Source organism: Neopelma chrysocephalum, unplaced genomic scaffold (genome assembly GCF_003984885.1).
Source record: "Neopelma chrysocephalum unplaced genomic scaffold, ASM398488v2 Primary Assembly neopelma1_347, whole genome shotgun sequence".
Lineage (NCBI taxonomy): Eukaryota > Metazoa > Chordata > Aves > Passeriformes > Pipridae > Neopelma > Neopelma chrysocephalum.
Window position 1 is genome coordinate 3,154,171 of NW_020898011.1, and position 62,405 is coordinate 3,216,575.

The window sequence follows — 62,405 nt, forward strand, 5'->3', positions numbered from 1 at the left end:
GTGAGCAAAAACTCCGTGAAGGTTTTATTCCACCTACAGGAATATGTTTAGTGATCCAGAGCAGTTACTGAAGTCATTAGAATTTTAGTACCATAAAACAAAAGTGAGGCTTTTTCATCTGCTTTTTTTTTTTTTCCACAATCCATAGCAAAGTATTTTTTGCCACGAGAAGAAAGAAAGTGAGGTTCCATTTCACATTAAATAGAAATAACTGGCTCTGTGCATTGGGGAAAAAAAAACAGAGGGCCAAATCAGACTGGACTGCACACAAGAAAATCGGAATGAATCATTATAAATGCTCCAACTCTTTCCTAACACAATGCCTGGTTAAATATTCCAAAATTTCAACCTTGCAGGCTTACACTCTACCTTTTCCTGGAGGAAAGCTGAAGAGCATATTTTGGTTAAAGGAGGAATGCTGTCCCACTTTAATGGCATCAGTTTGTTGCTTATCAATAACACAGTCACTTCAGGGCTTAGGGTTTTTGTAATACTCTACATGATTTATTAATGAAAATAACTTGCTAACTTCTATTCTTCTCAAAAAAAAATGGTGACACACAGATGTACAAACCCACATTCATGTGTTGTTTTATTGGTGCATTACAACATTACATTTCCTTCACACTGAGAAAGCATGAGATTAAAATACACTGATCCACAGAAATGCCTTCCCTATGCTGACTTTGCACTGGTGATTATGGCACCTACAGATCCCTCCACAAGTTTCATTCCATTAAGTCCTTCATAATTTTAATTACATTTTAATCAAAGCTTTTACATTGTCTATTTTATGACTTTCAATTTAATTATTCCCATTAAAACGTGTTATTCTTTACTGCTTTTCCGAGTTCACCAATTACTCTTGCAATTGAAGTTTTTATGCTGTGTTACACTTCATATTCAATTTTTTAACATCCACCACTCATCTGAGGGCTGTATAAGCTTTCCCCATCCCAAAGAAGACAGCTTGTTTGTATCAAAAGCCATTAAAACACTGGGAATGTGTACAGCACAGTCAGGAGGCCCCACTCAATTCTGAGAATAAGCCAGATCTATATAAAAACATGCAAAATGCTCTATGCATCAGTATTAAACTTCTAATTTGATTGAAGGGGTTTTTTTTTTAACATTTGCATATAACCTGGAAGACTAGGGTTCCTGCTGAAAGAAAAAGCTGGTGGCTGAGCCCTCCCCTCCCTCCAGGGCTTTCTTTAATCCTCCCATGTGAAGTAATAGAAAATTATATCTGTTACAGAGTTCTGTGGGATGGTTTAAAAACTTTATAGAAAGATTACACCTCCACTGGACTGTGTGGGTTTCTAGAATTAAAGACCTCAATTACACTCGAGGAGTGTTCTGTCAAACCCAGTGCAAATGCTGAATAACTTGGCTTTGCTGATGCTGGTTTTGGGAATTTGTATTCACCAGCAAAACCCACAGCTGTGTTTGGGTAATGTCTCTGCTGTAGGGTTGAGAATTCTGTAAGTGCCAGTAAAACATCCCACCTCTCACTGGCAGAGTGAAACTGGTATCAGTTTTAAAGCAGATCAGGCCTGATTTCTACAGAACACTTCTGGGTTTGTGCCTGGTACATTCTGTTCCCTGATGTCACTTCCTATTTATAGTTATTTCCAAATATCATATAAGTTTATACATAGCAAGGTTGCATCCTCTGGTACACAATTATTATGTTTATTTTTAAAGGGACTCTAATTTACTCGCTTTCTATAAAAATTCAAGTGTCGCCAATCAGGAAGTAGCTTCTTCTCAAAAAAAAAAAAAAAAAATCTACAAAGCTTAGCTTTGAGAAAAGTAAATGGCAAGCCTTACATAAAGACACTGAGCTGTCTGAATCACAAAATGCCTACAAGGCCAATGCATATTCCAAGAGGAACACATAAATCAGAGTTATGGCAGCAGTCTCCTCCAGTCTAAAGCACCGTAAGAATGGTCGTTGATCAACCTTCTCTTGATCTCTTTAACCAGCAGCTCCAAGTGCCAGGATGTGGTCTGGAACATTTGCCTGCTTTTTCACAGGATACCTAAGGGAAAAAAAATCTGGAATCTGACATTCTGCCATCCAAAGGTCCATCATTTCACAGGAATGTGATGCATAGTGCATATACATATCACAACAGAACCCTGCTAATAATAAATTATTAACTCAAGCCCCACACTTATGAACCTTCTCCACACCAGCAGCAGTTTGGTTGGTTGAGTTTCAGTTCAGGTACCAAGCCAGCCTTCCCAAACACCACAATGAGCTGAAAATGTGGAATGGGACCAGCAGAAAACTGTCTCCAGCCTTCCTCTGGACATGGGACAGTGCTGGAAACCACCACGAGCATTCAAAGTCACAAATGAAAATCTCTGCGTTTCTTTAGCTCACCAAATGCTGCAGTGAGTCACCACACGAGGATGGACATGGCACACCAGGGTCACAGAAAACTGTGTTTCCTTATTCTCCCAGATTTAGGACTTTTTTTTTAAAACATTTGTTTTAAAGACTTCAGCTTGTTGCTCTTTTCTTTCCATTGGTTTGAAAGAAAACTGCATGAGTAGTTACTGCATGAGCTCTCAAAAAATTGCTGATGATGTAACACCAAGTTTCTAGTCCATCCTATTAGAATATATGTTATTCTAAGTTGATAATTTGAACAGCATGGAATTTCTTGAACATGACAATCATCCCGAAGAACTACTAATGCATTAAGTTTGGCTCTTCAAACATTTAACCCTTCATACCTTTCATCTGCTCTATCATCAGGAGCTCAGAATGACCTTGTAAAAACTTGGCAATTAATGCAGAGTTTTGCCAGCATATGGAGATTTTTTTTTTATGTTAGAAGGCAACAAGGATGATGCCTAAATTATCAAATTATATGAAGAAATGGCTGGCCCCAACAGATGCTGAACACCTGGTGAAAAGTGCTGTGTGTACTCACCACCCATCAAAATCAATGAGTGCTGAAGATGATCTGAACTTTGCAGAAGATGAGTCAGTACTTCAGAAAAATCTGTTTCCAGATCTACTATATCCTCAACCACATCTCCTTAAAAATACTCTCTTAACCATTCTCCAAATGGGATTGTTTGTAATTCTTTCCCCTTCCCTCAACTAGTCTATCTGTTTGCAGTAGACTGAAAACAGGTATCTCAACAACAACTCAATACAAACTGAAAAATTAACTTTGAAAGTACGACGACATTATGGCATTAAAAATAAAATATCTGAACTTCTCTTTATAAAAAGGAAAGAAACAAAATAAAATAATAATAAAAAAAAAGCACAGTAAGAAACACTGTTAAGAGACCAGTTTGGAGGAAATGTGAGAAGGCTAAAAGTTCATTCTGCACATTTCTTAAAGTCATACGGGACCTTCAGTAATTCCCTCCAGAGGCAGCCCAGTTGCATTGTCTGCTGTAGGTCGCTCTTCCTTCTTCACAGAGTTCTGATCTAGCAGGCTGACGTAAGATTTATGACAAGCTGTGTTACCCAGAGGGGGGTAGTGCTGTCTGTAGCAAATATAAGCAAAAATGAGGCCGATGATCCCTCCAACGAAAGCATCTAGACAAAAAGAGCAACAAAAGGTGAGTCAGAAGTGACAACTGTAAATAGAAGACATTTGCCTGACGTGGAAGTGTTCAACCTAGAAAATGTGAACTTCGAGTTTTCATAAAGAATTTGGAGCCAAACACCACAGTCCCACAGGACACATAAAATCAGTATTTTGTGGGGACATCTCTGACATTTTGAATACCCGAAATGTAGGTGGTTGGCTGTGTTTTGGGAGATGAACAGAGGGAACAGAATGGCTTCCACAGTGTGATAAATGAAAAGAATGATTTGTGCAACATTCCAATTAAAAGAAAACAAGTAAGGTCAGTATAACCTAGAGAAAGAAGAAAAACAAATCGTAAAACTTAATTGGGCCCCTATAAAGACATAAAACAAATTACCTCCCTTTTACCTTGTTTCTCACAAAATTTATAGTGAGGAGACTCTCTTTAGTTAATTAGATGATAACACTTTCCTATCGAAGTTATGAGAATTTACAACTTTTTATTGATAACAAACTAGTCTAAGAAAACACCTGTTGAATTCCTGACTCAACAATATATAATATTTATGCCTGTGTATAATGAATATGCATGAAGTAGCTGAGAATAAATGTAGAACACTGTGCCTGCTTTCGGTGTGACAAGCCTGTGGAGCTGCAGAAACTCTGCTTGTACCCCCAGGGCTGTTTGCTTTCATCATATAATAAATTCTAATTGGAAATTACCCAACTCTGAGAGTCTTGTTTCTCACACACAGGGCATTAAACACCCATGATGTTCCAGAGCACTGCTGACCAACATCTGTGGGTTGGCAACCCATGGATCTTCTTCCAGTCTGCCCTCAGTTGGAGTGCCCACAGCCAGGTTTTCCATCCCACAGCTGACCTGTGCTGTTTGCCATCCAGAGCTCTCTGACCACAGTCTGTTCCCTGCCCAAGCACCCCCAGGAAAAAAGGCAGTTCCAGTGCCAGATCTGTTCATGACTCTTTGTATTCCAGAAGGAATTCTCCAGGGAGCAGGCAGGATGTTAAGTGGAAAATTCTCTCCCTCCAGGCAGTGGAGCTACAGCAATTAATTTCTCCTGCAGCTCCTGCAAGGCCCCTGAGAAAGACAGCTGTCAACAACCACTTCAGGCTGGGTGAATTCCCACTAAAAGCACCTGAAAGGTCAAAGACTGACATGCCTGTTAACTGACTTAACATATTCTGAATATCTTTCTTTGATGCTTTTTACTGTCCCATACTCCTTCCAAAAAAACCCAAAATAAAATAAGATAAAACAAGGCCGTTGTATGAGATATTTGCAGCTCTCAAACACAGGCAATTTTAAGTTTTCTGTGGGAACAGAACAGCACCTGAAGTGTAAGAAGATTCCTTCTGCTGTCAGGTTCTGCCTCTTACTAAAATACTCCTCTGATCTTGTGTTTTATTTCCAAACAACCAGAGGAAAATTTCACTGGAAATACAGCCTGTCTTTGAAAGCCTCAGACTGAGCACAAACCATAATGGAAATGAAAAAAATCAGCACTGCCTGGAATATGAGTTGGCAGCACATTTTATTTTAACAAGACTTATTAAGCACCATATCATCTGTGTGTACCTGTGTTTCCATCCTTTCAATTACAAAGAAACCACAGTGTAATAAAAATGGTGAATCATTGAGTTTAGTGACAAAGAAGGCTAAATCAATACAAATTATTTTTGTCTAAAGTCGTTAAATAAAGATTAAATTCCCCGGCTTGTCAGTCTGATATATATTAGAACAAAGGCATTAGAACAAGGTTCAATTTTCAGTGTGTAACAAATGGTTTGTGTTTTTTTTCTCATCAGAGAAGTGAGATTTCTCTTAACAGGAACAGCTAGGGCCAGAAAACCTGAAAAATTTAATGTTGAGATGGATAAATTTAAGAAATGTGATTACAAGTCATGGTTGAGTAAGAGGAGATCCCTTCTAATCCTACTACACACAAAAGGACATAACAAATCTATCACAAACAGATGTAATAGAGGTTCAAGCAAGATTTTAAAAGGTGATTGTGTGTACACAGCATTTGGAAGCAGATGGAATCTTGCCCTGTGCACACAGAGGCTGATTTTGTACCATCCAGCCCATCCCTACCAAACTGTCAGGGTACAAAAAGTACCCAGGGCAACAATTTTCACTGCATCAGCATCAATCAACTTGTGAAAAATTTAGTTATTGGGACAAGATTAATTTTCTATAAACCTGTGTTGGGTGCAATTCTCAGATTACTCTAATTGTTGACTGAATATTGTTCCAGTTGTTTTTTTATTTTGCTTAGCAATAAAGTCAAGCCCATGATTACTACTTTTAATCATGGACAAACACCACATTTTTGCCAGTCCTCTACAAGTTCCCTGGTATTTTAAGACTTGCTGCAAACTTGCCCAGATTTTATTTCTTTCAAAACATTTACATGCAAATTATGCAACTCCGGGCCTCAGTTTGGGCACCACAGTAATACAGATTCACAAATGAGTTATGCCAAAGATTTCTCTCTTACTGACCTTGTCTGGGGGTGAGGAGCAAACACACAGGCAGCTATTTTGACTCCCGTTTTTGAAGACAACAATTCTGTCTTTGTTTGAGCTTGTGGGAGCCATAACTTACTTTTTTTGTTGTGTTTGTTTGCGCTTTTGTTTTGGTTTGGGGGGTTTTTTGTTTGTTTGTTTTTCCCATAAAGGAAAAAGAACATTTTTCAGTCTCGGTATTTAACTTTATTTCCGCTTATTCCACGAGTCAACTAACATTTCCAGAATTAGAAGTCTACAAAGAGATTTAGGGACTAAAAAGCAGACAATACATTCTGGATTCACAATGAAATATCCTAATATCCACCAATACCAACACTAAGGTCTGGAATATTACTTTCTTCAGCCAAACTGAAAAGAGCTCATAAAGTTCTCATAATATTAACCTTCTGAGCCCACTCAATGGCTTTTTAATATAAGGATACTCCACTCCATCTTTCACCTACAGTGTGCTCAGCCTTGGCCATTAAACTGATGGTCCTTTTTCATTCCCCACAGCTCAGAAAAGGCTCCAGCACAAAGGCACCATAAATAATTTAACACAATTAGCTGACTCTGCTGAGCACAGAAGTCAAGGCCTGAGGTTCTGTGCTGTGTATTCCAGAGTGAACTATTCCCTCCCTTGAGAACACAGTTTTTTAAGGAAAAAACACAGGTGACCTGCAGGATAACGTCTGCCAGCACTGCTCTTCAGGAAGAGCTGAGTTTCCAGCTCCATCTCCTTAAAATTCAAAGACAAAACAGGAGCAGCTGTTGATGAGCAACAGTCACAACCCCCTGGGTGCAGTTTTCCTCTGTGGTGTATAAAACACGCCATAATAACCTTCCTCACAGTGGATGTTTCAGGACATAAATAATTCTTACTCTTGGCAAGAGATAGTACAAACTGGAAACACGTGTCCAAAACTGGAGAGTAAACCTGTATATCCTCTTCCCATTCATTCACACTGCTAATTTCTCTTTAACAGCAAGCCCAAACCAGCCCAGTGTTATGAGAAATAAAAATGTGGGTTTTTATAGGTGTATCATAAAGTTGTGAGATATTCAAGTCCCAGACTGGGACTGGGTATCAGGGACTTTTTCGGCCGGATAAGAGAAATATAAAAATTCCTAAAAATTAAAATCTTTCGGGGCCACGTGAGAATTTTTCTCTTTGGGCTAAGAACAAAGGAAGACCCATTATTTTTGACAGAGGATGTCCAGTGGCCAATTGGAAAGAAGGGAAAGCCCTTTTTCAGAGAAAAGAAACCTTTTTAGGCAAAAATGAATACATTAAGCTTGTCTGAAAAAGGTGGGGATTTTGTGAAACTATAAAATGTATGGATTTTAAACTGAAGGGGTCTTTTTCCCCGGAAACTCGGTGTGAGAAAGACCCAACACATTGAATAAATTCTTGTTTCTTTGTTCCTTGAGTTTATGCCATCTTTCTGAATTTAAAAAAAGGGATATTTCCCACAGTGTCACACACAGCTCTGTTGTCTGTCCCTCCTGGGGAGGCACCACCTCGAGCTCAGCAGCTTTGTGCTGGAGGCTCTCTCTGACTTCAGTGGTGCTGAGCAAAGAGTAATCAGAGTCCTGGAACAACACAAGGAACCTGCTGAAAAGCAGGAGACTCCTCAAAGAACATGCCAAGGGTAATGGCTGGTGATTGAGCAGCTAAGGGAGAACAGCAGGAACAGAACAGTACGAGATGAAAAAAGTTCTCAGTGGGAATCACCCACCCCCATCCCTCTGTGCCACTGGAGGGGATGAGGGAGAGAAACTGGGAGTGAAGTTGAGCCCAGGAAAAAGGGAGAGGGGGAAGGTGTTTTTAAGATTTTCTTTTGTTTCTCACTGTCCTGATTTCATTGGTAATAAATTGAACAAGTTTCCCCAAGTCAAGTCTGTTTTGCCCATGCTGGTAGTGGCTGAGTGATCTGCCCCTGAATTATCTGAACCCATGAACCTTTCACTGTATTTTTCCTCTCCTGTCCAGCTGAGGAGGGGACTGACAGAGTGGCTTTGGTGGGAACCAATTTCCAGCCTGTCTTGGAAAACAGGGAAACAATATGTAACTAGTATTAACCACATAATGGAAAGGAGCACTCATGACCTTGAGGGGAGCACAATTTGCAAGGCCAGCAGGACTGCACCAGCAACACCATATAACAGTATCAGAAATTATGGCATTTCCAGTAGGAATATAGGGACAAATAGGGCACAAGTAATTACAGGTTGGTTTATTTAGCAGGAGGGATGAGCAAAGCAAATGGGAGATGGCAATAAAGAGGGTCAAGAAATGGCAGAAGAAAGAATAGATGGTCGTGTTTTCTGAGTTGTACCTCAGTAATATGTGTGTAATTAATAAATGGCATAGTCTTCTGCTGGATTCCAAATTTTGGATATGAGAAAAGAAACTGCTGGGTTTAAACAGAAAACCTTGAGTCACAGAAGCTGGGGAAAAACCCTTTTTAGTAACTTCATCACTGTGGATTCTTCCTGGAAGAGACTCCTTGCATGATGTTATCACATGCCCTGCCCAAGCCAGAGAGACCATACCCTGATTTGATCAACCTATGCAGCAGACCCACTGTGTTTTATCCCTCCTTTTGTGTTACCTGTCCCCCCCCGGTAAAATCCCCCAAGTTAAAGTGGGTTTTTCCCATGAGAGGTAATTCCTAAGACCCCAAGATTTGTCAAACCTGGTTCTTCCCTCACCTCATCTCTGGAAAGTCCCCAGTTGTAACAGAATAAAAATGCAAGCCCCCTGTTGAATATGTAAACCTTGAACCCTTTAAACATGAAGTTGTGAAGCCAATAAAGGATTCCAGTTTTCTGCCTCCCCTGGGATCGTGACAGCTCATTGACCTCCACAGTCTTCTACATCAGTTACATCTCACACCTGAATTTTAAAGGGCTGAGACAAAAGTCTTTCTGTGACAAATACACTTAATCTGACTTGGAAGTGACTGCTGTAAGGGAAGAGAGGGGGCTGTGGCAGAGACCTGAAGCTGTGAAGGTCAGTGTTGGTCAACTCAACCTCACTAGGAAACCTCAGCATCCATCTGTGCCGTCGTGTTTTAACCGTCTTGACGTAACAACAAAACAAAATAAAATAAAATCAAAGAAACACGCAGATAATTTGAAAAAAAAAGCTGGAAAAAACCTGGCTCACCTTGCCAGTGATGTTTGTAATCACACATCCGTGACAGGGCAATCATCATGGCACAGTAGAGGGGCAGGATGGCTGCACAGAGCCTCCAGCTCTTGCCCCGGCCGCTCTCGGTGAAGCAGTGCAGCTTCCCAGCCAGGTAGAAGGTGGTAAAGCCAAGGCCTGAAAATGCAACTGATAAAGAAAAACACATCAGGATTTTATTTTTTATCACAGCACAATACTATCCTTTAAGGTGTGACTCTGCTGCAGAGAAGGGTTGGACATTCCAGGGTGATAACAGAGTAAGATGAGAAGACCCATCTGCAAAAAACTGAGGGAGTTTCATGATTTAAATGGTGATTCCCATGTAACCATATCAATGATGCTGTTATAACTTAGTGTTTTAAGAGGATGTAGCAAATTGCCTTCTTGTTTTGTTTTTTAATAAAGCAATCGCGACCTTACAACCTTTAACAAAATCCCATTTTTGAGGGGCTGAATGGGAAAAGACACATTTTCCCCAAGATCCAAGACATACTTATATTCTCCACAGCAGGGGTGTTATCAGTGCAGCAATGCAAGCAACCAGGCAAGTGATCACAGCAAAGCAAATTGACTTTCTTCTCATCCACACTCAGCTTTCACATGATCTGACACGTCTGCAAACCCTGTGGTACCTCCAGACATTCACCTATGCAAGAGAAATTTAATTTATTTTTTTTTTCCTTCAGCAATTTGCCTTTCTCCTCTGGGGGAGACATCAGCTGTGAGAAGAAAGCCCAATTTTATTTGCACACTAAATGAAACATTTAGGCAAATTTTTTAACTCAAGTCACAAAAGCTTTTTTCATGCTTCAACTTGCAGCCCATCTTTCCTGATTTTAGACCTATTCAAAAATGTCAAGGTCCAAAGCAGAAAAAGATTCAGACAGTTTGTACTGTAATTGAATTACATTTAAATGAGATTTTTTAGGTTCCATTAACCTGTTTCTATAGAACAGGTACAACTGGCAGTGATGAGAGAACTCAGGCCCCAAGTTTCTGTACTGAACTTCTTCCTTGCTGTGGCTCCTCACCTTCCAGAGAGATACTAGATAGATTTTTTTATTATTATTACTTTTTAATATGTTTTTATATTTTTTGAAAGAACCAAACATTTGAATTTTTTTTTTCTGTAGGAAAATTAGTGCTGTAGCTCTGTGAAACACATCTCTTTTCTTCAAGGACAATGACAAATTTCATACTCAAATTTTGCTTTTGACTGCAGAGATCAAAAATTAGAACGTGAGCACACAAACCACAGAGAGCAAAATCATAAATATTTATCAAAGAATTTGAAACATTTTTTTTCTGATTACCTTTATACTTTTAATCTTTGTGATATCTAAGCAACTCCATAAGAAGTAACAGGTGGTATATTTTAATCATCAAACCTGCACACCAAATATGTTGTTTTCTAGATGCTTTTTCAACCACTGCTGATTCCATATTTGTCAGAAGATGGTGGGAGGTAAACTTTGAAATGTTAACAATCCTGAATAAATAAAAGATTTCTTCTAGACAGACTGGGCCACCTTCCTGTGTACTGACCTCTGAGAGCTGTGCAAACCTGTTCTGCCTTTCAGGCTGTTGAACAAGAAGAAATAATTTCTTCTGACATTTCAGGGAATTCTTGAAATGAATGTATTTTCCTAAAAGCAGCATGTCATGCACAGAAAAAGGTTGTGAGATGCACAGTCAAAGCTCCAGGCTATACCCACCATGAAAAAAAAAATTTATGATACTAACATAGCTCAGAAAATTGGAATACCCCCCTCCTTTTTCAAACATCCTCTCCAACTCTTAGTACCCAGTGTAGACTGAGAGACCTAAACCAACAAATTAATATTTCTTCCTGTGCCTCTCACATTTGTTATATTTGCCATGACAAAAAGCAACACTGCTCTTGTCAGGCACAAATATTTAAATTATCTGAAGTGGTGAAAGAGGAGAAAGGAATGAATCAAACATATAATCACCTCTTGCACCAGGTGATTTTTGTGGCACTGTCTTTTGTGTCAAAGATCTGCAGCTCTTTATAGGGTTGGTTTTAGGGTAGGGTTTTTTGGATGGTTAATAAAACACATTCACATCTGTGTGAGCAGACACGAGGTTGCCCATTCTGCAGATTTCTGGAACTAAAAACACATCTAAATTTACCTGAGACTGCAAGGACAGGATTTTTTGCATCATTCCATCTTCCAGCTGAGTAAATGCAGTGACCCAAATGAAATCTATCTTGGATATGCAATATCAAATGCAATCCTGGAATGAATACTTTCAAATACTTCCTCTCAAGAATTACTTTTGTCTTTGTACTTCCATTTTTTGTCTCAGGTTATTATTATTTTTTTAGATCTTCGGAATTAAAATCTGAAGACAGTAATTCCCAGGCAGAAGAATCAATTGCTCTGTGGTTTCATTTTCAGGCAATTCTATAATGCCTTTTATAATGCAATTTAGAGGGCTTAAAGAAATACTGCCCAAACTATAAAGAAGGTGTTCAGTTCACACAGATTCATATTCAGAGTTACCAGCATTTACCAGGCAATTTTACTAGCAATTGTCAGTAGCAGCAGATTTAGCTAAATAGGCTTTAGAGAAAAGCTGGTGATATTTTAAAAAAATTAAAAAAAAATAATAAAAAATAAAAATCCCCAGAATTTGTGGTTTTTTGTCAGGATCTGCCACGTTTCCAGGAGGAGGTGATCATGAAGGAATATGGAAGCACAAGACAAAAAGGAGGATTTTGTCTCAGATGCCTGATGTGTTCCTCTGAACCAGAAGCCAGGAAGAGACTCACAACCACTCCCTATAGGAGAATTTACACCTAATATAAGATGGAAAAGTAATATAATGATGCTCTAGCTTGTGGCTATGGAACTAACATCTGCAGAGATGCAAAAATTCACTCTTCAAGAATCCTGGGCTTAAAGGTGCTATTTACCCTGAAAAATTGGGCAATCAGTAGAATATATATGAGTCCTTTTTCTGCACCAGCTAAAGTAAATATCACACTATATCACCAAGGAAATGCAAATGCACACATACACATATCAAATGCCCTAATTTATTACACAGTGCCACAATAAAAATTATCATTTTGCATAAGAAGATTCCAAAGATGCAGCAAAGCAACATCTACAGAAATAGTTCTAAGTTGGTTTCTTCCAGAAAGAAATGAAGACTGTTTATAGAAAGGAGGCAAGACAACATAAAATGCCAACCAGGTCTCTTTGGAGATACTGACATAAAAGGAAGTAAGAAAATCGGTCTGATTTAGTTTAAAACAATTCTAATGCAACATAGATATTGGTGCAAATTCCTGACACAAATATTTAGATTATTTGAAGTGGTGAAAGAGGAGAAAGGAATGAATCAAACATATAGTAAAGGGAAATGAGATATTTTAAACCATTAAACTCCAGTCAAAGTCCTGACACCACAAGTTGCTGGACAGAGGAAAACCTCTCCTAAGAAAAGCCACAGGTTCTATCAGGGCTTGACAAAATGCTGTATATTTTGTGAACTGTCATTGAACTGTTCTCTCTAAATAAGCCAGCTGTGGTTCCTTAAGAAATTAACAGAGATCAAGGGAATTTTGGAATGAAAAGGAAAAATTTAAGTCTTACAGGAACAGGTGCTATGAAGTAACCTAAAGGAGACAAAAGACCACACCATATTGCTACTTGTAGCACGTAAAAAACTGCCCCCTCTTGGGCATTGTAATTATTGGAGTAAATAAAACTACATTAGAATCAATTGTTTAGGCTGTTTTATCATATTCTTTTTTTAAAAAAAAGTTGACAGCATCTGGAGACACTGCAGAGCCCATCCTGACATTGATTCGCTCCAGACAAGGTGAGATCTGTACACACCAAACAATTACCAAGTTAAAAGGCAGAAAGTGAGAAACTGTAAACAAGAATCTGATCTAAAGCACCCCCAGTAAATTATTAATTTTAAAAAATGTAACTGCTTTTGTGAGTGTTTTCTGAAAATTAAACTACCCCACGAGGATCTTCAGCTCCTCAAGTTTTAATGGATGCTTTGCTAAGCACACAATAAATGTCTTTTTTCCACTAAGCAGTTTTTGAGCTGAAGAGAAAACCCTCGACTTACTGAAGTGGCATCACATTATAAAACTGCAAAGCAACCATTCAAATGGCCTATATAAGAATCAGACAAAATGATCCATCTCTTTGTCTGTAATGCTTTAGACTTGCAGTGATTACTCTGTATTTTCCAAATGCAAACACATGCTATTCATCTCTGGGATTGCACAGCAGCCTACTGTGTAATTCCTGTAGCTGGGGCTGCTGGCAAATGTTTTCAGTCTCACACTGTTCAAAGAGCTGAACTATTTATCTTTCTTGAAGGAAAAAGTACGATACCAAATGAGGGCATAAATTTTAATGCTGAAATGCAACTCAAAGAGCATTTTATAGAAGTACAATTCCCAAAGAATGTGTTTTGAGTTTATTATCACAGGCAAAATATTTTTCCTTGGTTTTTTTTCCAAGTGGGACAGTCAATCACCTTCCCCTTGGCTTAGCTTTATTAATTTCTCTTTGCAAAGAAAGTTCAGCAGAAGCAACACGAAAAACACATCACAAAATACAAATGTATGCAGGGACTTACTTGGGAAACAAAAAAGAGTTATTGGAGACAACAGACCTATATTATCTGAAAAGCAAGTGTTAGTCATTAGGTTGTTTTTGCAGGACTGTCACAGTGAATTCTTGTGAACATTTTTTAGGTTATTTTCTGATATATTTTTAATACACTTTTCAAGACACTTCATTTTACCTGAAATACCTGAAGTGGTCTTGGGGTGCATCTCATTGCTACCAATGAGAACTAAGTTTTGATTTGTTCAGTTAATGATGTTATTTACAAAAAATCCCAAAGGTGAACCTGTTCCACAGCCTACTTTGCCATTTCTGGTGACAGAAACCTTGAACAAATCCCCTTCCTCTGAGAACACGGTAAAGAAAAGCCCAAACCAGTTCAAGATTCATAACTTTGAAGAGAAGGGGTCAACACTCAGACAGTAATTGAAGAGGCCTTAGTATTGATATAAGATATATGGGACTGCCCTGTAAATGCAGCCCTAATCATACAAATGTAACACACCAGAAAAACCCCTTTCTGTGCACAGGATTTTTGTAACTCTTCACAAACTGCCAATATCTCAATGTTTCTCAAAAACACTTGGTGAAATCAGGTCCAACTAATGAATTTAGCCCAGATTTAATAAAGAATGACATCAGGATGGAACTGATCCTTGACCACCCCCATGCTGGTGCTGCTCTGGTGTGGTGCCTGGCTGACACACTCTTCTCCTTACAGGAATATCAAGTGCTGGCTGAATTTGTTTGTTAGACCAAACATGCATCCCTTTATGAAATACAGTCCTGATACTGCACCTCCAGTCTCTTGAGAAAAAAAATCAAACTGAGATAAGAGTTGTCAGGATAATTCAAAGAGGTCAGTGCTAATTAAACAGCTACAACCTGCCAATGATCAATAATCAGAGAATACATTTCTCTTCCTGCCAGAACTCAGCCCAAACGCAATATCCAGCTTTGGGTCATTGTCTCTCCAACCCCAATACAAATTATGGTCATGGGGCATTTATGAGACACTCTACAAATAATCCCTGCCAAGGGCTATTTTTTCTTGTCCAGTTCAATCCTGGAATATACCAAGTCCCACCCATTGGGATCAGGGGAACTTCTTGCTTCCTTTGCCATACATGGAGCATCCTTGATAATGGATCATATCCTGCACAACTATTTGTCATTCCATTCACCCTGCCAAGTATCTGCATCAGTTGTTCAGGAATGTGCATTTAACTTAAAATTTACTTGAAGGAAATTGGCACAATCATCCAGACTGGCATATAAAATACAGTTAGAAGACAATCTGAAGTACATCTTGATGGATGGAAACTTTTTACAGTGGAGGATCAGGAGCTCGACAAGGTGCAGTGATTTTGCTGGTACTTAGTACTGCCTGCAAATAATCCCCCTGAACACTTCCAGAATAAACCAGGGAAACCCCAAGACCATGCACAGCCAGAGCAGTAAGAGTTATACAGAACATCTCTGCTTTTCTTTTCATGCTGTGAGACACGGCAGGAACAGGAAAATGTTATTTATTCCTGCAACACTGCAAAATGCAGAGCCATGAAGCTCCACCATCTGCAAGAGGAACTTATCACTGGGGGTTTTATGTAAAGAAGAACAACTTGGGGAGGGGAAAAAAAGGTAAATGATTTGAAGTTTTCTTCAACCACACCTTAGGTATCAAAGTAAAGCAGGGCACCAAGGGGTGAGTGGCTGCACAGTGACATTATTCTGTCACTGAACTCAATGCTGGGCTCCAAACTTCTAAAAAACTCTCTGGAGAGAATAAGGGATTCTAAAGTTGGGCATTTCCAATTCAGTCCAGATCCCCTGAAGACAGCAGAACTGAAGCTGCTCTCCATTCTGGAGTACACAGCACATCTGGGATTAATCTCTTTAATCATGTAAAGAGAGAGGAGAAAATATCCAGGCATAGAACAGCCTAAAAAAAAAGCTGTTGTGTTGAATAACTGGGGTTGTTCAGCATGAAGAGAAGGCTCTGGGGAGACCTCATTGCAGCCTTGCAGTGTCTTAAGGGAGCTCATAAAAAAGGCAGGAGAGAGGCCTTAAATCCAGGCAGAGTGACAGGACAAGGGCCAAGGAAAACTGAACTCCAAGGGGATCATCCCACAAGCCCCTCAGGAATTCCAACAGCCCTTGTTATGGAATACTGAGAGGTAAACATGTCATAGAGGAGGTAAAAGCATTAAACACAATCATTCCTGGTTGTGTTTCTTAATTCGGCTCCTTAGAGTTTGAACTAAGAAGCCAATAAGCCCCACAGGAGATTTTATTTTATTTTTTCTTTGCCTATCTAAGAAATCCATTTCTTATTTCCCTGGATTCTTTCATAAAAAGGTGAATCATTTCAGTGAGATGGTGCCATACAGCTGTTAATTAAGAGATTTATCTTGAAAATAGGGGAGTAGCAGCAATTACTGCCAAAAACCTGTGGCTTGTAGCTCATTTGTTACTTAAAATCTTCACTTTCAACTGAAGGAAGTATGATTATCCTCCATGAAATTGCCAGCTAAAGATAATTAACAGTTCAAATTTAGATACCCAACTATAATTACATGTACTGAAGTAATATTTTATATGAATTATCACAGGCTAGCAAACAATTCTACTGAAATTCAGTAATTTCTTCACTCTGAAGCACGTAATTTTAATTTTTCAAACAAATGAACAGCTTTTAAAATGTAAAAATATTTTCATTTTTACAGCTGACTAACTTTAATTATTTAGTGGAAAAGGGGAGGAGGAACTACCTGTCCCCTCACTGTGGTGATATAATATTTCCCAGTCACCTTTCTTTTTAGTGGCACAGCAAGAAACACCACAAATACTACACTCATTTAATTAGTGCTTCATCAAGCAAATCTGGTGAGAGCATGAACTGCATAATCAGCTTTGACATCACCAGAGGAGGCAACTCCTCAGGGGGAACACAACACTGAGTGGAACAGTCAACTGCCAAGATAAGGAGAAAATAAAATATTAACCAATCAGCCAGTCAACAGCAAAGGGGTTGGGTTGTTTTAAGAACCATTCCAGTGTTTTTTTCCTGTCTAAAATGACAACTCACACCAATCAGACTCCTGGGCTGACTGTCAGGGACTTTACAACTGGTTTAGAGAAAGAAAAAATAATTAAAAATTAAAAGAAATCAAGAGATTTCGCTTCTTCTCCCAAACCCAAGGAGTGGATTAGATAGAAACTGAATCAAGGAGTAATCTTTAGAATTCTTCCTGCCCAAATAAGAAGAGTTTTCCTAGGAGGAATAGGACACATCCAAAAAAATGCAGATGCTGGGATGTGAACCAGTTATCAGGACTAAAATTGTCAGAGATAAATACACATTTCCAAGGTATACCATAGAACATTTTTTTGGTAACAGCATCAAGGCCAGAGCCATGAATATTCATATCCAAATTGTAATCCTGCTTCTCAAATTTAACTCCTGCTCATCACCTACCCTACTGCAAAGAGGCATTCCCTGAATACAGTGATACTATTTTCATCCAAATTCCAGCCTCCTTGCCATGCTAAACAGCACCAGAAAGTGATATTATATTCTACTGCTTGATAACACAAATAAATATCTTTTAACCATCACCTATTGACCTTTTTATTATTTGCATCAACCAGCAGTTCCATTTTTCCAGACAGGACCTTGCTGCCTTCACCCACATAAACTTATTGACTTCAAGCAAGTCATGAAGGAACGTTTCCAGAGTAGGGAACATGGAGAACAGAATAAAAAATAACAGAATATTTCAGTTGGAAAGAACCCACAATTATCATCTAGTCCAATTGCCTGAACACTGCAGGGCTGACCAAAAGTTAAAGCAAATTTATTATTTATTTTATTTATTTTTAAATTTATTTTATTTATTATTATCCTCTTGCTAAGGACCTGCTTCCAGTCTGAACCTTCCCTGGCACAGCCTTGAATCATTCCCACATGTCCTGTCACTGGATCCCAGGGAGATCAGCAAAGACAGGCTAATAAAGTGAAGAATAAAATGACTTATCATATGAGAGAGAACTTCTTGCGTGACCGAGCAAGTGATGTATTAAATATTTAGTGATATTTTAAAAATATCATTTAATATGACTCACCGGTCATAGTAAATCATATTTAGTCCCAAGTGTCCATGGAAATGCTTTGATAATATAAACATCTGGTCAACCATTCTGATTTCTATTTTCTGATTAAGTCCCTCAGTGAAATAATCCAAAGATTTTTTCCTTTCCCCCACCTCCCCTGTAAGTAATTTTTTTAAGACCTCCCATGCTATTATCCACTGACAGTTTCATCCACAAATCCAACTTGCATTGCCTTTCAACACAACCAGAAACCTCCAACATAACCATTCTCCAAAAGTTTCTAGCTGCTTAAACAGAGTGTAGGAACCCCAGACTGAAAGACCTCTAAAACTACTCTCTTAGTTCAGACTGAAACAAAGACAAACCAAAAGTCTCAAATCACCAGACAAATCCACTGATTGCAACAAAGCTGTATTATTTATAAAATATAAATATATGAAACATAAAAATATAAAAATATAAATATTTTTCCTGTAGGTTTCATTAGATGAAACACTGAACATTATTTGCTCACTCCTCTGCAGAAGGAAGTGGGAAAAAAATTACCTATTTACTTACCTATAATAGATTGTGATTTCCATGTAGAGCTGACAGTAATGGCAAAATCCAAATGAGGCTTTCTGCAGATTTTTTTTCCTTTCTGGCATAAATAACACACTTGATTTCCTGTATTTATCTCATGGCTTTTATCTCAAGACATGTTTAATATCCCCTTGTTTTCAAGAGACTTAAATTAATGTTTTCAGAAAACACTGTGACTGAGATTTCTGCCATTTGATAAATCAGTCAGCCACCTCTACAGAAGGGTGCCCAGCATTTTAACTTTATCATTCCATTTCAAAGGCTTTTTATTGATCTATTTTTCTTGGGCTTACAGCAGAATTGCAGTCAGTACTCTTGTTTTTATTGAAATAATTCTGGATTGACTCAGGGTTATTCCATCATGAATAAAAGCAATAACTGCTCATTCTGTTGTAGCAAGCTTAAATGTATATAAGGAAATTTTTTCTTTGGAGTTCCCTCTTCCTTTCATTTTATTTCCTTCATTAGAACATGATCTTACACCAGTCAACTCTATCACTCTTGCTGCTCAGAAGGGTTTTGAGGCAGCAAGTAGAGACTGATCACCCACCCCAGCTCATGGAGGTGACAACCCTGTGGAGTTTTAAAGCCCCCATGGAAACAGGAGGGTTGGATTTACTTCCAAGCAGCTCCAGCCCAGGCAGAATGCTCTCACATATATTCTGATTTATGTCTCTACAGATGTGAAAAAACTGCCCTATCAAGATGAAGAGCTTTTGGGAGTCCTTACTGATCCAAATGTTTCGCAGCTGAAGGGACTGGGGGCAAATTTCCACACAAATATCAGTTTCTGGTTCTTAAAACAGGAATTTTGACTAGTCCTATGATTCTCTGACTTCCTCTTTGTAGAGAAGGATTAAGGGATATCCTTCCTTGACCTGACATTAAAACTGGAAGAGAGCAAAGTTTATGCAGTGAATGCAATGAAGATGTAACCAAGCCAAGGTTTTGTTTGGGCTGTTGACCTGCTGCTCATCCAAGCCTGTCCTACCTCCCAAGTGCTGCCTCAATCAGCCCCCTGTTGAGGTGACCCACCTTAAAGAAAACTCCAGGCTGAAAGACACATCACTAAGGAAGAGCTAAAAACACACCTGATTTAGAAACATCTCTATATTTGGGTTGTTTTTATACAGAAATGCCACACAAAACCACACAGAATGGATCCTGGAGTGTGATGTGTCAGTGCTTATGCTGCAACGGGAATTTCAAGGAATCTCAATATTTTCCAGTGCTTTAGTGAGGCTTCTTCCCCAAAGATGGTCAGGACCTGGTGTGCCAGCTTTCTCTGAGTTACCAGCCATCCATTTTCCAATCAGACCTGAGCTTTCTGCCCCATTTCACTGCAGAGAAGAGCTGTCATGCAGTTCACAGATGAAAATTGATCTTTAGATCTCTGGTGTGACTCCAAGTCCTTTTAACTGAAAAGGTCAGGCAGAAGAACAATGATCTGATCTTTAGATTCAGCTGAAGTCTACAGCTTCACCACGAAGTCTTCTGCAGGCTGTGAAATCAAGCCCATACCTTAAACTCAGCTTAAAAAGTTGAAGATGGGCAAAAGAAAAGGAAAAACCAGGCTGTAAGGTAATTAAGCTTCTTCCCTGCACAAATGACAGCAATTTGAGCAGCTATAATAACCAAGGAACAGCAGTAACTGATGGAAAAAACTGGTTTATTGAAGTTAAACTCAGAGATTTACTCATATTTCCAGCTCACTTTCTTTCAGTTCAGCTCTCCAGCTTTTGAAGAAGAACCATGCTGACCCACAGAGTCATTCACTGTATTCCTCATTAATGACTCAGGATTTAAGATGATTGCATGTTTTTGCTTCCTCTCCTCTGAAGTCTCACTCTACTCTTCCTGCGTGGTTTGGCCTCCAGATCAGGAAAAACAAACAAACAAAATGAAGAGCACACATAGATCCCTCTTTGGTATTCTGTGTGAATCACCAATTACAGTGGATTGTAAACCAGCAAATCTCAGCCCTGAGACCAAGAAAGCCACAGGTTTAACTGACATAATTCTGATTTTTCATGCAGTCTTCGGTATTGCTAAATAACATTTTACTTTCAGCTTTTGTTCAAGAAGCTCTGAAGAATTTTTCTGGATAGCAGAGAGCTGTAACACCTCATCCTTCATCTGTTTTAGTCACTTTAATGAAAAAGGCTGGGTGCTGGTGAGGAGCAAAGAGCTCTTCCCTGGCTTGGCAGCAGAGGAAATGAGGGAAGGATAAGGGCCTTTCCTTCCACCTTTGGTGTATTCTCAGACAGATAAGTGCCAAGCACTGGCAAAGATGGATAACATACCTGCATGGCTCTGTCTTTTCATAGAAAAGATATATTTTCATAGAAGAAAATAGCCAGAGAAACAGCCACCTTGTTTATCACAATGTGCATTACAGCTGCTTGAAAAACTGGCTCCTGAGCCAGTTTATACTTAAACTAGTGAGAGCTTGTGGAAATTAACTGTTGATTTTTGGGAAAAGGATGAAGAAGAGATATTTAGCATTCACCTTCTCTCTTCTGGATAAGGAAACTAGCTCCAAAGTTGGGTAAAGTGCCTTTCCTGGACAAGGCAAGGGATAAGGCTGATGATGTCCATGGTCATGTCCCCCCACTGCCACCTGCTCACAGTGACAACCAGCAAATTCAAGTACCAACCCTCAAATCCAAATACCAACCCTCAAATCTAAGCACCAACCCTCAAATCCAAACACCAACCCTCAAATCCAAACACCAACCCTCAAATCCAAACACCAACCCTCAAATCCAAGCACCAACCCTCAAATCCAAGTACCAACCCTCAAATCCAAATACCAACAGTACTGCTGGTTTTCTAGTGGAGACTTTCATTCTGTGAGGAGCCTTAATAAAGAGCAGTCCTAAGAAGCCAACTTAGAAACTCCACTTGTGGGAAATATGTCAGTGTTGAGGGGGAAAGGAATAGTAGGAATTATCTGTAGGATTTGAGAGTGGACCTTGTTCACAAGGAAGAAACATTTTTGAGGCGGAAAAAGTCAGCTGGGATTCCTCTCTCTTTGTTCAGAGAAAGGATGAGGGAACTCTAAAGAAAAAATTTCCTTATATACATTTAAGCTTGCTACAACAGAATGAGCAATTATTGCTGTTATTCATAATTGAATCTGGCTACTGAAAGCAGGAAATTACTCTTCAGGACTGGCCTGAAGATCTAATCCGATTTATTATGCCAGAAGAAAAGGGTAACCAATTACTTTTTTCCTACTGCTGTTTGTACTTCCTTTCTTAGGCCATCACTACTCTTACAAAGTGCACATTCTCCTTTTAATACAAACAGAATCTACAATGTGTAAGGTGCTCCACTGGCAGTGTTTCCTTAACACCCTATTAAAGTGCACAGTAGGTATTAAGAACCTAATTCCCAGACCACTGCTCCCATTAACCCTGTTTGCTGCAAACTTCTTTGATGCAGTAATGCTGCCTATTAATAGATTAGAATTCTTCAGGCAGTGCAGTTCTGGCATAGTTTTTGATCAGAGCAAGATTATGCCCTATGCTGGAAATGGATGTTTGCTTTGATGAGTTTATACCTGAAAAGGCTCATCCTGAACAATGAAACTGGGAAAAAAAATCAATTCTTCAGGATGTTACAACCACTTACAACCTTGACAATCTGGTCACTGCAAACTTCAGCTGCAATTGCACTGATGTATTACTACCTAGATTTTAATTGTATAAGAAGTGCCATTTATTAAAAAATAAACAGTGACAGGAACTGTTTCTTTGGAAAACAAAAATTCCTTATGACAAAGGGGGTCAACAATACATAATAGTTGGGGTTTTACATATTATTTAGCATCTTGTCTGTGAGGACTGTGAGATTAAACTACACTCAAAAGGCAGAGAAAATAATTTTCCTCTTCACTTTTAAAAGGCCATTATTTTCTCAAGTGGATCAAGGCACCTTCATTCATCAAGGAGGTAATTAAAAAACATATGACATAACATATCAATGTTCTTGTCCCCACACTGATTACATTCTTCATTTCAGATTTCTCATTAAATTCTCTGATTTTTTCAGCTATGTTAAACAGCAATCACTACAAACCTCTTTGAGCCAATAACACGAAGAAGAAAAACAAAAACACCCACACAAGAAATAAGAGCTCTTGTATAGCTCTGAGTTAACATTCACTCTGGAACTGTACAAACAAAATTGAGATGCTACCACAAAATAATTCCTTCAAAACTCTACTTTTTTTCCATGTAAAAAGAAATCTCTAGAATCGATAAAGATTTCTCTTTAAAAAAAAAAATCAAAAAAATCAATGGTACAATTTAGGGAAAAGTAAACTTTTCAAACTAATTTAAGTAACTAAATTGCAGCTACAAAAATAAAATCACAAGTATTTTATTTATTTGGCTGCTAGCACTTTTATACAGAAAATGCTAATTGTTAGTTGATTTTTTTTCCCCATAAATCTAGGGGAAATCTTTCCAACAGGAAATTTTAAGTTCAATTATCTCTGCAGCCACTGTGTTTTTCAGGTGATTAATTTTTACCGAGTTTGGTTTCCAGTCATTTGATGTGAAATGCATTCATATCAACTGGGATCTTTCTTCCTGGGATCTCCTGAAGTTCCACACAGGGAACTGCAAAGTCCTTTACTGGGGGAAGTACATCCCAACTCTTCTCAGTGGTAGCCAGGAAAAGGAGAAGAGACAAACTGAACCACAGAAAATTGCATTTAAAACATGAGAAACAACATTTTCACCGTCAGAGTGGCCAAGCACTGCACCAGGTGTCCCTGTGAGACAAATTGTGGAATATTCATATTAAATTTCATTCAAAACTCAACTGGACATCGTCCTCAGGAACCTCTTCCCCCTGACCCTGCTTAGAGTAGCAGCTGGAACTGCACAGTTTCCAGAGGTACCTTCATCCTACAGTTCTGTCAATCCAACTATAAGCTGATACAAACCAGACTAGCCAGTGATAATTCATTTATTCCCAGCAGAACACATCGGTTTCAGCATTTATAAGTGGGTATTCATGGCCATCATGGCCTTGATCTCCCACTGACTACCAAAAATAAGCAGCACAGGCTCCAAGGAGGTTAAAATAAACTCTCACCAAGCCACTGTTTTTTCCTTCAGTACAAAGGTACCCAAACCAGTTTCATGCAGCTTCCTCTAATCTAAGGCAGCAATCCCTTAACTGAAAAATGTAGCTTAAATGGTTCTGACCAATTCAGAAATAACACATTTAAAAATAGTCACTAAACAAAGCTGAAGCCAAGACTGGCAATCGCAATCTGTGAGCAGAACAAGAGCCTAAAGGGAGATTTATCATGATAAATTAATCACTTCCTCTAAGAAAGTAAAACAGGGTCAAGAATTCGACATTTCATTCCCACAGGATTTTTGGTGTTTCTAAACAAAATGTGTTGTGCTACTATTATTTACCCACAGTTGCTTGTACAGGGACTTCACTACTACAGGAATGGCAGCACAGAAGATCTCTGCCTATCTGGGAGTTTGGTTTTTCTTTTAACCTGAACAGCCCATTTTACTGAACAATATTTGAAGCAATTCTGTATTGCTGAGTTGCTACATTTTTTCCTAAAAAACTTCAGGAGAGAAGCCATTCAGAGACTGTTCACAGGGCAAACAGATCAGAAAACCACACTGGGGGGTTTGCAGCTGTTGCAAATCTGTATTTACATCAGAATGGTCTCTTCCTTGTTGAGCTGAGCTATGAAACAGGTCTTTGGATACACCCTTTCTCTGTAAACAACATGGTGTCTAGTTCCTTTAATTTTTTTGTCTCCTTACTGCTCTAGAAACACGTGAACATAAACAAATATTTAAGGTCTAATCTGACCATGAAGTTGTCCTGGTTTTGGCAATAAGTCAAGACTCATTCATTAAACTATAACATAAACACATACTACTTTAGCAGCACATTTTTGCTTGCTACTGGTTGTCTGCCCTCATTTACACAGGGGAAATCCAGGTCAAAGTTTCAGTTTAAATGTGATAGATCAGGTTTTTGCTCCTCTGAGTTAGAGTTCTGTAGCCAAAACCTGGAGTCACCAACTTGGAAAGATGATCTGGGTCCATATTCTAAGGCAAAATCATCACAGTTAAAAGCTTAGGGAACTACAGCTGGTATCAAAACAGGAATGCACCATGCACTTTTTTGATTTATCTTATGTGCCCTCCTTGGCACGGGGAGATGAAGCCAAGAAAATCATCTGTGCTCTGATAGGGAGAACACACCCTCCTTCAGGGCAAAGGTGGAGGGACTGGAGCACAAGTCCCATGAGGAGAGGCTGAGGGAGCTGGGGCTGTTCAGCTTGGAGAAGAGGAGGCTCAGGGGAGACCTCCTCACTCTCTGCAACTCCCTGACAGGAGGGGGGAGCCAGGGGGGGGTTGGTCTCTTTTCCCAGGCAACTCTCAGCAAGACAAGAGGGCTCAGGGTCTTCAGCTGTGCCAGGGGAGGTTTAGGTTGGATATTAGAAAGAATTTCTTTGCAGAGAGGGTGCTCAGCCATTGGAATGGGCTGCCCAGGGAAGTGGTGGATTCTCCGTCCCTGGAGGTGTTTAAGGACAGACTGGATGTGGCATCAGTGCCATGGGCTGGGAACCACGGCGGGGTTGGATCAAGGGTTGGACTTGATGATCTCAGAGGTCCCTTCCAACCCAGCTGATTCTATGATTCTGTGATCTCAAAGTGATAACAGGTAGTTCACAACCTGTTTAAGGAGTGCACAGGGTCAGGTCAGGCCATCTGAGAGCATCAGTGTTGTCACTCTCCACACACACTCCTGTGTCACATCCTTACAGCACAACACTCACAGCACCCCAGACTTTCTCGTTTAAGGGCCTCATTTTGCATGGATGAGGTTTTAGATTCTGGTATAACAAAGCATTTGATTGACAGCTGTAGTGGTTTGAACCAGGTTTTCTCCCTGAAACTAAGAAAGTGGTAACCCCCAGGGGGTGGTGACCCTTGGGGCTTTACCCAATCAATGCTCCTGCAAAATATAAACATATCTCTGGAGACCGGAAGAGAAGCAGTAGTTCTTGTGGTGGGAAGAAGAGGTGGCCATGTTGTAGAGGCCACGAGGAGAAGGGGCTCCGGCCCCTTGGGGGCCTCTGCCCCCCCAGCCCCCGGTTGGGGGGCTGCAGGGACTCAGAACTGAACTAAGTACCTGTGTCTGAGATGCCGAAGGAGTTTTCTCCACTGCGAGTGGGTGACGGAGCAGCAGGGACAGCAGCGTCTGAAGAGCAGTGGCAAAGAGCCAACTGATAAGAACCAAGAGAAGCAACAGATCCCGGTATGCAACTGAAGCAGACACAGAGTTGTCTGAAGAACGAAAAGAGCCAGCAGCAGAAAGCAGGACAAGAGACCCGAGCCAGCAGCAGGAAGAGAGTTTCGGAGGGTAAGAACTGGCTCAAACCAAAACCCCCAAACTCGCTAGAGACCCCTCCGAGAAAGAGGAGGGGGTGGTGGACTGAGAGGAGTCCTAAAGTGCAATATGCACTGCTGAGAGGAGCTAGGAAGCTCATGGCCTCCTGAGAGATAAGCCAGGACGGCCGAAGGAATGTGTGTGTGTGGGGGGTGACCTTGGCCCCCCCTGCTCCAGCTTCAGAGAAGCTGGCAGCCATCTTTGAGGCAGAGCATGGGAGCTCTGCACAGGGGCTTGATTTCCCCTGAGGATACCAGACCGTCACGGAGACCCCGGTGCTTCGTGATATGACCATGGTGTAGCGGCCGTGTCTGGGGTTACGCAGCCCATGGAAAGACCCCTTGTTTGGAGACGGGGGCCGAGAGAGACTTGGAAACCTCCCTCGTGTGTGCTGGCAGAGAGCCAGCAACTGTTTCTGGTGGAAGAGAAGAAGAGAGCCTGCTGCCTAGAGAGGAAGACCTGCTGCTCACAGACTGGAAGGGGTCTTTTCTTCTTCTTCTCTCCTGGACTTTTATTTGGAGGGAGAAGAGATTTGGCCCATTGTAAATATTATTGTCATGGTAGAGATAGATATAGAGTTAAGATTGTTTGTAATGTATTATAGTATTTATTCACGTGTATAGTCTTTGTAATATATTCCTTCCCCCCATATTGAGTCTCGTGTTTTTGTCTGGAAAACCCATCTCACATGGGGTTGAGATGTGGGTGGGGGGCTAGGAATCAGAATTGGATTTTGGGCCTGCTGAAACCATGACAACAGCCTATCCAAGAAATGCCTTGAGAGAAACTGCTTTGAAGATGAAAATGGCTCTTGACTGAAGCCTCTAACCTCGCTTTATGAGCTGCCCGGCAGCTCTTACTGGTGATTTATTTTCCTCGTGTGTTCAAGTAGGAAACACCAAACTGCAGTGGACTACTTGGAACTATCATTCCAAGAGAGGTATTATAGTTTATGTCAACTCTCATCCTCCCCACTTACAGTTCTGCAGTCATGGAAATAGAAAAAAAAAAAATCCCTCAAACAGTAACAGAAATAAAAATATATATATATATAAAAAATATATAAAATATATATATAAAAATATATAAAATAAATATATAAAATATATAAAATAAATATATATATAATATATGTATAAAATATATATTTTTTATTTTGATGCTGTTTCATGAATTCCATCACACACACAGAATGGATGACAAACATGAAGAATTGAACTCCTGCATTTTATGTCGTAGCAATCTTATGCAGAAGGGAGGAGAAAGGAGCTGTGAAAAAAATTTTGGACTGACTTTACGACAGGAAAGTTTAAAAACACCTACATGTTAAGAAGACAGGAAGGACAGCTTTTTAAAACTGAGATTAGAAAATGCAGAATTAGGGAAAAATTTACAAACATGAACTATTATATCCCAAACATCCTCATTGCTTCATAGGTCCAGGAAGGTAGTATAATTGCATGCTTTCCATCATATTCTTTTCACTTTTCAATCTTTAATTTGGTGGGGATGAGGAAATAGCAAGAAACTAAACACATGATCACAACTATAAACTATTCTTGATACAATAATACTGACAATCCTGGTTATGTAAATAATTTTGCTGCACAAGAGGAGCAGGGGTTAGCACTGACAGACTGTCAAATTAAAGACAAATTAAAGGTTTCCTTCTCCGTTATGACACTAAAATACATGTGGATTTTAAGGTTTGTCAGAGATTTAGGTATGACAACATCAGCCTTCAAACAGCTGAGTAGTTCAAGCAGCTGCAGTTGATATTATCCCTTTAATGTAATCAAAGCTCACAAAAAAAATTTGAGACAGCTAAGTTGGTTTGTGGTTTAGATCTATAAAGCTAATCCACAAACATTTATTGCTCTCTTACCCATTTCTAGCACTCAAACAAGAAAAAGGAAGCAAGATTAAATCACAATTTCCTTCATCTCATTACCCAACTTGTCAGTAACATAGCTCTGCACAATTAGGCAATTTGAAGTTACTACTTTGAAAAAAGATCAGAAAAACAAATTCCATGGATACAACTTCCTGGGACTCAACTGGCAGCTCTCAGCAACAGAACACCAGGAGGCAACAAACAATCCTGGCCAAAGAACCCAACCAACCTCTCAGTAATCAAGTTATTTTACTGATGAAAAGAAGTTTTATTAGACACTTGATATGAAACATGCTGGAAGTCAACTCTTTAAGACAGAGGAAGGAACCTTTGCAAACATCTAAGTTAATACAATTAATTAAATCAGACAGACAGGTTTTTATGAGGCCACCTAAATGTCTGTCAGGATAAAGGAGAAGCTGGGAATAAGTGATCAAACCATCAGATCTAAACTGAGGAGCACCTCAAAGCCAAAAGTGACAAGTGACTGCACTGTCCTGCTTCCTACCTCAATGGAAGACAACAAAATAAATATGTACTATACAGAAAATGTTGCATTCAGGGGTCTGCACTGGGGAACAGACACCCCTCAGCATCCCACTGTGTTCTGTAACTTTGAACAGGGTTTCACTTTATTGACAGTCCTGCTGTGGCTCCCAACAAAGTCAGGTGGTTCTCAAGGTAAGAAAGGCTCACAGTTCGATTCCCAGAAGGAAATTTCTGAGAGTGGAGAGCACAGTCAGAAGTTCAGACCCCTCCAGCAAAAATCAGGTTAATTATTGAACAGTAAAAGAGCAACTCCAAAGCACAGAAAGGACAGCTTTTTACACAAGAGGCACTGTATTTAAATGAACTTACAGGAAGAGTGGATACTGGGAAAGCTTTTTCTGCCTTCAGACACCAGATCTGGATCACCTGTGCAGTGCATTTCCGAGTTCATGACTCCATCTGGAAAGCAGCGGTAAAAGAAATCGGGACGCGGTCTACAAAAAACACCATGGATATTAAAAATATAAAAGCTGTAGTAACAGATAAACCTCAAAGTGATTATTACATTTACTGCCCATTACATACAGAGTTCATTCCCTCCAGCTCTAACACAGCAACAGGAATCACAGAGTCATTTGGGCTGGAAAAGACCCTGAAGACCCCAGAGTCCAAACCTAACCCTGCCAAATCCAGCACTAAACCATGTCTGTCAACTCCAGGTCACATTTTTTGCAGGCAGGCTCTCCCAGGGAAGCTTCCAGCACAGCATGAAAGTGGGAGTTGCCTCTAAAAACCCCCTTGCAGGGTTGCTCTTGCCTGGTGATCAATCCTGCACAGCACCCCAGGGACAGAGCAAGGCAATGGGATGACTCACAAATTCTCACAAGTCTTGCCAACACATCCAGGACCACAACTGAGGCTCCAAGGCTGGCACCAGAACAACCACCACATTCTAATGCCAGCCTTGATGCTGACTAAGTGCATTAAACAAACCTCTGAGTTTGTTGTGACCCAGCTCTGAGCTGGTTTGACTGGTGTCATCCTGATCCTGAGCTAATAAACCACCCGGAGAAGCAAAGGGAATAATCACAGATTCACCCCAGCTGGCTTGGGGTGCAGGCAAAATGAGCAAAATGGATTCTGAATTACTTCAAAAACACTCTTAAAATAAAAGCACCAAATCCCATTACTGTCAGGGCATCAATACCATAGCAGAGAGGCTTCATCAGAAACCAAATACTGCCCCCTCAATGCTGCAAAAGAGGTCAACAACAAAAGCAGCATTGGACTCTATTAAATAGTCTATGAATTTAAGAAAAATATATATTTTTCAGCTGAACTTATTCAAAATTTTGATGAAGAGCCAAAAAATAACAAAAAAAATTAAATACTTCTCAGGGTGTTTTGTTTGCTATATTTTTCTTAGCCTGTCCTTCAAATTTATGTTTAAAAAAAACAGCCTGCCTAGGAGTTCATTTATTGCTTCACTCCAAGGTGGATGTTGGTGTCTCCTGGAAATCCCACCCTCAGTAATATGCTTCTCACAAAATGCAGGCACTGGGTTACACAGAGACTCAACTGATTTCCACTTAATCAGACAAGGGGCACTGGCAGCTCAACTCCCACATGCTGTGACATTTCCCTTCTGTGTTGCCAATTTAATGGACTGTTTTCAGCTCACACTGTTCCTTTCGAACTCCTCACCTGTCTGGATCTGCCAGATCCTCAAATAAATAACAAAACACGAGGGCATGGATCCCTACCCCAGTGGGATGTCACAGAATGGAGTTGTACAACACCTGCACCACATAAAAAACAACCTCTCAGGGGCCTATTCCTCCTCCACGCCTTTGGGAACAGCAGCCAACTATTTATTAAGATGTATTGTAGTTGTCAACCTGCCTCCATTCATCTTAATATTTAAAGCTATCATTTATAACATGACAGGACTTACCTTCCCACTATTAATTTAATTGTATTTGTGCAGACACCATTCAGAGCTAGAGCCAAGGAAACAGCTACAAAACAGAATGAACAAACAGAACAATAATAACCTAAATACCAAGCAATAAATTGCAGCATTACAGCATTTGATTCCCAGACTGAAACCTTTGCTGGACTGAAAACTGAATGAGCTTTGCAGCCTTCTGTTTTACTTATTACCCAGACTAAGAACAGACCCCAAAGCATCATAATAATCATGACTTACTTTGTTCTGCTTTTACTCTGGAGAAATCTTATTTCCCTACACAAAGCCAGCTCTCCTCTCATGCCATTTGCACAGGCATAAACCATCAAATGGGGAAAGAAATCAGAGAATAAAGCACTGTGGGTTTGCAATTTTTTAGTTTTGTAATTTACCAGGTGGAAATCTTAGGCTCTCTGGGTCAAGGAGAATTCCTGTATAGACCTATATGTAATACATATATCTATCTATCTATATATATACATATTTGTATGTGTGTTCATGTATGTATATATTAAATAGCCTAATTTCAGGCTAAAGAATTGACTTTTGGCTAAAACTAGAATTGGATGACTTTTTTATTTTCCTTTCAAAAGGATGTGGATGGTTTGAATAAAAATCTCAATGTTTTCCCCTTACATTTGCTCCCAGGATTAATCAATTTTTCTAATAAAATTGGAGTTGTAAACAGGAACCTACCTACTAGGTAGGACTGAATAATCTTTTTTATTTGTCCATAGACTTTCTGAAGAACCTCATCTCAAGCCTGTGGATATCTCTGCCTGGATTTCAGGGGCACTTGGATCTAGCACATAAGACTCCTTTTGGGTTAAAACTGATTTAATTTTGCAGTCCTCACCGTAGCTCTCTGTTACAAAACAAGGGCCACTGAATTTTATTTCCCATTAGAAAAAAGTTACTAGGTAAATCTCTGATTTCCAGGAGAACATTTACAGTAATATAACTTTGGATTCTGACAGCTCCATGAGCTGTTTTCTCATTGGGCTGCTGCCCCAGATGCTGCACTTCAGCAGCACTCACCCATAAAATCTTTGCCTGAGGATGATATAGATCACAAAAATGTGTGTTATAGGATCTATTTTTAAAGTTAAAAAAAAGAAAAAAGTAGGTCCTTCGTCAAAGCAAAAATAAGGGTTTTCTCAGATTATAGCAATAGCTGCCAGCAAAAATAAAGGAACAACTCAATCCTAGAGACACTCATATTGTCCAAAAAAATCTTCCTCTTTCCACCTCTGTTCACAGTGCCCACTCAATTCCATGCTCCTTTTTTCCCTCCTCAGTTTGGTCTCAGTTTTTGATGGTGATTGCATGAGGAAAATTTTCCACATAGTCAAATGCACGTGACCAGCAAGGTCACAGCACTAAATTCTCCCTTTTAAAAAAATACTTTGGAAAACATGCAGTATAATTTACTCTTTTTGTTGAGCTTTGTCTTGGTTGTTCATTGCACCCCTGACTGAACCACACTTTCACTGTTGAATATTCCTTTACAATGACAATCGAGGGATCAAATGACAGTGAGACTGTTAGGATGATAAATTCGATTTGCTCTCATTTTGTTCCCTTTGAGAAATATTCATATTGCCCATTGTATAATCCAGCCAGTAAGAGATTTAGGCACTTCCAGGGGAAGGCTGAAGGGCATCTCCATGTAGGAATTTAACTCCTCCTTACCCTTGATGAACTGAACCACCTTCTTTGCATTAATGGCTGTATGAGGGGCAAAGAATTTTCATGTGCTTTTAACTTTTTTTCTTTCTTCTACGTGTCATGCCCAGAGAAATTCCTTTGGGGGGGACTTCCTGATCATTAATTATGTGCCAGATCTCTGTGAATCAGCAAAGCTCCACCACAGCTAATGAACCTTCACACCACCAGACACATTAATACTCTGACTCCTATTAATGCAGAGCACATTTGAACAGAAATAAGCCACAAGAAGTTCCACACTTATGGCACAAACTGAACAGAACATCAGGGTTAGTGTTTCCTCAAAGTCTGTGCAGCAAGAGGAGTGCTGGGGAAGCTGGCAAGTTTTCTCCTAGACATTAGAGAGGGTGTCAAATCAGAAGGCAAAACAGCAGGAAAAAAAAGTGGGTTTAGAACAAAAAGGTGAGAATAAGTGATGGAGAAACTACCCCAAGTTCCTTTCATTCTTTACACAAGGGGAGGCAAAGCTCAGAACTGTGGCTGTGTGCATTTTATGAATGAAGAGGTTTTTCTACTGAATGGACTTGTCAGGAAAATATCACTGTAAGACACTTCAGAACTTACTACAAACGAGTGGCAGCAGCCAAAACAAAACCAGGATCATTTCACACTTGTGCTAGAGCAGCTGGAGAAAGAAGGAGCTAAGGGAATGCAGCCTTGTGCAGAAAGATTTCTCACAGGCAGACAGATACATAATGCCATTTACATCCCACCTAGCTAAGGCAAGGCTGAGTATTGCTTTGGTTTTATTATGTAAGGGCCAATAAATTAAAGTGTAAATTAGCCAGGAAAACAGAATTTCAGAATGATGCATATTTCAAACATAATGCCAACAAAAACATTTGCAGTTCTTAGTGCTTCAAAGTATCTTCTGCCAGTGGAAGTGCTTTAGTCAATATTGGTCTCTGGCAATATCTATGTAAAAAGGACCTGGGCATGTATCACTGTAAGATTTCAAAGGATAGGCAGAGCCAGAATTAAGACTTACCCTCCCCACTGTCTACCTGTTCCTCTGCTGGAATTTTCTGGAATTAGATCTGACCCAAACCAAGCCATTGCAGTTCACAGCCCAGGACAAAGTGCATATCTAATTCCATGGGCAGTTCAAGATGAAACATCAGCTTTTAATTAGAAAAGCTGAGCCCAGATCACGGATTTTGCAATGGGTAACAGTAAATTCACTGAGAAGCTCAGAGGAAACCATGAGAGGTGTAAATTCCTACACTAAGCAGTTGAGTCTCACAGGACTTTCCAGCCAAACCCTTAATTTACACGAGCTGAAAGTATAAATAAGAGGCAAGTAACAGATGGGGTGTGACAGAAAAATATCCATCTGAACAGTGTCTCAGATGGACTTGTCTTTGCTGATCAAATCCCAGCCCTTGCTAGCTGTGGAATTAAGGCACAGAATTTGTCCATCTAGAAACACACCTAAAAGCAAAGACTTTTGTGAGATTGCTTGCACAGAAAACCACTGTAATGGGCTGGAACAGAGACAGGTTTTTCTTCAAGGCTTAGACCACAGTTGGAATCAATCTCCAAGAGCTATCCCACATTTTCCATCTTTGAAGTATGACATACATTACCTAAGAAAGCCTCTTTAATTTCAGTCTTGTCTGTTCGACGGATTATTTTCACCACAAAGATGACAGCGAGTGGTGTGAGGAATGAAATGGCCTGTAAGAGATAACAAATACCATGGGTGAGAGCTGCAATTCCCTTTCAGTCCAGCTGATTAATAATTAGCTTCAGTTAGCTCCATTTAAACTGGGAAGCTGAATGATCTTTATCCAGCTCCTGACCTTCAATAAAATGGGACTATTTGTCTTCGAACGCATTAAAATTCTAACATAGCCGTGGGTTATAATTGATTTGTAATTGCCTAGAGCTGCATTTAAAGTGTCAGCTTCTCAAATGAAAAAGTAACAGTCTATAAGGCCCACAAAATTCATACACAGACCTTGTACATTTTTTCCACACTGAGCATTGCTGCAGGAGGCAGCTCATCCAGGCTGTGTGCTCAGCAGGACCCTCCTCAACACAACAGACCTCAGCACCAACTTCCCAGCATTTTAACATGCTCTTTAGCTTACTTTTTGTTTTCTTTTTAACTGTCATTCTTGAATGCATTGGGAAAAGGGTCTTTAGGATCTTTTTGTTTGCAAGTGCTGGGTGTGGAGCAAACTGCTTGATTCTGTGCAAAAGCTGAAAAACAACACATGAGCACCTACAACTGGTTAAGCAGAACCTTATTCTTTTATTGTCAGTACTGCAGGGCAGGATTCCTCCTCCAAGGAACCTCAGATGGCATCTGTGCATCAATGCACACCCCTATTTCCAGGAACAGCAGCTCTGTTATCACAGAGCAGTCTGGGCTGGGATGATTCACAGTAAATGTGAGCCAAAAGGCATCTTGGGGCAGTGTCTGTCTGGGTATTTATTGCCTTTCTTCAGAGAGACACATCAGTTTGTCCCAAGCACAGCACCAGGGAGTTTTTCATTCCCACCTTGCCATGGGAATTACGATTTTATTCCCAACTGGCCCTTCCATCTCAGACTTTCAGTTGCAGAGGTGAAAGGCAACTTGTATTTATGCTTCTTGCTGGTTCCAGCCTAAATTAACCGATTCCTTTCGTGACCCTACAAACCTTTTCACCACCACACTTGTTCAAAAATAAATCCCAGTCTTTCAAAAGCATTTATTCTCTTAAAGAAGAGTGAAAATGACTGTTTTCTTGATTATTGGTTTGTTTGGTTTTGTGGTTTTTTTAAAACAAGGCCAAAATTAAGCTGTAAATGGCACATGGGATGCCAGGGCTTAAATAAGATTGTTATTTTACTGAGGCTGAGCAGTACCTTACTTTTTAAAGAGCCTCCACTGAAATAAAAAACAGAGGACAGATATGACAAAAGATGTGTGACTCAATCTTCTTTTCATAACAAAGATTAATCCCAGTCCTCATTTTATGCTTTTAGAATATCTGAGTAGGCAACAACCTGAGAGTGCACTGTATTTGTTATTTTGCTGTGCATCTTGCACCAGCTGCCCCTCACCTATATCTGCAAAATATTATCTAACCCAGGGAGCCACACAGATTAAAACACAAACTGGAGTCTGTTCCCCTTATCTACATTTACAAAGGCAGGCACCAAGTTTTGTGCAAACAAGATGCACCATTTCTACTTAAAATTCCCTTCTGCCTCCAGTGTGTGTGAGATTCAAGTTCAGATGCCAATGCCATGTTACTGCTCCAGAAATGTTCATTTCTCTCCATCCTCAGCAATAGTTTAATTTCTGCTTTCAAGACAGAGAGTGAAACACAAAAAAAAAGTTAAAGCAAAACCTGGAATTGCTAATTTCTTTCTAAAAAGTAAGGATTGCCAATCAGGAAAGGAAAGAAGGAAAAAATCTGCATCCCACTGTTGAAAAACATGTAGAAATACAGCCAAGGCCAACACCAGAGTGGTGGTTTAACGGAGTTAGAAATCTTTTGAACATGCAGGAGCAGCAGAAAATATCAACAAAGAACAGCATTCAAGTGGCAGCTTGTTCCAAACCACTTTCCAATCAATCTTCAGAAACCTGGCAGAACTACAGATTTCCTCATATTTCACAAGCACGTGAATTTTTGAGAGGAATGAACTATTGATGTCTGCAGCACATCCCTGTTCCTTACACAAAAGCATTAGCTGGAAGGTGCTTTTTATTCTGCAGCAAAATGCACATACAAAGAAATCTTGGCTTGCTAAAGCCTCCTTTTCCTTTATTTTGCAAAAAGATTCTGTGTGGCTCATCTCTATAACAGATTTGGCAACACTCTGATGAGCAATACTCTCCTCACTGCATTTCAGCAATGGTTTTTTTTTTCCAGCAGTGAAATATTCCAACAGTTATCTGGCTTTTGTGAAACATGTACAAAAATCTCTCTCATTTATTATAAATCTTGGCAAGTCAGAGATATTCTGAATTTACAGAGACTCCCACACACTTCCATGCACTCAAGGGAAGTTGGCAGTGCCTTGAACTTTCCAAGACAAGGGACATCCACTGATAGACAGAACAAGGCTCAAAGCTTTCCATCCCTGGCTACTCATGCAGAAATCAGCTTTGTCTAATCTGAATTTTGGTTTGGAGTATTCACAACATTTCTCTTCAACTCAAATCTCTCCCCATATAAATTAATCCTGCAGTTCACCTCCTGGTGAGCCACAGCCATACATTTCAATATCTGAGTACAACACCATTGGCAAGAAATTATTTAGATAATGAAAGTTTGTCATCAATGCTAGAGTCGGATTTTTCTTCTTTTTAATTACATAATTAGAAAATTAAAAAAAAAATCTAGAAATTAGCTCCATTTCTGAATTTCAGAAGCTGTTCACTGAGTTATTGGCATGTTTAAAGCCTGAGCCAGAAAGGGAACACAGACCATGCAAAAGCTGCTGACACAGAGTTGCCTGGAAGTCCCACCCACCATGAAGTTTATAAAAGCTGGTTTTGGGAAGTGCTCAACAGGGAAATGTATTTCAGTTATATCCCCAAATTGTGCTTCCCAGGGGCTACTGCCTGGAGAACAAGAGGATGGACTAATGATGATCAGAACTGATTTGAAGAACAGTTCCATCTGCAGCAAACCCTGTGCAATGATTCACTGTTGGCTCCTGAACTCTTCAGTTATAAAGACAGATCAGAGAAATCATGTAGCAAAGTAATGCTCAGCATAAGGAAAAACAAGAGAATTCAATTCAGCCTTTCCCAGCACAACAATTTAATCTTTGGTTTGAGGTTTGTTTTTGCTTGTTTGTTTTTCATTTGTTTGTTTTTTTTTTTCACACGGCTCTCTTCCATTTCAGGAAAAACATACATTTTCATTCATTCAGGCTGAAAAAGTCCACAATAGAGCTGCTTCTTAATTCAATATAAACAACATGTTGGCAAATTTAAAAGCAGGCCTTCAGCCTCTGTCTTAGAAGGCTGGGATATATGGTCACCCCAAAAACAGGAAGAACCTTCGAGTTGTTCCTTACTTAATTGAGATTTTTTCATAACTGAAGGCCTAAGCCTTCAAAAAAAAATTAAGAGAAATTATATAGCTGATTTGCAGTTATTCCAAATTCAAGCCTGAAATCCTGGCTTCACTGAAGACTCAAGGAAATGGTGAGGGAACCAGGATTTGGTGCCACCTGCCATGGCCATTCCTGAAAACTCTCCACTTTGACTGATGCAGCTTTTGCAAAGACTGACTGACTTCTTTTAATAGCCTGAACTCTACCCATAATTTCTTAGCATTTCTGTAGTGGTCTATCTTACTGCAGTCATAGATATAATTATGATTGTTAATCATTGCTAGTGAAGGTTATCAAAATTAAGAAGTTTGATAACCATCAACTCAGCCTGTGAGTCTCCAGGTCAGTGTGTGCTGAGCTGGGCAGAGCCAGAAGAACAGTGCAGGCAGGGCAGCAATATCAGATATTTAGTGCATGTGTTGGCAGAAGCTAAAACAAAGGTTTTGCCTTTGGGAGGAAAAAAAAAGGACACTTTGGAATCAAGTATCTCAGTGTCTTACACGCCTAAACCAAACTGGATTCCAGAATTTAAGCACTTAACCCAACAGAAGCACGGCAAGGTTTTGTCAGGTCACCCAAGCAGCTAATTGAAAAAGCTTCTCCACTCACTTCTCCAGCATTCCTCTCAGCTAGAACTACCTTAACTCTTAAACTGAAGAATCAACATTCATAAATTCAGTCACCTGATAATGCTGCTTTTTACAAACTCCCCATGATTTGATATGTTTTGTCATTTTGGACATCCCTGGTTTGGTAAATAAGTTGTCTTTAGAATTAAAGGAACATCCTCTACTTCCCAAAAGATTTCCTGCTGCTCAACAAATGAAAGTGTATTTAAGTTTAGAGCCATCAAATGACCAACAAGCCTTTGGTACTTACAAACATGAGACGTGTAGGGATGTTGTCTGATTGCACCAGAGGATTTTTGTACAGCCAGATCTCTTCTGGCTGGATCACCCGCTGGAATGGGTCCAAAAACTCTGTAAAACTGAAAACAACAATTAAAGACTCAGGTTTTTCACAACTGGAAATGATGACCAAAAACCCCAGAAGAGTCCTGCTGATTTAAAACTTCCCCCAAAGTTAAATATGTATGAATTGTCTGTATTAATACATTGCTATCCTATTTGGATTTTTAGTAATACAACCTTTACAAATATACCCTTCAGAAATGGCTTTTAAAAGTCTATATTCCACAACTTTATAAAAGTTCCATAAACATTACTGTGGAGAATAAATTGCCTTCTTTGTTGTTTTGTTTTGTTGGGGTTTTTTTGTAGGAAAAGTGTGCAAATAAAATTGTGGGATTAGATAAATCAGGTAGCGGGTCTTTTACCCTCAAGAAATTTTATACCAGATATCAAATCCAAAATATCTTTCAAATGCCAAGATTCAGACTTTGAAGCATGACTGTTGTATTTGCAGGATCACAAAGCAGGGATAAAGAAGAAGCCCAGACAATTCCTTCTACTGATGGAAAGAACAGATAACTTTCGAGGATATCTCCAAAAGAGACTTACTCCTAAAACAGGATGGGCTGTCAAGCTTAAGAAGAATCCAGGTATGCCAGAAAAGTCTCATTCTACCAAAACAGACTGGGTTTAATTCCATTATTATGTCATTTAGCTCTCTTACATAGCATACAAAAAAAAAAAACAACAAAGAAAACAAACATCCAAACAAGCCAAAAAACTCCCGTGGTTTTGTAATTGCATTATTTTGAAATGAAGAGCATCAAAATAAAATGTTGAGGTTACACTGCTCTATAGAAAGTAAATTATTTGTGTGGGTACCTTTCATCATGCACTGAGAGGGAAAGCAGGAATTGTGATCTTTCACTGTATTAAGATTCCAAAACCTTTTATGACTGTATAATTTGTCTCACTTCATTTAAACCACACTCCTTTTTCCACCCAGTCCTTCGCTGTTCTTTAAGATTTTTAGGCTTTGAAGTCCTATCAGACTTCCTGGGAAGTTTGGCCTTTGCTTTGCATTGCTCATTTCAGGTCTGGTTTATTGGGACTCAAAAAAAGCTGTGGAAAGAAGACACAGGGAGCAGTTTTCTGCAGACTGGTCTCACCCACTAAGCCCAGCCAGAACACAGAAAAGCTTTTCTTAGTGTAAACTTCCAAAGCCCAAGGGCTTTAAAACTCTCCTATAATACCAGGTTTTATACCAGTAACAGGCACATCAACTGACTTTATCTGTAAAGAGAAAAAGCTCAAAGCAATTCTTAAAGCAGAGTAAAATTAAACCATATTTATATATGCAACTCTCCCCAGTGAAGATGAGTCCTCAAATCCAGCCAGGTCAGCTATTCCCTAAAAAACCCAGTCTTCTGGGTCTTGGGAAATCCTTCTTTTTCTCCCTTCTGAGGGCTGACCTGATGCTCTTTGTTTCTCAATGTAGTCTAAGATCTCAGCATCAGCTCCAGTTTTCCAACCACACTCCTGCCCACGGGGGGTTGGAACTGGATCATCTTTAGAGGTCTCTTCCAACTCAAAATTCTCTATGATTTTCTGACCCCCTTTACCTGAGGACAGTCAGACTCCCACCAGACAGAGTGTACAAAAGAGCCCAACTGGCCTCTCCTTCCTTTCCTTTCCTAAAGGAAAACAACAAAATCTGAGGACCAAACACACTCTTGTCACTTGTAACAATAGTTATTTTTCCTCCACTGACCTCCATGGACAACAAGATTATTCTGGAAGCTTAAAGAGTCTGGTATTGCAAGGAGAATATTTGCTATTATACTCAGCTTCTTCCAATCCAGAGTCTGACCCTGCTCTCCAAAGAAGGTGCAAGGGGAGCTTCAGAAGTGTCAAAACACTTTGTTTCGGTGTTTTTCAAAAAGAAAACTCGAATTTTTTTAAGTTTAAAACTTGATTTTTTTTTTAAAGTTTATAAAACAATGGCTTGTGGAAGGCATTTCTAAAGAACAGTTCCAGGAAATAAACAACTTCATGTACGAAAAATTCATTTTACACTTCTCTCTTCAACTAGAAAAATAAAGGTCGATTCCTAGACCATGCAGGCAACTTTGGTTCTAAATTTCAACTGAGTCTTAAAGTATATTATTTTTGGTTTCAGTTTTTAAAGATATTGATGGCAATATATAGAAGCAATTAACTGCTGGTTGAAAGGGTTCAGTTGCTGAGTAGGGTCACAGGTCTGGGTCATAAGATTTAAAGCCTTTGAGAGCAAAATAACAGATGTGCTAATGAGATGAAACTATAATAAATAATAGAAATAATATCTGATTTCAGTGGAGGACTGATTTTCTCATTAATATATACTCATCTGTATTGATATACAGAATGATTAATTTCAACAAATCTATCAATGACAGTAATTATTATTATTATTTGATGTAACAGTGGCAGTTTTGTATCCACTATACATATATATAAAAAGAAATATATAAATATTTATATATAAAATATATATATATTCATACTACATATATAAATCTGATTATGTATTCATTTATTTCTTTGACTTTTGTTCTGAATGTCTTCCAAGAACAGTGTTCAAATATGCTGAAACAAATGAAAAAAAAAAATTCCTGAAACTGGGTAAAATAATTTCAAAATCACTATTGAAGGAGAGAAAAAAATAGATGCAGAAGGCTGCAGATCCCATCTGTGTGAACAACACAGAAATAGAAAGTAAACAGTTAAAGCAAAGTGACTGTGTAAAAAGAAATCACTTTTTTTTTTAATCTTCTGAAAAAGAGCTCAACAGCTAATTAAATTTTTATGCCAAGACTCATAAGAGAACAATTCTCTTCTTTTTTAAAGCTTCACCAATGGGTGACTGGATATGAGATTTCAGTAGCTTGAAGGTAATTCCCCTTGTACTCTATTAAACAGTCATGAGGACACAGTGGTTTCTGAGCTGCCTGACACTTGGTGATTTATGTTCCTTCATCCCAACCCAAAGTACAGCCCAGCACTGCTCCTGAGCCAGCACAAGCTTGTTTAAATGACTACTAGAAATTATTGTATTCCTCAGATAAAGAAAGCTGATTTCCAGACGTTTTCTATTATGGCTGGAATTACAAACTCAGCCACTGAACGTCCCCTGGTAACAGGTGGGCAAAAAAATCTTGCTTTGTATTAGTACATAAAAATTTAGTCTTAGGTTTCTGGTCTGAGATTTTCCTTCAGATTTATCTATTTGTCCAACATTTTTACCAGTTTAACAAGCATATGGGATGGCAAGAAGTAACATGAACTCGAGGGAGCCGGGATTTCCATGAAGTAAAAACAGGGGATAAAGACAAGGTAAGAGATATTTAACAGTGCCACGAGAAATTAATTTAGAAGAACTGTAGTTTGAAAGTAAAAAAAAGGAATTCTCCTTTCTTCTTGGACTCTTTCTGAAAGAAAGGAGAAACTTAATCTAATGTAATATATTATTTTACTGTAGAAGAAATAATTAAGTTGCTACATATATATATATGTATGTAAATAAACCTTGTAAATATTTCCCTTCCCCTAATACCAAGTTGTACGTGTCTGAAAACTTCTTCTTCCCTTTCACATTAGAACAAATCGTGACAACCCCTTTAAATTGGCCTTTTTTTGAAATTCCTGTGTTTTTCAAACCACCACAGATTGTGACACCCAATGATCTTTTCTAAGCTCCACCTATTGATGAGCACATCTCATCCTCCAGTGCCTTTGCACCTGAGTCCTTATTGGAGCAAGAAATTAAGTATTTACACAATACAGAACTCAGTGAGGGATTCTCACACAACACATATTCACAGCCCCAAACTTTTGAAGGAAGAGCCATAAAACAGAACACATCATAAGCTGAGAAGGTAAGAAAATTATATTCTCAAAGCCAGAATTTGCTTCAGGGGTTTCCCACAAGTGATTTAGGCTAAACAGAGCCTAAACACCCATCAGCTGTGTACATTGCATTGAACACTGTTTATCCACATCCTCTTTGCTCATATTTAAATCCAGGACTTCAGCTTATCCATTCTGAAACATGCTTAGAGTGGGAAATGCCTTCATGCCTTCATTTGATATACCTGCAGAGAACAACTTATTTCCATGCCATGAGAAAACCTGGGCTTGTTTATTCCCTATAGGTAATATTAAAGAAGGAAAATGTAACTTCTTGGTGGTTATTTCACAAACTCCTGCCAAGACAGACAAAATATGAAAAGCTTGAAGTGGTGTGTGGCTGGAATGCAGAATTCACAGAACTGAAGCAGAGGAGAGTGATGAGGTGAGATAAGAAACAATGCCTGTGGTTTGTCCCCATCATCCTGCTCCCCACGGAGCTGGAGGAGCTCAGGTTCTGAAATGCTGCTGTCTGTGCACATCAGCACCATGAGACAGCTCTGTGTCAGCTCAGAGGTCAGCTTAAGGAAACAGATTTGAGACATTTAATATCTAAAGTAATTTGGGAAATCCACAGCTCCTCAGTCATGAAGAAGGGGTGCACAAATAGGGCCAAGACTCAATTATTAATGAAGAACTGCAGTTTCACCAAGGAAGAAGTTGCCATGAATTAAAAATGTAACTTCAACAACATAAACTTTAGTTGGATAGAAGAAGAAACTTTCCCTGTGGTGAAGGCACAACACTGGGTATCAAGAGATTTGATGTTTTCTGCCACTGCTTCCCAAAGGTAGGGAAAACCATTCCAGCAGGAAGGGTCAGTGCCAGTGTCAAAGCAAGACTCCTAAAGCTCCAGTTTGCTCTGGATTGGTAATTATAGATGCCAAGGACACCCAGCTGGCTGGCAAACATTCAGGTAGGAAAACAAGAGCTTTAACTTCTCCATAGAAATCAAAGAAAAGAGTTATTTTAAAAAATATATTAGAATTTATATTGCAACAGATCCTGAATGCAAAAGAAGCGTGTACATCAGAACAGAAACGAATGTTTTATTGGTTTTATTCTTCATAGGCTTTTATGGGAATGTGCTATTGCAAACATCAATTCTAGCTGCACTAAAATCAATTAAGGAATGTGCACTCACACTGACATGGAAGTAGCTGTATCAATAAATTATCTCTACCTTCTTCACAGCTAAAAACTTTGGTGTCCCAGTACAATGCCATGCAGTGTATACACCTACCACTTCTGATTAACAATGTACAATCTTAATATAGAGTTTTATGGGCTTTGAGTGTCCTGCAGGATACAGAGTAGTTCATATTCAGCAGGAACACCCAAAAAAAGAAAATTCAGAAGCGTTTTTATTGCCACAGAAATGAGATCTGATGCCTCTCCTAATGTGCAGTAACCTCCTGTCTGCAGGTACAAGCATTTACAAAGGCTGGGAGGAGTCCTGGCAAGAAAAAAAAGTTGCAGGAGGCATTTTTCATTCAGTCCCTATTCAGTGCCCAGTACACCTGTGGGAACAGAGCAAGTTCATAGATCTTTTTTAATTCCTCTACTTTTGAGAAGCCAAAACTAAAATCTTTATACCACTTCCTAATAATATTTGATACTCTGATCTGAAAGTGTACAGCTTTCCACACTTTTAATTCAGTGGGTGCACTTTTATCCAGAGAGGAGCCAAACATCAATGGAATTAAATCCTGATAAAGGGGAAGAGCAATGGTTTTGGTTTTCTTATTTAAGGTCACTGGCAAGTAGATGACTGGTTCTTGAGGGCAGGTTTGGCTTCAGATGAGTCACTATGACTCAATGGAAAATATATCTGAATATTTTAAATTAGCTACCAATTGCAGGGTGACATTTAATTAGCACACATGCCCACGTTAGCCCTTCAGATATATGAGAAATCATTTTGATTAAGAAGGGATTGAAAATAAATTCTGAGGCAGTTTTGGAAATGCAGATATTACCATAGCAGTCATATTTCCCACCTGTGCTGAAAAAGGGGTTTTTAGTATTTCTCTTCAGCTTCACTAGCAGGTTTCCCAGATTTGCCTCACACACCCACTGATTTTACAGGGATATATCAGGGTATGAGTTCTTCCAAAGAGGAATGGCCACTCTCTTTACTCTCACCCCAGTCAGGGTCCAACAAAACCAACCATGATGCAAGACAGGTTTTTCAACCAGGATGTGTTTAACCAGAGTCTGTGCCAGTCAGGGTCTCTGAATTATTGTTCATAAATCTGCTACAGCACCTGACTCGTGCCACATGCACCCACATTGAACCCATTTCTGAACAAAAACAGGTTAAAACCTGACCCAAAACTTCTGCTCAGATTTTATCTTCCTTCTTGTTCCTTCTGAATTCAAGAAACAATATGAGTTAAAAGAATCAGCAAGGAGGCAATAGCTGAGGAGTCTTGGCTCAGCTAAAAGCTCACATCTTGAACTAAAAGCAATATAGATTCACAACAGGAGTCCTGCAGCTTATATATCTCATTTATATGTTATTTCATATGTCCTCAGAATACCTGCTATGAAATAGTGAACGAACAATCTTTTGAAAAGCTGAAAAACAAAGAACAGCCTGGAGTTTTAGAACCTAATGTTAGTTTTCTTAAGTACTTAAATTGTATTTCTACTGTTTTCTCAAGCCCTGGCATTTGAACTCTCTCTAAGTAAACAATTTCCTTCCCAGGACATAATTTAAAGCTAAGAAGAAAGGGAAAGGACTATCTGAGCATGCATGAACAGCCCAGGAACAAGGAGTTTGTGCACCTGAAAGAATCCATAACCTTCCAATCCATATGTTCTCCTTGCTTGGGGGCTGAGCACTTTTAGAGCAAGTAGCACTAAATATCACTGAGCATCCTTATTGCCACTGTGAGGTGATTAACTTTAGAAAACTCTCACATTCAGTGGGAATAAAAATGGCTTTCCAGGCAGTAAACTACTGAACTAGTTTAGATACACCTTTTCACCATCTTATCTTATCTATATTTGGAAATGAGCAAGGTGAAAGGAAGAAAGAGGGGAGAGCTGGTCATGCTGCATTGCAGCTTTGAACAGAGGAGCAGGAAACAAGGGTGGCTATACTGGAACAGGAAACAAAAATCACTGCAAAATGACTCAAAGTCGCATATTTTGGCTTGGTTTTAACTTTTAAAACTTTCTGTGACCTGAGATTGAAAGTGATCTTTGCTGTCACAGAGAGAGTTTTACACAAATAACAGGTATCAACAAAGTGAAGACTATTGGTTCCTGCTCTCATTGCATTATCTCTCATTTTAGTTAATAAAAAACATTATTTATGGTATTAATTGTTGCCTCTCTGCTCTGTTTTTATTCAATATACTCTATGATACAAAATGTTCCACAAAAGCCATTTTAATGCGTGTTTGGGGAGAGAAAGTAGAAGGAAATGAAATCTTCAGTATAGGAGCACTGATGTAGCTCTTAGAAATCTCAAAGCTGGCAGCTGTACATGATCTTAAAATGAAAACCAGAATTCACATTACATGCTTAAATCAACCAAGCACGTATCTGAATAATGAACCAACACCTGAGGGATGCAATCTCAATAAAAGGGAGGATTAAGTAGTATCAAAAAAAATTGTCCACAACTAGACTTAAGTGACCAAACACATTTTCAGGCCATTTTTTTGGACTGAAAACTCAGGAGCTCATAAGGAAGAGGGAGAGAGGAGAAATACTGAGGCCCAGTCTAGAAGGCTCCAGCAGGAGTTTCTTTGTGTGAAATTAAAACATTCATTTTTGTTCAAACATAAGCATAGTGTCTTAACCCAAACTGAAATGAAGTATTTTGTTTGGGCGTCCATTCAACTTGCTTAAATAAAAAATGCATTTTAAAATAAAACACTTCGGTATTAATTCTGAGACACTTTTTTTGGCCAAGTTATTTAGTAAATGTAATACAAATTTACAAGTTTGTTCCAGTTTTTCCTTCACGGTTGCTGTAGGCAATGACTTCCTTTTTCTCTTGGGGAAAAAAACCCAAACATGATCTGCTTAATGATATTCACAATCAAATCCAACTATATTAAAATCACTCTGCCCAAAAATACTTGTGTGAGTACTAAATGTTCCAGAGTATTAGTAATTATTAAAAAAAAAATAGTAAATTATAATATTGGGGAATAAGAACATGACTTTTTGCATTTTGTAGCACTCACCGAAGCCCAATAACAACAGTTACACTCCTGGAAAGCACCTTGGACAGCAGATGAAGGAAACTATTAATGTTCTCTCTGCAGGCTGTGAGAGTCCAGACAGGCTATTAGATCTGTTCTCCCATTAGTGAAAATTGGCAGCTAATGAAAATATAACACTTTAGATCAAATGATCCTCTCCTCTGCTGTTTGCCAAGTGCAAGGCTCTCACCACACAGGCCACAATTGCTTCAGGGCTGAACTATTTCTGAGCTATCCCTTGCACCTCCATTTATATCATTTGCACCTCCAGCACAAAACCTAAAGAAGTAGTAGAACTCTGCACTCAAAACAGGGTAAAATATTGACCTGCCAGACTGCAGAGTAAAATATTTCATCTAATTTAGCATTTCCTTTTCCCCCCAGTCTCATCAATGCAGAATATTTAGCACACAGACTCTGGCATCACTCAGCTTTTGTTCAGTGTTTGCTGAAGTTTTCTCCAAATAACTTCATGTTGGTGCTGCTGTTTCCTCTTCTGCCCATCAGGATGAGTCAAAAATCTCCTATAATGTCAATAATCTGCTATAATGTCTTTAAACTTTTCCCTGCACACTGGGAAAGTCTCAGGCAGTATAAACCTGTGGGAGCCCAAACCCAGCTTTCAGCAAAAGGAAAACAAAGGCTGACAAGAACCCGTGATCTGAAGGAGCTGGACCCTTCTCACAAGACCTGTTAAAGTTCTACCTTATGGATTAAGCCTGGCTCCAGCAGAAATCAGAAAGGACTTTTTGAGATGATTGTATCAGATCATGTCTAAACCCCTGTAATCCCTCTATCTCTCATGTAATCCTACTAGGAGAAAAATTAACTATTTGGAAACTACAGCAAAAATTTGTGCAACTCCCCAATTAACACAGCCAGTCCCCTTCATTAACATGTCCAGCCAGAGATGCCTTTAAATTGTGTTCTCATGCCCAATAAAGTGTTCCAGTTCCCCCATAACTGGGATCGTGTCTAGTTTTATTTTTCAGACCGCCACTTAAACCTCAGGCCACTAAGCTGATTTTTTACAAGACCACCCAGTCTTGTCTCCTCACAACAGAGCAAAACCTGGTGTAAAATACACCCAAGACATTTCAGTGTAACCTGCTTTTTAAAATTTCCCTTGGTGGAGGATTCTACACGTGCCCCAGGCAATCCATCACAGCACTCCTTACAATTAATTGGTATTTCCCCACGTTCAGCCCAAGTTTCCCTTGTTACTATTTTAAAAAGCTTTTCTTTCTGTGCAATTCCCAGCTTGTCTTCTTCACACATCTTTATGGAGCTGCTTACATGTGAAAATTACTGCCATGTCCCCTCAGATTTCTGGATTAATCAGCTCAATTATTTCTACATTTTCTCAGAAAAACATGTTTTTTATACCACTCTTACCATCTTCCTCTTTCTTCCCAGCTCTCTGCAATTCACCTACATAATTAATCTTAATCATCCACTTACTATGAAAACACCAGTTGTCAACCCTCTTACTCTCCCCTACAGTAAAACAATTTCCACTTATGCATTTTATCTATAGGCATTTTAATTAGAATTCAGTGGTATTTTAACAGGGGAAAATATTTAGCCATTTGGATGGTAAAACTGTTTTGTAACGCAGAGAAACAAACAAATACAATACCCAGTGATGGCAGCAACCTGATTTTCAACAGAGAAATAGTCTTAATCTATTTTTTTTTTACAGAATCATCTCATTAAGTCACAGAGTTTCTTGCAAAGCAATGACTTGTGGCCCAACGATAACAAATTTACCACTTATAAGGCAAAGGAAAAGGGAATGCAAAGTGTCTTAAAACCCATAGAGGTACAAAAAGCTTCCTTCAAGTGCCACATCTGATGACAATTTTGTCTCTTTTAAGCAGACAATGTAATTGGATCTTCAGTAAAGCAGCTATTGGGATTCAGAAACCAAGGAAGCTTTCCTTGGTCATTTAAGTCTCTGCTGTTCATTAGTGGATCACAACTAACACTTTAACTGGGGACATGAGCACTGTCTTTAGCTCTCAGACTTTGTCCTTTAATCCTTGCCAATATGGATGTGGCACTCAAGCCTCCCCTGCTCAGTGTCAGTATTGTCCTTACTGCACAAAAAAAGTTACAAGACACACTAAATATAATCCTTGATCCACTTTTAGCATCGATAATTCTGCCAGCTCTTTCAAAATACTCACTTTTCAAAGTCAGTGACAGACTGGGAGACCATAAAGATCTTGATTTACTGTGCCAGATGAGTGCATTCTCAGCAATAACATCGTACTTTTTATTAAAAGTCTTTCCCATCAGAAACACAGTTGTGCCATATCTTAACCTTGCTTAGGTCGAAGTATAAAAATCAATTTATTAAAGAAAAATTTCCCCTGTGAGAACCCCATCAGCCTCAGTAGCATTCTCACTATAAAACACCCTCAATCGGGCTGGAAGCAAATAAATACACACGTCAAAGTCTGTGAGTAAATAGGACTCAACAAGAAGAGACACAAAGTCACCATTTACTCCTCAAAAAGTCTGGAGCAGATGCTTTGGCATTTACAATAACATCCTTTTTTAGTGTGTATTCAGCGTGAGTTTAGCCATGGAGATCAACTGGCCAGGAGTTCCCACCCTATTAGCAGGACAATTAGAATTCCTGCCATTAAATCCCCTTCCAGCTTCCCTTCCCCCCACCCACGGGACTCGGGGGAGACAAATGAAATAAATTCGTTCCACAATCTATAAGTATTGATACAACAGCCTGTAAAAACAGTTTATCTTTTGCACTGACCGAAGCCTGCACAAAAAGACAAACACACTTTCTCCTGAATAATTGTTATCAAAGTCAGTAAAATCCTACCCTAATAAATACAATACAAAAATTATGGAAACAGAAGCTTCAATGAAGTGGAACACCAAGTATCTGAACACCAGGTTGACCCTGAGTGGATGCCAAGTACCCACCAGAGCCACTTCATCCCTCCCATCCTCCCCCTGGATGGGGGAGAGAAAATACACTGAAAAGCTCTTGGATCAAGACAAGGACAGATGGAGATCACTCCACAGTCACCACCACAGGCAAAATAGCCTTGAGGGGGGGAAACCAGTCTAATCCCAGTAGGAAAATGAGAAAATTAAATCTCAAAACACCTTCCCCCCCACCCCTCCCTTCTCCCAGCTTTACTCTGATTTTCTCTCCCTCCTCCGCTCTGGTGGGGAACGAGGGCTGTGATCAGATCATCCCATGTTGCCTCAGCACTTCCTTCCTCCTCGGGGGAGGGCTCCTCACACTCTTGCCCTGCTCCAGATTGAGGTCCCTCTCCCAGGGACAGTTCTCCATCAACTCTTCCATGAGTCCTTCCCCAGGGCTGCAGTTCTCCATGAGCTGCCCCAGTGAGGGTCACAAGCCCTGCCAGCAAATCTGCTTCACACATCAGGACAGGCACAGGGTTATTTCGTTGTGTGCTTCAGATATTACATCAGGTATAATAAATATTTAGGGCCAAGGGAGCATGGACTCAAGCTATTTTCTTGGACTTGGTGAGGAAGAAGAGACTTCAGTAAACAGTTGGAAGTTGGTGGGGGGAATGAGTCAGATTCCCTGAACACTCCCACCAGAGAAAGACTGGTTACCAATCAGCTTGAAGGGCTTTTCCTGGACTGAACTGAGGGAGAGGCTTAGAGGGACTGATAGAAGTGTGTAATATTGTATATACAGTTGCTTTTAGCTTGTACAGTCTTTATTTTGTATGGTAATAAATGTATATACTTCCCCTTTCCCCTACAGAGGTTGTCTGCCTGAAAGTTTCTCTTTGGTGTTGAGATAAAACTGTGGGAAGGGGTGGGGGAAGCCTGGAAATTGGATTTTGGGTTTTTGTGGTGGCTCAAACCACCACATGTTGTTTTTACAGTAACCTGTCAAGGACACAGTGCTGAGCACAGTTAAAATTCAGGTTACTCTGTGATCTATCAGCTCCATTCAGGGAGTTACAGAAGCTCCAGGTCTGACTCTCCCATCACTTCAAAGGTGCCACAGACTCTGCTGAGCACTGGAAGGAGCCTGTTGCTTGTCACTGGAGCTCAATATGCAACCTTTGATATGTGTTCTCAGATCCTGAGCACCAAAGAAGCTCTTTTTTTATAGCAGGTCTGTCCCTTAACTGTTTGTTAACCCTAGTCAGTGAACTAGACTTCAACCTGTGCCACAAAACTAAATTTTCCCCTCATTTTAACATGTCAATTATGGTTTACAACAGTGCACCTATTTTGAAACAGGTTAGCAAACATCTTAGTGTTCTCATTTCTTATTATCATTACTAGCTGTGAAACTATGAGAAATAAAAATATGGGTTTTTATAGGTGTATCACGAAGTTGTAAGATATTCAAGTCCCAGACTGGGACTGGCTATCAGAGACTTTTTCAGCCCAATAAGGGAAATATAAAAATTCCCAAAAACTAGAATTTTTCAGGACCATGTGAGAATTTTTATACACAAGGGTTTCTTCTCTCTCTGGGCTAAAAACAAAGGAAGATCCATCATTTTTGACAGAGGATGCCCAGCAGCCAATCAAAAGAAAGCCCCTTTTCAGAGAAAAAAAACCTTTTTAGGCAAAAATGAACATATTAAACTTATCTGAAAAGGGTGGGGATTTTGTGAAACTATAAAATTTATGGAATTTAAACCAAAGGTGTTTTTTTTCCCCAGAAACTCGGTGTGAGAAAGACCCAATGCGTTGAATAAATTCTTCCTTGTTTCTTTGTTCCCTGAGTTTATGCCGTCTTTCTAAATTCAAAAAGAGGGATATTTCCCAAAAAACTAACACTGAAAAAGCTCTCAAGTTGTTCAAGGGTGTTGGCTACCTCCCAATACAGAATTTATCAATTAAGTGAAGGAAAGGTGAGCAAAAGAAGTATTACTCTCACTTTCTTGGTGAGAAATTAGGGTACACAGAAACGAAGTCCAAAACTGTTTGGATCAGAAGTCAAAACTCAGGTTCCAAACCAAGTCAGAATTATCAGATATTCAAATTGAGAAGTCAGGACACAAAAAGAACAAGAAGCTGAAGTGGCCAAACACCTACTTCACTTTGAAACCTTCAGCTACAGAGCCCAGGCTTGAAAGGTGCTTTCAATTCTTGGTCCAACTGATTTGTGTAATTTTGCAGTGTTTGAGTCAGAGTGAGGAAATAAATGTGAATGTCTCAGACTGGTGATTTCTTCTCAATCTATTTTGTGTGTGTTCCCTGCAGATCTCCAGCTCCTCATGATTCTCAGCTCAGTCTATCCTCCAAAAGTCCAGTCAATATGAGAGAGAAAAGGCAAGTACAACCTGGGAGAAGAGCAAAGCAAAACTGCAGCGTTGTAGAATTTCCTCAGGTGATTGATTTTCTGTCTGTGTTAACAAGACAATACTTAGGGTCATTTATAAGGGCAACAGATCCACAATATCCAGATCACCACTCCACCACAAAGAGAGCTACCTAAAAGAACCTTCCATGCTAAATTATTTCATGCATATTCATAACCTGATTAAAATCTTAACATTGTAAACACGCAGAGAAACAGCTTTTATTTACTTACACCAGAATGTGACCATGGCAGACACACAAAAGATGTCAGCATCAGTCAATCCTGCAAACTCACACGTGTGTGATGTATCTATGTGTGTTTGCCTGCAGATAAACATTTATTCCCAAGGCAGGCTGCTAATGACACTGTGCTGTAGGGAAGATATCCAATTACTCTAAATGACACTCATATTTTAATCACTCACATGCACTGAAGAGCTCAAGTTTTGACAAAGCAATCCCTGAAACACTGTCTTTTTAATCAATGAGCCCTCAGAATATCAGCAATATGCTGTTGACAAGTCATTGGGTTAAATATACTACAGCACACCAAAATTCCAGCTTCCTACCAAGAGACAATGGTGTGGCCTTCCAAAATTTTTCAAACAGATGCACAAAGTTTTCCTTGCAAGAAATACCTAAAAGAGACCATTGTGTATTTTGCTAAGAAACAAAGACATCCCTCAGGCTCACTCTGAGCCACCACTCATCGAATTCTTTTTAGGACAGATGAAAAACATTGTTTTAAGGGCATCACTCCTGTGTAAAAATACCAGACTTGCTCACAAATCCTTTTACAACTGGCTTATCTTAAAAAAAAAAAAAAACAAAAAACCAACAAGTCAGTCAAAACAATTTGCTTTCCTCAATCATCCTCTAAGTGACAAATGCCACTGGGCACGTGGATCAGATGAAAGACTGGCCACGATGAACATATTTTAGTATTAATCACGCATTTTAAGATGCTCCAGGTCATAGGAATAAGTACAAAAATTAAGAAAACAGAGATGCAAGACTCAAATTCAATCATTCTCCCGATTAGCACTGGATATTTTCTGTAAACAGAGTACATCCTCTTAGTTGTTACATTAAACAATAGAGCATTTCTACTTCTGAAACTTTATGTCAAAAATTTCACTTCTAAAAAAAAAATTCAGTTCTGTACTCACATATATTTATTAATAAACAAAAATCTAAACAAAACTATGAAGTGAGAATTGATTAAAGCCAAGGTTTAACTGAAAAATATTCCATTTTGCAGTTTCAAATAACAACGTAATGGTCAAATTCTAGGATGAGAATTTTCTTCACCTAGGAAGTAGCAAACCATCTACCTTCCATCAAATCACTTCAGCCAGTCAAAAGGTGCAAGGCTCCATATTTTGAAAACTTAAAATTACTTTTTAAGAAACTGAGAAGAAAGAAACCCAGTTAAGAAACTGGGAAAAACTGTGGGGCAGAACAGAAATCTCTCCTTCCAGTTTGTAACGTGTATCTTGAGAGCTATTTTGGTGAAGGTACTCAACAAATACCTGTTTACCTTCCCAGTAAATTGTGCATTAAGCATATTTTTGACTGCAGCCACTTGTGGTTGGGTTTTGGGTGTTTGTTGTTTGGGGCAGGAGTTTGTTTGAACTCCCGCTTCTCAATTTCAGGCAGCTGCAGTTCTTCTAATAAATCTCTCCTAACTAATCCCTCCTTCAATACCAGTAAATCCTGAGGGCTAAAAACGCCCTTCAGCACAGATCTCTCTAAATGCACAGAAGCTTGAGTTGCTAAATTTCAATGCCTAATCCGGTCTTTAACAGCTAAGTGAACACTTAGCAACTGCCAAGAACACAACGTCTAGAACCGAGTCAGTTGTTATCATTATCCTCCCTAAATGTCTGTAGAATTCAACCAAATCAATGCACAGCCATCAAAAGTGTGTGGTACTTCTCAGGCTGTTCATTTGCACCATGGAAGATATCTTGAATCATAAGTTTAGGTTTCTGCCTTTGGTGGAAGGGCTAAAGCTGGTAATTATGGCAACTGGAGGAAAAAAAAGCCAGTCTTTAGTATAGAAAACATGGTTGTTGTCGCTGTAAAACACATCCCAACTGGGAATACATTCCATTTCAGCAATCATCAACAGGAGTTTCCACACCTCCATTATTTTTATGGAATGACATTTATTACCAAGCAAGGCCACAACATGGAATATGCACCTTTATTCTTTTGCATTCTATGGTACAAAATATGCCAGTATCTTCCTCTGAGTTATATGAATTGTTAGGCTGAAGCTCAAAGACATCTGGGAGGCACAGATGGTTCACGACTGTCAAATGGATGTGGAACCATTACCTTCAAGGTCAGCCTTCTAACACCACAAAGGTTGGTAACGACCCAAAGTCATCAACACCTTATGAGAACGAGCTAATTCTCTTCTGTCCAGTTCCTCGTGGGCAAATATCCGTGTCCCAGCTGGCAATCACAACAGGGATGAGCTCAGACCCAGCCTCAACCCATTTCTGTTAATGGCATTCCTTTCCAAGGGAGGTGGAAAATGTGCAGCCTTTCCATTCCTAGAAATCTCTTCTGCAGCACAGCTCAGAGAGCTGCTGCCTGGATTCCAGTCCCAGGGCTTCCAGATTCACCAGTAAAAGTTCATTCTTGAAAAGATATTTCACTGCTCCATAAAAATCCTTGCACTAGTTGGGTATAAAACCACAGGAAACACAGTTTTTAAACCTCTGTAACATAATAGTTTCAAAACGTAATTGCCACTTAAGAAAACTGAGAGAACTATTCAATAGTATTTCAACAGCAAAAGATTACTTGGGTGTTAAGATTATGTGAATTATAAAGCTATTCTTTTGATCTACCAGAGATTATATTCTTGGAACCATCGCAGGCAAATAAAGTGCAGTTCTTCATGAAACTAAACACCAACCTGAATTTAGAATACTACAGTGCTTAGTGCTTTTAATGAATGCTCTGAATGACCTCTTGAAACATCAGAATTATCCCCCAGAATTCCAAGGAGGCAGGAGCCGAGCTGCATGAAAATGCTGGAGGTTCTTCCATAGGCATTTGCCATTCTTGGTGACTCTACCAAAAGCTTTTCCATGAGCTACCCCTCAGTGCATTTTAGAACCACAGCATAAATAGTGAAAAGTACAGAACCTTTTAGAGAGGAAATAAAGACAGAAGACAAACATAACCAAGAAAGGACTACTTCAAATGGGGCATGAGTTACATATCATAGTAATAAGCATTACTATGATGGTGCAGGTGATGAATTACACACACAATTATAATGAAGAGAAAGGTTCTGATGTAGCATCAGATTGAGGTCTTGGCTCACCCTGTAAATCCATGTATTCCAGAGAGGAGTTCTGCTGAGAGGAACAGGTCTGCTTTCAAAGCAGGATGCAACAGAACTGACAGATATCAAAGGCACCTTACAGATTTTTGAAGGTATCAAAGTTTGCCCTAAAATGTAGATGACTACACTTAGGGAAACAAGTTGCAAATCAAAAGATTAGCGTCAATATTCCGGAGAAATGAGCACTGAGGCAAAAAATCAAGCACCAGTAAATTGGGCAAGTTCTTAATTAACCATGAGAGGTTCAGAAAGGACTCGTATCAAAGCATTCAGATTCCCCAGCTGTAAGTCAGTACCACAGCTTAACAGATACACCGCCTGCAGCTGTGACCAACAGCCCCATGGTTAAGAAAACAAACAAGCAAACAGCAAAATCTGATTTCCGTGATATTTCTGAGACACCACAAAGACTGAGAACGCTCACCTTAAAACATTAAGCAACGGACATGCAAACTTACACAGAGCGGAACTTTTCTTTGCCCAAATGCACGCAGAACACAAACTGCCTGAGAGAAAGAAACGGGCACCGCTCTGAAAGGCAAGGGGGAAGCCCCAGCCTGAAGTACACCGAGCAAAACAGCACAGAACTGCTTAATCCTAAAAAAGGCAGAGAGCGTTCCTGCAGCGATAGCTGCACATCATTCGGCAACCAGATTTCCTTGACTTTCCTCCCCACACATCAGCTTCCCAGACCCAGCCAGCCACGTTCCATCTCCCGTTGAGCCCGAGCTCCTTGCTCAGCTCCAGCAGCAGCGCTGCAGCTCCCGGCACAGCGTTCCCAGCGCGGGGCTCCCGCTGCTTCCCAAGCCAGCTTTTGGGGCGCATTTACCGCCCAGCCAGCTGAGATCTCACGGCACAAACCACAACCCCCCGAACCAAACCCGCAGCACGTTTGGGGGTCGCGGTGGTTTTGGTTTGTTTTTTTTTTTTTGGTTGGTAGCTTTTTGCACGCTTGTCTCCGGCAAAACCCCGAGGGGAGGAGAGGGCTCCCGGCTGCGATATTCCAAACCCTCCGCACCGCGGGGAGGAGAACGGCGGCAGCTGCCCCTCGCTCGGGCATCCTCCGCGGGGTCCGCCTGAGCATCGGAGCCCCCCGGGGCGGCTGGCAGGGGATGCGGGATGCAGGGATGCAGGGGATGCGGGACGGCATCCCAGCCCCACATCCCGCCCCGCACTGCGAACAGGGACCCGGGCACCGCGCGGCCCCGGAGCGAAGTTGCCGCGGGTACTCACACGAAGACGCCGAAGAGCAGCACCCGTATGCCGATCTCGATCGCCAGCTCCCGCATGGTGGGTCCCGGCGCGCTCCCGCAGCCCCCGCAGCGCCGCCTCTCATCCCCCGCTCGGCGATGGGGGCACCGGGGCAGCTGTGCCGCCTCACGCTGCCTTCCCGGTGCCCCGAGGGGCCGCGCAGATCCAGAGGGAGAGGGAGATGCAGAGGGAGAGCCCCGCCGGGCGCATCCCCGGCCCCGCCATCCCTGGGCTGCCGCGCTGTGCGGGGCGGGCGCTGCCGAGCGGCCGCGCCGGGGGAGGGTCCCGGGGACTAACGCCGTGTCCCCCCGTGCGGGGGCCGGGGATCCTGGGGATTTCCCCTCCCCTCCCCTCCTCCCTTTCTCCGCCCCCGCGGCGCTGCCGAGCGGGAGCAGGAGCCAGAATCGTAGCCGCGCCGTCCCGCCCGCCCCTCGGGGCGCCTTTGCGATGCCCTCGGCGGGGGCACTGCGGGCTCCGTCCCCGCCTAACGCTGGGGAGCAGCTCGGTGGGGCGCAGAGGGCGCTTTTCCCTGCCCCATTTAGCGCGGCGCTCGCCCATCCTTAGCTGGGGAGCCATTAACCCATCGCCTCCCAGGCACAGCCGGGTTTCAGCCCGCCCGGGGATGGCTCGGCTCCCATCGCGGGCTGGGCAGGCGTTCCGCTCATCGCGGGCTCCTGCCGAAGCCCTGCGCTCCGAAAAGATGGAGAAACAAAAATTAAACGGGGCTGGGGGGGAGGGAGCACCACCGCGCACAGGTAATATCAGGTGTTCATAAAGACTTATCCTGCCGTGCCATGGGCAGTTACACACCAGACCACCGAGCTCGGCCCATTTATTTTATCTTTGCATGAAGGATTAACGACGTTTGAACGCATTCTACATTATGTATTTCTATAACGGGCTGTCCACCCGTTCAGACATCCGTGCCGGTTTAGACCCTGCTGCTCATTGTTAATGGAGATAACCCAGCAGGTCACTCCTGTGTCACTTGGTCAAATTCTGCCCAATATGTGATATTGTGGCCTAATTATGTCAACAGTTCACTGTCCATTCCCAGAGCTGGGTCCAGCTCAACAAATGAGCAGAGGTTGTAGTTATGACCTCAAATTGATGGGAGAAAGGCAGCAAAACAACCATGGCATTAGTTTATTCCTATGTTTCCTCCAATCCGTCTTCCCTTCCTCCCAGTGGCAGGCTCTGAACCACCCTAATCCTTGTATTGCCTTAGCACAGAGTTCATTTAACTTCCTCTGCATGGAGAGACTGGATTCTGAACATCCTTAGTGTAAGAGAGTTTCAGCCTTGAGTTATGAAATGCAGCAAACTAATTCACACTTAAATATATTTAATTATCTGCTTTCTTGGGGCCTTTGGAGGCATGTCCTTCAGGAAAGTGTTCATAGCTATTAATACTGCCCATAGTTACAAACCAGCCATCATCGGGTTGCAGTGGGGATCCAATTCACTTTACTACATGATTATTGCTAGAGAATTAATGCCAGAGAGGCTTTATTAAACCTATCTGCTTAATATATGCACTGTGCATAAAATGGGAGCTTTGAACTCTGAATTAACTACCACGTAGTAAAACTTTTATTCTCCATGTTTGTGGAAGAAAACAGAGGCATAAGCTTCCATCTTAACCTCATCTGCAGATAAATACACCAGTGCTAGATTTGTTGCAAGGAGTGTGACTGAAGCCCAGGAAACACAGGTGTGTGACTGGCATTGGAGAGAGCTTTTGAAGTGTTAGTGATACTTAAATCAGATCTTTCTCCCTTGTGTGCCTGATTGCACTAATTTTCAAGACAAAGCTTGGTCAAGTACTTATATTCTGGATTTTTTAAAAGGTGACTCTCTTTCAGGAAACAAAGCTCAATGGTGAGATCTCCATACTAAACTGGTGGTGGTGATAAAGGACATGTCACCTTCCTTTGAGGACACTCGGTTTGTCTTCTATTGTCAAATATTTGTGCTCTCTCTCCCTTGTGCCCCCAATGACTCAATGTGTATCTACATTGTTGATAGGTGTGCACAGGAATAATCTTTGCTTTCATTAATGGTCCTTCCTCACAGAAATAGGCTCACAACTTGTGTGAATCAAGCCAGGCATGAAACAAGGAGTTGCAGAGACTATCAGATAATAATGTCAGTCTGTCCTGCAGTTCCCAGGTCCACACAAACTGGGGAGGGACACAGGGGGACCGAGGTGGGGACAGAGTGTTTGCTCTCCTTGAGCATCTGGGGAAACAGTTACCAGTTCCAACTCTGTTCACCTTTCCATTTTTGTCCTATATCTTGTCAACTGTGTTGTCTTAGCCTGTGGATCTTAGAATAACAGAGTGATTTGGCTTGGAAGGACATTAAAGATCCTCTTGTTCCAACCCCCTGCCGTGAGCAGGGACACCTTCCACTGTCTGGTTGCTCACAGGATCCTTCAGCTTCTTTGACTTTGCTACAGTGTCTTTGCTACTACCCTGCTGCAGAAAAAGGGGATTTTCTCACAGGTTTCTATTAGTGTTTGGAATCACTCAACTGTTACCAGCAGAGCTGATAAACAATGCTGGTTAGAAATTAAACAAAATTTGTCTTGCTTCAGCTATCTGCTTGCAGTGTTCTGATTTTCCAATATATATCAACTAATGGGGATTTATGAAGCATAAACACATCAGATTGATTTTTTTTTTTTGAAACTAGACCCAACTTGCAGCTGTCTGCTGTACAAAACTTGCTTTGACTTTTAAACCAAATAGGAGTTACGGGGAGAATTAGCAAGGAGCAGATTTTAGGCTACATTGTGGCATTAAGCTACAACCCAGGTGCAGCACAGAACCACTGCACTACAGCAGATTCTCAGAGCAATAACAACGACCCTGAGAACATCCCAATTTCCTGGTCATCCCATCCCTACATCAGGCACAGCAAGTGTTCTCAATGCAATTTATTTTCCTAGGTGAGGCTGCAAAGAGAACTGATCCCACTCAGGTCTTTTAGGTGTCTGACTCGGGTTCTCAGGACTTCCCTCTCACAAGGATTAGTTTCTGTCTGAGCCACCTGCAGCCAGCTTTCAGTCCACAATGGGATGTTCCCAAGCAGAAAGAGCTGCCCAGCTGATGTGGCTTTTTTGGGAGTGACAGCTCTTTCCCAATGCCATAGGACGTGTGCATGCTTCTTACCCACCTTGGGGCAAAATCTTGCAGCTCAAAAACTCAAAAACTGGTTAAAAAACCAGTTTTTTAAGCTGAGCTTAAAAAACCCTCCAAAATCTGCATAAGTAAGTAATTTCTTAATTACTAGAGCTCAGTACAGAAACAACCAGCCTATATTTTTCTGTAATTTCTGTGGTAAAAGGCAAATCTACAGAATGCTTTGGCTGGTTATGTGGCAGGTTTGCAGCACACTGGGTGGCTCAGATGCCCACAAATACATCAGAACCGTGTTACTTAATGGTGAAAAATGGCCATTATTTTGTGTTATTACCAAGTTACAATTATTACCAGTAATTACTGTTATTACTAATGAAATTAGGACTCCTTGAGATCCGAAAGATTCCCCAGAAAAGAAAGCCAAACCTAGAATTTTTGAATACTGTGCGGAGAAATTTGTCTAAAATACCTGAAATGAGCAGGATGTTTGTGGACCAAACACCCCTTCTTTTACCCTTTATAACTTTACTGATTTTATGATTAAATGATTTTTTAAATCATTTTTACTGAATAAATGCCCCACTGTTGAAACCATGGAATCACTGCTTGTTATTATTACCTTGTATATAAAGGAGTGTATTTGAGAGTAGAAAACTTTTTCATGATGACTCAACTCCTGTTGAAGTCAGCAGGAAGTGGACTTTTAGAAGGAGCCTTTCAGAAAGCAAGAATTCTGCCTTTAGCACATATTAACTTATGCAAATATTCCCTAGGATGTACTACATGGCCCAAATGCAGTGCTACCTGTAAATGATACAGAATTTTGTAGGATAAAGGAGGCAGAGCACTGATTCCTTGTAAATCCATGTGGGGAATTTGAAAATGAGCCCTGCAACCAGGGAAGTGTCTTAATCCAACCCATAAATTTGAAATAATTTGGTATGTTATAAGAAAGATTCAAGTGATGTTGACTAAAACTTGATAATTTTCTTAACTTTCATAGTTCTGAAGCACAATCAGGTACAGCTTGGCAGCCAACTTTCAGTTTGGAGTTATTTAAACTCGGATTTGTCACAGGACATAAAACTTACGTGGGTTCAGATCCGTTGAGATCAAACATTAAGACATGTCTGGATGAACAAAATTTCCAGTTTCACATTGACAACCAGATGATTGAGCAAAACCAGCTGGCCAAACAATCACTAAAGTCAAACCTGGCACAACATTTCAGTAGCTTTTTATTCTTCAGCAATTACAGTCCACTAAAAACCTACTTACTCTTTCAAATACACAAATGAAGGTCTATTTTAGCACTTTTCTTATACTGTCTTAATTTCTGTCAGTACTTTTTTCTCTTACCTTTAACTGCTTCTCTTCCTGTCTGCTTGACTAATTAAATCTAGGTCACAATGGGGAAAACTCCTCCTTTGCCCTTCCTTTTCTGTATTCCCTGTGCATTTTTTGATCTGTACTGCACACCCAGAGGCAGTGCACAGCCCTTGGCTGTAGATTAAATCCTAGAATTTACTCTAGTAAATTTACTAAATTTACTAGAGTAAATCCAAAGTGGGTTTTGTTAAAAAAATGGTGGGTTTTGTTAAAAAACAAACAAACAAAACCAAAACAAAACACCAAAAAACCCCAGAATTGAAACTGAGAACATTTTACTTATTCTGTACCTGTGCACACAGCATATGGCAGCTGGGAAGTTCCCATCATCATTGGATTTGTCTGCTTTTCCACATATGCTGATGATGAGCTCTTTCCTAAGTTGCTATGGACAAAAGAAACCTCAGGGAACAAAACTCCAAAGGAATTACAAACCTCAGTGAGTGTGATACACCCGTGCACATCTTAATTGCCCCAGGTATCACATTTAAAACATTTATAAAAGCAAATTGGTAACGTTTCTGTTTAGTTCCTATGGAAGTGCCTACAATTGGCTTCTGATTGTGCCTAATTAAACGGTTCTTCTGAACATTAATGTATCACTGAGATTTCAGTAGTTGCCATTTGATGAAATCGTGTCAAAATATTTCGGCTGGGAATTTTTTGGGGCCATCTGGTGGAACAGAACCGCAGTGCACTGAACGTGCTGCTGCCCATCCCGGGGCACGGGCACAGCTGGGCATGGCCCCTGCATCCCGGGCATCCCACCTGCATCCCGGGTATCCCACCTGCATCCCGGGCATCCCACCTGCATCCCGGGCATCCCACCTGAATCCCGGGCATCTCACCCGCATCCCGGGCATCCCACCTGCATCCCGAGCATCCCACCCGCATCCCGAGCATCCCACCTGCATCCATGGCATCCCACAGGCACCCCGGGCATCCCACAGGCACCCCGGGCATCTCACCTGCATCCCGGACATCCCACACGCATCCCGGGCATCTCACCTGAATCCCGGGCATCCCACCTGCATCCCGGACATCCCATCTGCACCCCGGGCATCCCACCTGCATCCCGGGCATCCCACAGGCACCCCGGACATCCCACTTGCATCCTGGGCATCCTACCTGCATCTCGAGCATCTCACCTGCATCCCGGGCACCCCACCTGCATCCCGGGCATCTCAACTGCATCCTGGGCATCCCACCTGCATCCCGGGCATCTCACCCACATCCCGGGCATCCCACCTGCATCCCGAGCATCTCACCCACATCCCGGGCATCTCACCTGCATCCCGAGCATCCTACCTGCATTCCGGGCATCCCACCCGCATCCCGAGCATCCCACCTGCATCCCGGGCATCCCACCTGCATCCCGGGCATCCCACCTGCATCCCGGGCATCCCACCTGCATCCCGGGCATCCCACCTGCATCTCGAGCATCTCACCAGCATCCCGGGCATCCCACCTGAATCCCGGGCATCTCACCCACATCCCGGGCATCCCACCTGCATCCCGAGCACCCCACCCGCATCCCAGGCATCTCACCTGCATCCCGGGCATTCCACCTGCATCGCGGGCATCCCACCCACATCCCGGGCATCCCACCTGCATCCCGGGCAT

The 62,405-nt window shown here is 40.5% G+C and overlaps 1 protein-coding gene across 2 annotated transcripts; it reads right to left on the bottom strand.

Moving 5' to 3' along the window:
* Window positions 1-565: 565 nt before the first annotated feature.
* PLPP4 (phospholipid phosphatase 4) lies at window positions 566-56,622 on the bottom strand. 2 transcript variants are annotated; one of them, XM_027705692.1, is made up of 8 exons: window positions 56,230-56,549; window positions 38,090-38,198; window positions 33,730-33,820; window positions 30,401-30,464; window positions 28,816-28,940; window positions 9,271-9,441; window positions 3,383-3,571; window positions 566-2,045 (listed from the first exon to the last, which is right to left on the bottom strand). In XM_027705692.1, the coding sequence occupies exons 1-8, from the start codon at window positions 56,283-56,285 to the stop codon at window positions 2,035-2,037; spliced, it is 816 nt and encodes a 271-aa protein (XP_027561493.1). In that variant the 5' UTR covers window positions 56,286-56,549; the 3' UTR covers window positions 566-2,034. The 2 variants fall into 2 exon arrangements, with proteins under 2 accessions (XP_027561493.1, XP_027561495.1); XM_027705694.1 differs by lacking the exons at window positions 566-2,045; window positions 3,383-3,571; window positions 28,816-28,940; window positions 30,401-30,464; window positions 33,730-33,820 and having other exon boundaries at window positions 9,316-9,441; window positions 56,230-56,622.
* Window positions 56,623-62,405: the final 5,783 nt, after the last annotated feature.

Coding starts and splice junctions, on each gene's coding strand:
- PLPP4 (XM_027705692.1), bottom strand. CDS start 56,285: ATGCGGGAGCTGGCGATCGAGATCGGCATACGGGTGCTGCTCTTCGGC. Junction 38,199..56,229: donor CTGCTCTTCGGCGTCTTCGT/GTGAGTACCCGC, acceptor TGTTGTTTTCAG/TTTTACAGAGTTTTTGGACC. Junction 28,941..30,400: donor ATTAAATTAATAGTGGGAAG/GTAAGTCCTGTC, acceptor TGTTTTTTGTAG/ACCGCGTCCCGATTTCTTTT.